Below are 72089 nucleotides of genomic sequence, written 5' to 3' on the forward strand. Positions count from 1 at the left end.
TCGAAATTACTAAAGAGCACCTTTGATTAGGCATGGAAAGTTTAATGGCATGTTGCATTTTTAAACAAATCTCCTTTGTAACGATTCATTAAGGAAGTCATTATCAATCGTAGGAAATAGCAAATCATGGAAAAGATTCCTAAAGGTTGCATGGTTCATTTAAGCATAAAATCTTAAAAGCTTAGTGGCATGATTCATGAACCATCTTCTCCTCTTTTCTTCTCTTCTCTTGCTCGCAGCAATGGAGCTTGGAGCTTGGAGCGGGAGGATCGAGCTTGCTTAAAGCTTGCACTTGGATCGTGGAGCTACCGGAGTGCGCGGGAGAGGAGGTAACTCGAACGGCACGTAGGTAAGCTCACTACACCCGTAGATATGGATGGCGCGTCGATTATGTGAGAGGTAGCCATTAGTGCTCGGCTTGGAACGCTTGAAACAATAAGCGGTCCGTGGGTCTTGGCGGTTGAGTGAAAGCTCCCTTCAACTTGTGAGTATCAATATTATATGTTTTACTTTTTTTCAAGCTAGATGTGATATGTTCTTAACACATTTCACTAACTACATGTTCATGTTTGATTTCACTAACTAATACATGAGCAGCATGGAGAGACTGATATGGCAGAGGTGGTGACACAGGAGGCCAAGAGGCAACGTTGAGAGACTGAGAGGGGCAGTGGTGGTGTCAGAGATGGCGATGGTGGTGGCAGTAGTGAGACGACAAAGGGCTCGTCTAGGTGTACGGAGCATAGGGGCTCCAGTTAGGGTTTTTTGGGTTAGCGATATTAGTCATTTTTCCATAGATTTATTCATATGTTTTGTAGATGGGAGGGTTGACATGACCTATTTTTTTGTATGCACACACTTGTACAGATTTATTGATGATATACATTGACATCTGCTCGTATATATTTTATATTGGAGGGATGATGTTACTACACTTAGACATGTATGCTTTGCATGTACACATTTGTAGATACTTCTTGATTATATACATTGATCTTTGTTGGTTTCATATTTGAATTTTTTTGTTACTGAGTAGTTAATTGTTTGTTGCTAAGTTAACAAGTATATATTTAAATTTGTTTATTATTGAGTAGTATATATCCGAAAGTATCAAGTTCAATTCCAAAGTACCAAGCTAATAAAGTTAGACATTTAGCTAATAAATTCTCAAAGTATGTGGTTCTTTAAGAATATTTTGTCCGGAAGTATCGCGTTTTGAAGCATGTTACCCCCCAAGTGGCAAGCTTATAGAGTTAGACACGTTAACAAGTTCGTGGGTTTCCATGTTAGGCTGTAACATCAACAAGTTTGTGGTTTCCATGTTTTTCTATTGTATTAGTTCCAAACTACATGATTCCATAAGAGTACCTGGTTTCAAAGTATCAAGTTTCGAAGCACCTCTTTTGTTGGCACCAAGATAATGACATTAGATACTTGGATCGAGACATCGAAAAATCTCTCTCTTGCCACTACAAGGGAATCAACGATGCTAATAGTGACACATATAGCGATGCTAATAACTACGCCTATAGTGAGGAAAATAGCGACGCTGGTCTGAGAAATTTTTTTGAAAACTTGAGCATGACATTTGCAAAGAAAACATTTGCGAGAAAGAATGAAGGAGAGAGCCAGAGAGCTTAAATCTTTGAGAGAGAGAGAGAGAGAGAGAGAGAGAGAGAGAGAGGGGAGCTCATCACCACCGCCACTGCTATACACAAAAAAGAAAGAGAAGTGTGCAAGGGTGAAGGGAGGGAAGGTGTGAAGAGAATGTACAAAGGGTTTCATCTTTAGGCCTTTGAGGTAGGTAAATTGCCTCTTCTTGCTTTAATTTTGTGTTCTCTTCTTTTCTTTTCTTTTTTTCTTTGCAAAGAGATGCATGGAAAGAGAGGGAGGGAGAAGAAGGAAGGGACAGGAAGAGAGAAAGAGGAAGAGAGAAATAAGAGATGAAGGGAGGGAGAGAGGAGGATGAGTAAGAGAAACAATGAGGGAGAGAGGGGGGAGAAACAAAGAGAGAGGAAACAAAGAAAGGAAAATAGAGAGAGAAGGAGAGGGGGAGAGAAATAGAGAGAGGGAGAGGAAAGGAAGAGAGGAGGAGGAGGTAGAAAAGAGGGGTGAGGTAAAGAAAGGAAGGAGAGTTAAAAGAAGAGAGAGAGAGAGGGAGAGAGAAATAGAAAAACAAGGAGAGAATGAGAGAGAAGGTTAAGAAAGAAAAGTAAAGAGAGAGGGGAGAGAGAGAGATAAAGAGAGGTGGGGTGACATTTCTTTCAATATCTTTGTTTTTTAAGCTTTTTATTTTCTATCTTTGATTGTGTTTGCAATGAGATGAGTTGAGTGAGAGTGGGGAGGGAAGGAGGGAGAGAAATAGAGAGAAGAAGGGAGGGGAAGGAATAGAGAGACAAAGAGAAATATAAAAGGGGAGAGAGAGGAGCCTAATAAAAAAGTGTCGAAACCCAAGCATGGCATTTTATAGGTTTGTAAACAAGCGCGAGAGAGAGAGAGAGGCTGCCACCACCTCCACCATCCACGGAGAGGGAGGAGACAAGTGTAAAGGAGAAGAAAGGAACTCACAAAGGAGAAGAAAAAGGAGGGAAGTACGAAGGGATTCTTTTTCAAGCTTTGAGGTAAGTGCATTATCTCTTCTCTCTTTATTTTTCTCTTTTCTTTACTTCTCTCTTTCTTTTCTTTGATGAAGAGATGTATAGAGAGAAGAAGTGAGAGAGATCAACTCAAGGGAGATTGAGAGAGAGAGAGAGAGGTTGTTGCCACCACCAATCCACCATGAAAAGAGAGGGGACAATTGCAAAGGAGAAGGAGGGAACCCATGAAGGAGAAGAAAAAGAAGGAGATAAGCGCGAAAGGATTTTTCTTCAAGCTTTGAGGTAAGTGCATTCTCTCTTCTCTCTTTATTTTTCTCTTTTCTTTACTTCTCTCTTTCTTTTTGTTGATGAAGAGATGTATAGAGAGAAGAAGGGAGAGAGATCAACACGAGAGAGAGAGAGAGAGAGAGAGTACCGTTGCCACCACCATTGCCACCACATCCACTAAAAGAGAGGGAACTGTTACAACTATATATATCATCTCTCACTTGACTTGGGTCTCACCTATATATACTAACTCTACATCAATATGAATCATTCTTTGGGAGCATGTCTTGTGTATCTCTCTCGTACTCTCTCTCTCTCTCTTAACATGTTACAACTATATATATCATCTTTCACTTGACTTGGGTCTCACCTATATATACTAACTCTACATCAATATGAATCATGCTTTGGGAGCATGTCTTGTGTATCTCTCTCGTACTCTCTCTCTCTCTCAACATGGTATCAGAGCTATGGATGCGTAGCAACAACAAGGAAGATAAGTTGTTTCATTGTTTATACTTGATTGAATTCTTTGCACAAGTGATGATTTGATACATGAACTTGTTCAAATTAGAAGTATTAGTTAATTTTGTTTTGACAGGATGCGTAGCTTCATCGTGCTCTCGAATCCTGTCAAAACCGCTTGTCAATCGGAGTTCTGGATCTAAAATTATGACAGTTCAGGATTCAAGACAGCAATTCTACTCAAATCTGCGATTCTTTATTTAAAACTGTATTTCTAATTACAGTTTGTTAATCCCCAATTACAGTTTATTAATCGCTCGTCTTCGTTAATGATCTTGATTACGACAAGCAAACATCTTGCTATTTTTAGCGATGTTTTATTATCATTCACGTTCTTTGCTCGACCGAAATAACACTTTTCTTATATGTGTCATCTCGTCTTGCACGTTACGCCTCTCTATTTCGGGCTTTCTTTTTAGTCACTCAATACTTTTCGTCGTTCTTACGTGCATATCCCTATTTTGATTGTCATGCATCTCAACTACGCTCGTCTTGATCATGGTTTGCAGATTTTGTGATCTCATCTTATTTGTTTTCTCTCGATATACAGGCATGGCCAATTGCGTAATTGTTAACGGATATCCGTCTGGCCAACATTCGGTTCCCTTCTTCCAAGGACAAGGCTTTCCTAGGTGGAAAGCAAAGATGATGCTAATTCTTGAAGGTGACGAATCATTTGATATTGTTTTGGGCGACCTGTCTTGCCCAGTTCAACCTATTGATGTGATGAATAACAATTTTGTGATTATTGATGGTCCATTATTTGAACAATGGAAAATTGATCATACTGATTGGATTTGTCGTGACAAAGCGGCTCGTCGTTATATATTGCCTGCACTTCCTGACTCACTTATGTTGGATGTCTTTCATCTGGAAACCTCTCATGCTATTTGGGAGTATCTTATCTCAATGTTTGAGAAGAAATCGGTCACCGAAATTTTATATCTCCAAACTTGTTTGAAGAATCTTCAATATAAGGTTGGTACCTCTATGCACTCTCATATCGAGGCTTTTAAAGACATTATCAATCAACTTGGTGCTGCTGGTGCTCCTGTTGCTAAAAATCAGATTGTTACTCAACTTCTTCATACCATCAAAGATACTTTATATGACAATGTCATCACTATTTTGTCTAACAAGGATGATATCCACTTTGACAAAGCATGTATATCTCTTATTGAATATTCTCAACGTCATGAGCATCATTTGGAAAAATCTGATGTTGTTTTGGTCACTCGGGAACAAAGGGATTTTGATGCTGCTTTTGTTGCTCACAAGCGTCCTGCTTCACGTTTTCAGTAGGGTGGACGCCCTAATCCAAGTAGTAAATCTTCTCGTCTTGCTTATCCTAACAAACATTGTTCTTATTGTGATAAGAAAGGTCATGTGGCTTCTGATTGCTGGGCACGTCAATATGATGAGGAGCATGGAGTTACTACAAAGCAACCTCACTCGTCCAAAAGTTTTCCTCCTTGTGATTATTGTGCACATACAGATCATCCATCTCGCCGTTGTTATAAACGAAGATATGATGAAGAACGTTCTCGAGCTTATATTGTTCAACAAACTACAACTGATGATGATCATACTCATCAGGAGCTCAATTTCGTCCATTATGATATCTCTCCAGAAAAGGTACTTCATGTTCATGATGGTTCTCTATTCATCGTTGATTCAGGTGCCACTGGAACATGACATACCAATCGCATTGGCTTCACAATTATCATTCTCTTCCTGTCAAGAAGTTTGTTTACCTTGCGGATGATACGACTTGTCAAGTCAAAGGAGTGGGTGATTTATATCTAGGGACTATTTCATCCACTAGAATATTAAGAGGAGTTCTTCATGTTCCAGATTTGCAAAGAAATCTTCTTTCTGTTGCTCGTCTAGTTGATCTTGGTTTGTTTGTTGGCTTTGATCATAATCAATGTCGTATAGAGAAAGACGGGCATACTATAGCAGTGGCTCCTCGACATGGTAATCTATTTGAGCTATCATTGAATGATACAGTTGCAAATGTTGTTACTGCCCCTGGAGATGCAGATTGCAAATTATGGCATCAACGATTTGCACACTCTGATTTTGCCAAAATTCTTGATCTTCATCGTCATGGTCTTGTGCAAGGTATGGATCTTCAATCTCATCCACGTATGGGAATATGTGAGTACTGTGCACTTGGAAAACACCATCGTTCACCTTTCCACACTTCTACTTCATCACATTCCTGTGCTCTCTTGGATTTGGTTCATACCGATATTTGCGGTCCTTTTCCTGCCTCAAAGTCTCAATATCGTAATTTTATAACTTTCATTGATGATTTCTCACGGTATACACATGTCTATCTTCTTCGACTTAAGTCTGAGGCTTTATCTATATTTAAACAATACAAGATAAGTGTGGATCTTCAAACTGGATTCTCTATAAAGACGCTTCGTAGTGACAACGGCGGTGAATATGTATCCAATCTATTTGATGACTTCTGTAAGGATCAAGGTATTCATCATGAGTTTACAGTTCCTTATTCTCCTCAGCAAAATGGTGTTGCTGAGCGCAAAAATCGCACGATTCTTAATGCTATACGTTGCATGCTTATACACTCTGGTTTGTCTCGAAAGTTTTGGACTGAAGGACTTCTAACAGCTGTTTTTATTCAAAATCATCTTCCAACTACTACTCCTACTGGTAAAATTCCTATAACAATTTGGACAGGGAAGACACCTTCAGTCTCTCACTTTCGCACATTTAGCTGCATTGCTTATATTCATGTGCCCAAGGACACTCGACATAAGTTGGATCCTCCAAGTTTGAGGGTTTTTTTTCTTGGTTATTCAGATCATTCCAAAGGTTACAAATTTTATGATCCTTCTTCTCAAAAGGTTATCATTAGTCGTGATGCTATATTTGATGAGAAGACTATGGGTGGCACATGGTCGTCAGATGTTTCAGATGATACACAATCTTTGCTTAGTGCATTTCCTTACTTGCTTTGTGATTCTACTAATTCTGATGATCATAAACCTCCTTCACCTCCAAAGAAGATTGATGAAAATTTGGAGATCTATGTTGATCTTCCTATTGAGATAGAGCATGGATTCTATTCTATTGAATATGATGTCTTTGATGATGCTATGTCTGTCCAAGAGGATCCAATATCGTATATGGAAGCTATCAATTCATCTCAAAGGGATCAATGGCAAGAAGCTATGCAAGCTGAGTACGATTCTTTAATCTCCAAAGGTACATGGATTCTTACTGAACTGATCCCCCCAAATCGTGTTCCTATCAAATGTAAATGGGTTTATAAAACCAAGACCAAAGCTGATGGCTCGTTTGATAAGTTCAAAGCACGACTTGTTGCAAAAGGTTACTCACAGATTGCAAGAGTAGATTATCAAGAAGCATTTTCTCCCGTTGTGCGCTCCACAACTGTTCGTATGATTTTGGCTTTTGCAACACTATTTGATCTAGAAATTCACCAAATGGATGTTAAAACAACTTTTCTCAATGGAGATCTTGAAGAAAAAATCTATATGGAGCAACCTGAAGGTTTTATGATTGCAGGAAAGGAGCATCTTGTATGTCAGCCTCATCGTGCATTATATGGATTGAAGCAAGCCTCTCGTGCTTGGTATATTAAGATTGATCAGTTCCTCACATCTAAAGGTTTTGTTGTATGTTTTGCTGACCCAAATCTTTACATCAAAAGGGAGGACAAATATTTTATTATTCTTGCTCTATATGTTGATGATACTATTCTTGTGTCAAATAATATTGTTTTCTTGGATGCTATGAAGAAGCTTTTATCGACTGCATTTGAAATGGTGGATCTTGGTGAGATACATTCTTGTTTGGGTATTCAAGTTCAACGACACCGACAACAAGGCATTCTTCTTCTTCGCCAGACAAATTTTATTAATGATATTGTTAAGAAGTTTGGGTTGACAAATGCGCACTCTGCTAACACTCCCATTCTTTCAAGCTCTACCAAGGGTACATCTACAACACGCAATGAAGAATCAACCATTCATCAACCTTTTGCTAATCTTGTTGGTTGTCTTCAATTTATTGGTTTAAACACAAGACCAGATATTTTATTTGCAGCTAACTTTTTGGGACAGTATCTTTCTTCCCCTTCCACTATTCATTGGAGTGTTGCAAAACGTATTCTTAAGTACCTCAAGGGTACTAAGGAATTTGGTCTTATTTATCATCATCGAGAGGATTCTTCTTTATCTTCTTCAACTTCTCTTGACCTTATTGGATATACAGACGCTGATTGGGCAAGTTCACACTTATCCATGTGATCTACAAGTGGGAATTGTTTCTTTGTAAATGGATGTTTGGTTTCTTGGTCCAGCAAGAAACAACGATGTGTTGCGGTTTCTACAACTGAAGCGGAATATGTTGCTGCATCATTAGCAGCTCGCGAGCTAGTTTGGCTTCGACAACTACTTGCAGATTTGGGACATCCTTCATCATCTAGTACACCTCTTCGATGCTATAACCAAAGTGCTATTAGTCTTACCAAAGACTATATACAACATAGTAAATCAAAGCATATTGCTATTCATTATCATTATGTTCAACATGAAGTCAAGAAAGGTTCCATTATGGTGGAGCATTGTCCCAGTGATCAAATGGTTGCAGACATCTTCACAAAAGCTCTTAGTGAAGCTCGCTTTAGCTCATTAAGACATGAACTTGGTATTGCTCCAAGTTCTTGTCTCACTGATTGAGGCATGTATCATTGTATTCAAGAAAAATTTATAGTAAATCATTTTTGTATCGTAGGTATGTGTAGGGGCTCAGGTTTTTCCCTTGTTCTCCCCAAGGGTTTTTTCACTCGCAGCCAGAGACCTTTGTTTGAGTGGGGATGTTACAACTATATATATCATCTCTCACTTGACTTGGGCGTCACCTATATATACTAACTCTACATCAATATGAATCATTCTTTGGGAGCATGTCTTGTGTATCTCTCTCCTACTCTCTCTCTCTCAACATGTTACAACTATATATATCATCTCTCACTTGACTTGGGTCTCACCTATATATACTAGCTCTACATCAATATGAATCATTCTTTGGGAGCATGTCTTGTGTATCTCTCTCGTACTCTCTCTCTCTCTTAACAGGAACAACTACAAAGGAGAAGGAGAAAACTCGTGAAGGAGAAGAAGAAGAAGGAGAGAAGCGTGAAAGAATCCTTCTTCGAGCTTTGAGCTAAGTACATTCTCTCTTCTCCCTTTGTATTTATCTTTTCTTTACTTCTCTCTTTTTTTTTTGTTAATGAAGAGATATATAGAGAGAAGAAGAAAGAGAGGTCAACGCAAGGGAGATTGAGACACACACACACACATAGTATTTTACTCTAGTCAACAAGCTAGAGGTGTGGTAGAGCTCGTGGAGCTTTTCGAGGTCGAGGAGACACTCAAAACACATAGACAATAGTAGCAAAATGCTTGGCACATCTCAAATACACAAGGATAACAAGGATTTGGAGTGTTTAGAGACAAGGGAGATCACCTAAAGGAAGAGGTGGCTCCTGGCAGTCGCATGAGCAATCTAACAGAGATAAAGACTATCATTATTGAGAAAGAGCATGGACATGATGCATCTTCCAAGTGGTACTCAGATGACTAGGGAGTTAGATTGTTTGCAATGTAGCATGTATCAAAGAATACGCCTAAGCAAGACAAAGATGAGAAATGGTACGTAGACTCATGAGCATCCAATCATATGACTCCTCGTGGTGAATGGTTTGATGAGTTAATAATAGGGTCTCATGGATTTGTATGTACTGGTGATGATACACATTATGATATTCAGCATACAAATATGGTTCCGTTGCTCATGCTTTCTACCTAATGGTAGAAAGAAGAGCCTACATGATGTACTACATGTACCTTCTATTACCAAGAATCTACATGTACCTTCTACTATTACCGAGAACAATCATTGTATTAGTGGCTTCTAAGAGCTAGAAATTATGGTAGGTCGATGTCAAAAATGCATTCTTGAATGGTGACTTGCTTAAAGTGGTGTATATGGAACAACCTGAGGGTTATATATACCTTGACTATCTGACACATGTGTATAAGCAAAAAAAGGCCTTGTATGGGCTAAAACATGCACTGAGAGCATGGAATGCTCGCATAAGTACTTATTTACAGTAGCTTGGTTTTTAGATAGGTCATGCAGATATCATAGGTTGTTTACAAAGAAGACAAAGCATGGGAAATCATTGGACTTGGCAAGTTATACGGATGTTGATTTGGCTCGTTGTGTCTATGACAGGAGGTCAACCAGTGGTTATGCTTTCAGTTTAGGCAGTAGTATGATCAGCAGGAGTAGTGAGAAGCAACCCACCATTCCTTTATCTAGTATATAAAGGCAGAATACAAGGGTGCAACTTTAGCGGCATGCGAAGCAATTTGGCTTGTGAAATTGTTATATGATTTGGGTATCCAGTTGGATAGCAAAGTCACATTGCATTGTGACAATGTTAGTAAAGTGATGTTGACTAGCAACCCCGTCTATCATGCTAGATCCAAACACATAGAGGTTCATTACTATTTCATCATAAAAATGGTACTTGTAGGATAGATTGATCTACTTCATTTGAAGAGAAAAATCCAAGTATTAGATATCTTTACCAAATCACTTGGTAAAGAGAAATTCGTTCGTTTCAGGGAGCTACTTGAGTATAGCTGCTAGTCTGAGCTCAAGAAATGGAGTTTGGAGAAGGGTGAGGATGAGATTGATTATTTTGATCTTGAAACACCTCCATCCATTGAGATTGAAGATGAGGCCAAGAAAGAAGAGATAGAAGATGACTTAGACGTAGGTAAAAACAAGAATGAAGAAGTAGAGCTCAAAGACACTACTACTCCCTATATAAGTATTTCTGGCTCCAACACTATGGTATAACTCTTATAAATGTGAAAATGCTCCCCCAGAAAGACTTGAACAAGTTTGGAATAAGATGGAGTGAGCAAAAGATCAATGGGACTTATTCATACCTCAAGGTCCTGACTACAATGAAAGCTTGAAAAGAAGCTCTTCTTCTTGAGCCTAAGCAAGTGATAAAAAAACTCCTTGAGTAATACTTTTTTGAATTGATTATATCTACCTTTTGCAATCACAAGCTCTTCTTCTTCTCGGGCCTAATAAAGTGATGAAAAAGCTCATTGAGTAATACCTTTTCGAATTGATTATACCTAGCTTTTGCAATCAGAGGATTCCTTTTTTTAAAAAAAAATCTAATGCACAATTTTTAGAAATTAGGTGTAGATGACATTGGCAAATGAATTATACAAGAATATTTAGTGCATAGAGCTAGAAGGGTGGAAGGGTTACATGCCCTATCACCTTTCCCCCCCTCTATAACCATCACTATTTGCGTCAGAAATTTACTATGCAACCATCGCTATTTGCATCACTATTAATGTCACTATTTACATCACCTTTTTTTTCCCTCTCTGTAACCGTTGCTATTTGCATAAAAAATTTACTTTGCAACCATCACTATTTTTGTCACTATTAGTGTCGCTATTTGTGTCGCAATCCTAATTAGCAACACTAATAGCGATGCTAATAGCAACGAATTCATCACATCCCTAATAGCGACCCGAATAGCGATCACGGGGGTAATTTTTTCCATGAATATTTCTATTGCTTTAAACATCGCTATTGGGTCTATATGTTGAAGTGTGAATTGAAGTTTCTACTTGTCTTATTTTCATGTTATGTTCTAATGTTAACAACTTTCTGGTAACAAGTTTGTGATTTCTATGTTTTTTGCTGAGATACCAAATTCAACACTATGCGTCAACTTGTCCTCAAGTACCAAGATCTATTGCACCAAGTATCAAAGTACGTGGTTCAATAAGAGTACCTGGTTTTATGGTACCAATTTTGAAGTACCTATTTCGTTGGTATCAAGCTAGTGAAGTTGGACATTTGGGTTGAGACCTCACAAAATCCCTCTCTTGGGTTGAAGTTTCTACTCGTCTTATTTCCATGTTATGCTCTAACGTTAACAACTTTTTGGTTTTCCATGTTAAGCTCTGACGTGAACAAGTTTGTGGTTTTCATGTTTTCACCGAGATACCAAATTCAACACTATACATCAACTCGTCCCCAAGTACCAAGATCTATTGTACCGAGTATCAAAGTATGTGGTTCCATAAGAGTACCTGATTTTACAGTAACAAGTTTTGAAGTACCTCTTTCATTGGCACCAAGCTAATGAAGTTGGACATATGGGTCGAGACCTCACAAATTCCCTCTCCTATGTTGAAGTTTCTACTCATCTTATTTCCATGTTATACTCTAACATTAATAACTTGTTGGTTTTCCATGTTAGGCTCTAACGTCAAAAAGTTCGTGGTTTCCATGTTTTTCACCAAGGTACCAAATTCAAAACTATGTGTCAACTCGTTCCCAAGTACGAATATCTATTCTACCAAGTATCAAAGTACATGGTTTTATAAGAGTACATGGTTTTTAAGTATCAAGTTCGGAAGTACATGTTTCTTTGGTTCCAAGCTAATGAAGTTAGACATTTGGGGTCGAGACCTGCCAAAATTTCTCTCTTGGGTTGAAGTCCCTATCCGTTTTGTTTCCATGTTAGGCTCTAGTATTGACAAGTTGGTGGTTTCGAGGTTATTCGCCGAGGTATTGAATTTAGCATTGTGTGTCAACTTCCCACGTACCAAGGTCAAACGCACGAGGTTCAAAAGTTTGTGGCTTTATAAGAGTTTGAATCTTTGTATCGTTGATAATATAACTAATTATACCCAGTTATAAGTAATGGCCCAAATCAAAAAGCTGGGATTGATTGGGACTTTGGCTTCAATGTATGTTCTAGGTGTAGTTTTTAGATTGGTTTCTTATGTGTAACAAGCAAACAATCTATCAACAACATCACAATCCCAGTTGTTGGCAAGTTGATAGCCCAAGCCTAAAATTGACATGTTGCTCTCTTTGTATAATATCACACCACCTGAGTATTGTTATACATGATGTTGTTGGTGTTGGTTTTTCCACCATAACTTCTTTACTTAAAGAAGACATTATATTCAGAATTCTAGATGTAGATTTGGTAGTGCAAGAGATCCCTTCCTTCTGTGAGAGGCATTCTATTTTTTATTTTGAAAATTGGGTTCTATGATTGCACAAGTATAGGCACATCATGATCATTGGCAAGCCTTTCTAGGTGGGAATTGAACTAATCTTCCAATAGAAACACTTCCCTCCAGTATTTAAGGGTTCATGGTTGGATGCCATTTGGATTACTATGCCATAGCTCTAGTCCACAAGACCTAACTCTAGAGTCGATACCTTTATGAACACTCCTTAGCTTCTAAGCAAAGCACAAATTCAAATAGTCTCATTTAACAATGGTTTGGGCATTTATCAAAGTATTTCTTAAAAAAGTAAAATCTTTTTAAGCTAATTCAAGACTTCATGGTAAGTCTCCTTTCTCTCTCTATGTACATGTATATGTATTAGGACTTATGATCATTGAAACAAGTACCAAAAATTATTTCTCATCTAATTCAATGATAGTATTCTTAAAATTATCAATAAAATAAGTACAAAAACTCATTTATCAACCTATTTAATGGTTCTATTTTAAAAATTATCAACAAGATAGAGATAGTTGTTTAGCATAATCCATGTTCATGATTGATCAGCCTTAAAATTTTGGAGTGAATCACCTATGCATAAACTGGATCGAAGTACACAATGTCCATAGTGACTACAAGGAAAGGAATTATGTCCCAAAACACAGAGAGAGAGAGAGAGAGAGAGAGAGAGAGAGAGAGAGAGAGAGAGAGAGAGAGAGAGGAGTAAGAGAGTCAAGAGTGAGCAAGAGAGTCAAAGAGAGAGAGAAAGAGAAACGGAGAGAGAGAGAGAGAGAGAGAGAGAGAGAGTGTGTGTGTGTGTGTATGTGTGTGTGTGCAAGGGGGAGAGAGGGAGAGATGCACCAAATCATATCTAAAGAGAGAGAGACAGAGAGAGAGAGAGAGAGATACAATGACCCCCCTATAGTGAGGCAAAAAGTGAGGAATTATCGTCACATAGGTGATACATGAGCACGTTGCATAAACGATGTACACTTGTGATGCTATTTGCGACGTGCTCATGTATCACCTATGTGACGATAATTCCTCACTTTTTGCCTCACTATAGGGGGGTCATTGTAGTAGTGGGTGGAGATCCTTTCCTTCATAATTATCATATCAATTCTCACTTTAGGGAAACAAGACATTAAACCACCTCTCCTCATATCAATTTTCACTTTAGGTAAACAAGACATTAAACCACCTCTCCTCATAAGCAACAAATCAAAACTTTAAATCGCAAAGCTTATATCCATAATTTTATTGTACATAGCAATGTTCAACCATAGAGGTCAAGATTATATGGTGTGCTAACCTAACCTTACATTTTTGGTATACTTCACTATCTTGGACACCTAATATGAAATGCAACAACTATATTGAAACCCTCATGTGCAATAGATAGAGTGGGAAGGTACTTACTCTCATGATGAGATTAATGCAAGGTACTCATTGTTGTGAAGAGATTGATGAAAATCTAAATTTGTGCCACACATGTGATAAAGCCCAAGGGATTGATGGAAATTCAACCATATCAATGCCATAGCATTCTTATATGCAACTCTCCTAATCTAAAAGCAAAGTTTCATCCAATTCCAAGACAAAATTAACACTTATAAACTTTGATGACAAATGCTTAAAGCATTTGGGAATACTAATTTAACATCATGGATATATCAAATACTCATGAGAATAAGTTTTGAGAAGAAGAATCTCTAAATGCATTGGAAAAAGAAATAGGAATACCAATTTCATAGCATGATTCTATCAAATACTCACATTTCAGATTTCGAGGACTAAAGTGGGTACTATTTGACAATAGACATGATGAGAAAGAATATACAAGATGAAATCGCATCCACCATACATCTTAGATCATAATGAGATCAACTTGCCTACATCAAAAATGACCTAGGAGATACTTTTTGTATTAGGATGACACATGTACTTTGTCAAGTATTGGAACTAGATACTTCTGTTTTAAGAACACATTTAGAAGCTCCAACTGCTGACCCTCATCTTAGCCTCTAATATCATCTAAATAGTTCATTTGGATACAAGGAACCATTTACCCAAAGACTAATAATTTTATTTTCCTTTGAAGGATGTTGGGATGTCGTTGTTACATCTAGGCCATGCTTACTATAAGGGGTCTTTGTAATGGCATACTCTTCTTCAACACAAACATGCATATGCACTTTCCTCTTATGGTTTGTTATGCATCTACCATGCTTACTATAAGGGGTATTTGTAATACTATGCTCTTCTTCCACACACGAACATGTAGATGCACTTTATTCTTACAATTGGTTATATTTATGAAAGTGGTTCCATTAAGGAATGGAGGTTGAGAGATGAATTTTTTTATTGATTTTCTAAGAGTAATATTGCTTTAGAAAGAGTGAGAGGGATAAATAAATCATGAAGAATACTTAGTTGAACATAGATACTTTTTGGGACAGAGGAAAAAATGTCAAATTTTGGGCCCAAATTTAGCTTTTCCCAGTAATGTGGCACTTGCGAGAAGTGATGGAAAATCAAGTTGTTATGTAACTACCTCTCAATGGGTCCCAAGTACCGCATGCATGGAGCGTGAAAAATATCCATTATTTTGGAGGTATTCTATTGTAGAAGATAGGACAAAAAATGTGTGTTTCAACATGCTATATAGTTGGGCACCTTTTGAGATTAGAAATTAATTTTTTGTGAGAAATTTTTTAAAATGTATTTTTTGGGATAAATATTAATCAGACCTACTAATGTGGCACTTTTAAAAGAGTGGTGGAGTTATGTAACTCCCCTAGTTGATTCCAACTTGGAGGATGAAAATGATAGTTATGAAGATGAAGAGAAAGGGAGATCCCCTACTTTCTACATAGGATCCACCACAAAAAGTGAGGTGTAGCCCAAGAATATAGGGGAGCTAAAGGTGAAAAAAAAGTGAGATCCCCTACTTTCTAGGTGGGGTCCACCACAAAAAGTAGGGTGGAGCCTAAGAATGTAGGGGGACTAAATGATGGAAAACCATGCAATGATGACCATGGAAAAGGGGCTAATCCAACTTTAAGGTTCCCTAATGAATTCCTTAAGAGGATCTTTTTGAGTCCATATACCCCCTAATGTGAAGGATCCACACCATTTACAAGAGTAAGTTCTTAATCATCTTGGCTCAAGCAATTGGTCACCTTGATTGGATCACTATGATTGCATTATTTTAGTAATTCTTCAAGTTGATGGCCTAACCTACAAGATATAAATCATCTTGGGAAATAATAGTTGATACTAACTACCTTTGATGCACTCAAAAAAGCATGAAGTTAGCCTCAAACTAGATTGAAAATACTAAAAAACACATCATCCAGTTGAGATATCCATGCATACATAAGTTATTCTAGGTAAAAGCATGTATAGGTGGCCTACTTTTGGTGCTTTAAAGTAGATAGTGTTTAGAGTTTTAAAAGTAGGTATTTTAGGCTTTTCACATATTATAATTAGTGGTCTCTCAAAATACAATTTATTGAAAGAAAAGTCTTAAGTTTGACAACGTCGTGTGAAAAGAAAGGCTATTACGTTTCATAACTACTTTATACTCTTACATACTAGCATTGTAATGAATGCAAAAATTCACTACCAACTCTTTCTCTGTTTCTACTCATTGCTATTTAGCCCCCTCTCTCTATCTCTCTCTTCTCTACTTGATCTTAATATTTTCACTCACACACACACATATGTATGTATGTATGTATGTATACATACATACATACATACATACATACATACATGTGTGTGTGTGTGTGTGTGACCATTTATTATATATATATATATCTCTCTCTCTCTCACCATTAGGAGATCTCTGCTAGCCAAAGCAACCTATTTTGTAGGCAGAAGATAATCTATTTTCCTCTATTTTTGGAATGTTCTGACCCCTTACTTATGCATAGCATGCAATCAATACATGTGTGGATACATATAGATTTGAAGGTTATACAATCATCATGTAGATATCATGGACTATTTGCATGCTTGTAGGAAGCATCGTTCAAGCTATGAAAAGGTTGTTTTCAAGATATTGTGTTTTTGTGATTATTTATAGGAATCAACATTCACCATATAGATATTGTATTTTGTGACTATTTTCAAGATGAAGAACTAGGCTACAAAAGGGTCTTCCTTAGACTTAGGGAAGGGTACACCTTGGAAGGGAAAAAACATTGCATCGCCTAACAGGATACGTTTGTGGCATGCATGCAAATTTGTGTGATTGGTATCCATGACTTGCAAAAGAGGCATGCATGATCAATGGGTCTTCTTAAATGTGGCAAAAAAGTCATGCATGAAAACATGCTAGAATTCATCTGTGTTTACATTTGGCATAAAGCCTAAAAAATATAGTGCCTAGTGTCAAGAATTTAGAATACATATGTACACATATAGATTTTTCTTTCTCACATATATAGCCAAGGTTGTACTATTACAAAACTTGCTTATAAGAGCACTCTAAAGTTGTTCTTCATGTTCAAAGAGTGATATTGTACCAATGTACAGTTGTAAAATACCACTAGAAAGTGCTAACCACCACTAAAAAGTGGCCCACAAAAAATAGGTTCAATCACCAAAAATTGGTGAGACACCATGAAAAAGTATTCGCCACAACAAAAAAAGTGGTGGCTACAATGTAAAAGTGGTGCCCACAACTAAAAGTTGGTGTCCAACAATAAAAAGTGGTCCGCATAAAAAAGAGTGGCATCTAACACTAAAAAGTGCTTGGCAATCACTTTTTGATGGTGTCTTATAGCTTTCTACCACTAAAAAATGGTATGTAGTAATAAAAAGTGATACCCACCACAAAAAAGTGGCACCTACAACAAAAAAGTATTGGGTAATCACTTTTTGATGGTGTCCAACTAGTAAAAGAAGTATACTGCAATAAAAGTGGTATACACCACAAAAAAGTGGTGTTTACAACTAAAATTTATTGTGTAATCACTTTTTGATGGTGTCTTACAACTTTTTAGTGGTTCTTACCACTAAAAAGTGGTATGTAGTAATAAAAACTAGTAGACAACCACAAAAAAGTTTGCATCTACCGCTAAAAAGTGCTAGGTAACCACTTTTTTATGGTGTCTTATAACTTTTTACTAGTTCCTACTACTAAAAAGTAGTATGCAACAATAAAAAGTGGTACCCACACAAAAACGTGATATCTACCACTAAAAAGTACAGGGCAACCACTTTTTGATGATGTGCCTTACAACATTTTAGTGGTTCCTACCACTAAAAAGTGGTATGCAGCAATAAAAGTGGTACATACCACATCAAAGTAGTGTCTACTACTAAATTGTGATAACCATTACTTTTAAGTGGAGTATACCATTTTTTAGTGATGCATGTTGTGCAACCTTTGCTTGAGTGGGAGAAAGCGATATTTCTCTAGTTTAAAGTGATCCCTAACTAGTGTTTTATGGTGAATTTTCACTTTTTTGGTAAAACATCGATAAAAAGTGGATAGCAATTACTTGAAAATTATTTCAACCATCCCAATCTGAAATAAGGTGGTGCTTGACTTAGTTAGGGTCGTTTTATTCTAGTTTAGAGTTTTTTGTATTTTTGCAAGTTGTGTAGTATCACTTTGTATTATTGCTACACCAACTCAATGCTTTTTAGTTTTGCTCTAACACTTAAAAGTGGTTTAGAAGCATTTCAAAGTGGTTTACAATAACTATTGGAATGTGGTGGAACACTTTAAGGTTCAACTAAATTGCTTGACCAATTTAAAAATGGTGTTCTAGCACCCTAAAAGTGTTGCTCCACCACTATACATTTAGTAGTTCCATACATGGTAATTGAGTGCTAGAGAAGCTAAAAAGTGGTTGAATACCACTTTGGAACAGCTCACCACTAGAGTACCACTATAGTGTTGCACATACTAGAAAATGAAGTTTTCACTCTTTTGCAAGTTTTTTAATTTGTTGTCTAATTGCGTACTTGATTTTATGTACGGTTTTTTGGCAGGGAGGTGAACAACACTATGAATAGTGTTACCTATTCAAACCAAGCTTCATTTTGCAAAGAAAGATTTTGAATCAAAGTATGAGCTCAGGCAGGAACCCAAACTCCTTTGCAACGGTGATTTTGAGGATGGATAATGGTTAATTGTCTAGTTGCATAAATGATATCAGAGGGAGAGGGCTCATTTGAGGGCCTTAAGGCCAAAAAAAAATTAGGAGTGTGATATTTTATACTATATGGTTTATCAAGGAGCATCTCTAAACAATGAGGTGAGCATGCATTTCGCGGGTGGATTTACATGGTAGAAATGTAGAGAAACAAATTATAGCCCTAGTCTTGTGGCATGGGCCAATTTTGTAGAGGCCGTAGTCATGATAATATGGCAACAAAACAAATTGAATAGGAAATTGGAGAAATGGAGATTGACAAATGGGCCAAGCCAAGCAGCTAAAATGAAATTCTTTGTTGAAAATCAGTCTCTTTGATTGGGGGGGAGGGGGGTAGTCATAAATACATGTATGTACCACATGGATTTAATATAAGAGATTTTTAAAATACAACTTTTACACATTTTATACATACAGATGGGTGCCATATAAAGGGGTTACTTAAAGAATCAATGGAAAAGGGTTATGTTTTATTAAGAAAAAATTCATAGATAAGGTTATTTATAAATAGGCCTTGAACGCACATGATATAGAGGGTATACATATAGTGAACTCCCCCTCTCTCAAGTCTCTTTATAATGATGCAATTGACATAGCAGGTGACCATCCTATAGACTCTAGTGCACACATGCTTTCAAGGCATGCTATACATAGTTTTTGAATAAGCATGCTTTTGGGTCTATCTCAAATATCTCCTCAACCACCCATTTTGCATCAACTTTTGATATAGCAGCAATTTGTAACATGAGGGTGCCACTTGGATTGGTGAGAAAGCTGCATATAACCAATATCCCTATTTTTTCTTGAAATGAGGATATCTCCATTCCTCTAAGGGGAGAGGATGTAACGAACCTTAGTTTAAAAAAAAAAAAGAAAGCTTTTGAGATTTTTGAATCATCATGGGCTGCCAGCATCATCCTCATGGACATTAGTCCCATTGTCATCCATCAACACAATCATCTTTGCCTCATGTTCTGATAAATCTGCAAAGCAATTGTGATCATGCAAAGATGGGATATGGTTATCATCTCGATCAATTTAAAACAAATTAAGGACACTACAAGTGAACAGTGTGAGATGATAGGAGGGGCTATAAGGATATATAAGCCTTAGGATCTAATGCTTAAGGACTATTGGTAACATTGATAGAGCATTGGTCAGAGAGAGAGAGAGAGAGAGAGAGAGAGAGAGAGAGAGAGAGAGAGAGAGAGAGAGAGAGAGAGAGAGAGAGAGAGAGAGAGAGAGAGAGAGAGAGAGAGAGTGTGTGTGTGTGTGAAAATAGAGATATAAATAAATACATAGATAGAAACATAGTTATATAAGATGTGTATGTGTGCGTGTAGAGAGAGAGAGATAAGGAAGTTAGAAAAGGAGAGTGAGAGAAATAGATAGAAAGGGAGAGTGAACAAGAGATAGAGAGAAGAGGGAGAGGGAGAGGGAGAGTGAGAGATTGAAGGAGAAGAGGAACATGGTCCAAGATTCAAGCATAAAGAAATTGAGCATCAAGACGCTTCATATCATCCTTCTCCTTGAGAATCACCTTGCCCATGAATCACTCTTGTTGATCAATCCCCTTACTCCCAAAATCAACCTTGCCTTCCTATACCAATCCCTCTCCATTCCCTATCATTATTACCTTTAGCCTTGTTGCATCTCTTATTCACTATCTAAAATTCACTCAAAAGTAAATCAAATCCCTCCAAATCTTCCATAACTTTTCTTCATCTTTCTAAAAGCTTACCTCTCATTATCCAAAACTTCTTCTTAGTCAACCAAACCCTATATTTCCTTGGAGATTATCCTTCTACCTTGACGAACCTTGACTTGAGAACATGCAAGCCTTAGAATGCTATTAAAGGCTCAAAGAAGAAGTGGCTAAGGGATGTGCAAGGAGAATTGGCATTCATAAGATGGTCCCTAAATGAAGGAATGTTGGAGCTAGACAAGAAGTAGCACGTACAAGCAATAATGTCATCACACCAAGTCAAGTCTAGGTATCTCCCTTGTAGTTTGAAAAGTATTTTGATGCAATAATAATAGAAATCTTAGTTGAATAATAGTAGTAATATCAATTGCAACTTGAGACCTATGATCCTTGTGGAAATCATGAGAATCAAGTAGTTGGATGAAAAACATATGTGCTTAGGAGAAAATTCCAATAGGGATAATCTCGTGTAATGGTACCTAGTCTATGCTTAGACAATTGGATGTTTATTTTTGTAATGATAAAAGGATTAATTTGTCAAAAAATAAGGTTAACTCTCATATTTGAAAACGAAACCCTCATACAATAAAATCTCAAGGGAAGTTGAGATAACCATGAACATTCGTTAGGAATATCCTAATTATTTTAGAAAATTATCTTAGTAGAAAGAGATTGACTCTCAAGCTAATGCTTTTGCTAGAAAATTGTCTAGCAAGGTGTTTCGATGAGTATATCGCTAAATCTTAATGAGGTTAAAACAAAAAGTTAACTTTGGTAAAGAAGGAGATAGGGAGGTGAGAGAAAGACTATAGAGGAGAGAGAAAGACAAAAAGAAGAGAGTGAAAAGGGAGGAAGCCATGGAAGCTAAAGAGAAGCTTAGAGACAAAGAGGATCTTGCATTATCAATTGAATAAATGAAAAATTAATCCTCTTACATCTTATACTCAAGTCAAGGTGACTAGTTCTCCATTAAACTAATTGGAATCCAAGAATAAGACTAAGTAGACCGTATATGCATCCATGTTAGGTCATAAAAGGGAAGTCTTCTTTAAAATATCTTCATGAAGATCCTCTTACAAACAATAAAGAACTTACTGTCTACAACAATCCCTAAGCTGGTATAAAGCAAAAATGATAAACTTATTTGATTTGAGCATGCTATAGGTTAAAAGAAAGCTCTTAACATGTACTTTCATTGTATATAGATAAGTCATCTCGTATCATAATACAATTTATTCTAAAATAGTGAGCTATTTCTAGGTTGTCTATAAGGAAACATGGGTCAAATATGCTCATGCTTCAACTATTTCTCCAACCGAAATTGACTCTTTAAGGTATGAAAACTCCTTCACAATAGATGTTGATCTCCAAGAAGTTTCTTGTAAAGGTAAACCTTACCACTTAATAAGATATTCCACTATAGATATAGTGCAAAGCTTCTTTTTCCACTAGCCAAAGATCATCTTCGGAATATACTAGATAAGTCCCTCTTCATCCATGGGTGGCAACTCCTCTAAATTATCCATGAACCTATCAGAGGTTTCAACTAACTCATGTGGAAAATATTATGGATCCAAGTAGTAGAAGGAAGCTGCAACCTATAAGCCAAGTTTCCAATTCTTTTAAGGATCTTGTATGGTCCATAATAGCCATGAGCTAATTTGTTACTGGAACCATCCTTCAATGAGGCATATCTAGACTCAAGCACCCTCAAAAGCACTAATTCTCTTTCCTAAAACTCTAGAGGTATCTATCTCTAACATCTGCATTGAGTTTCATCTACTCTTGCGTCTTCTTGACATTCATCTTGCATTGATAAATTAGGGTCTCCATTCTTTCTAATTCCTCTTTTCCTTAGGGATTAATCCTTTCATTGAACATAACTATAGGGAGGGACACCTTGTAACCATACAAAGCATCAAAAGGGGAAACTCCTATGTATAAGAAAACTTAGCTAGATGTATTCATGCATCCCATGCTTGCTATACATCATGGCAGTAGTGGCAAAGGTAAGTCTCAATCCATTTGTTGACCCACTCCATCTAACCATGATTCTAGGGATGATAAGCTATGGATAGAGCTAATTTAGTCCCCATAGAACTAAAAATAGCCTACCAAAAATTACTTATGAATTTGGACCAATGACTATGAGGAAGGCCATGCAATCTAAACACATGTTCCATAAATTAACCTCTCACTTGATTGGAAAATGGAAAGAAGCCATATCGTAACTATATTAAACTAAGAAAATGAACAAGAAACTAGAAATTTGAAAATAACTCCACAATTTTTTATTAATCAAAAATGACAAAAAAAGTCCATGCAATAGCTCTCTCCCCTATTTATAGTTCTTCTCCAAGACTCATGAGTGCCAATTATTTTCAAGGTTTTTTTCCTACATTGCAAGCCATCCGTGCCTAGAGAAGATTTGTCCTCAAAGCTTAAAAGATGGGAAAGAAAACAACTAAGAGAATTCAGAAATCATAGAACTCATGTATTGAAGAAGATCCCATAGGTGAGAAGTACAAAGGAAATAACTATAGTGAGTTTCTAGCATGTTGTCATAATAGACCATCATGGAAAAAGAGCCATAACTCTTGATAGACAACTCTAAATTGACCAAATGAGGTGTCATAAAATCTATACTACTATCTAGACTCACAAGAGTGTTGCCCACAATCTTGACAATGGTCATAACATACATTTTTCCCAAATCCATAATCACCATGTTGCTACCCAAAACCAAATGATGGCTACCCATACCCACCATTAGCATAATGTTGCTACCCACCATAATGCTATTGTCCATGTACATTTGAGTATTGACCACATCATTATTACAACAAGGTGCATAGCATATATATCTTTCTCAATACCATGATCATCATATGTACACTCATCATGATGTTGTAAGATGAAGGTATACAAGAAAATCCATCATATGACTACTCATATGATGTACCACTATATGGTTGTTGCTGCCCGTAATAGTGTTGATGAGAGTGTTGCTAAGAGTCATGGGCAAAGAACTCATGAGAAGTTGAATGAAGGTCTAAACTTTGAATGGACTAGTCATCAAATGAAGTAACCAAAGTAATAAATTTATCAAGATTTGACTCTGTGTTGTGGGAGATAGCCAAAGCAATCATCTTTCAATCTTTGGCTCCATCATGTGGCTGAAATGATCAACCACTACCCTCAATTGCCTTATGTCCTTGGAAACCATGTTGTTTAAGTGATCCATAACTATTGTTTCAAGAATAAATTGAGAAATATGTGTTCAAATGACATGAAACTTCGCTTTAGACAAAGTACTTGATGTTTTCCACAAACTATATGCTTTAGATTTAAGTTAGAATGCACTTACAAATTTTTGTAGCAAATTTTCCAAATCTATCCATAGTAAAACACCACCCTATCTAGTGTGGTAACTCAAATGCTACCCAAAATACTTTGATGTAGTAGCCACATTGCAAAATGCCTTTGGATTCTTGACCAAATGCACATAAATATCTAATGAAAAATAATCTCCCAGCCAAGATTTAGTACAAGTCTTTACAAGATTCCAAGAAACCAAATGACATTGAGTGTGCCCTACTATCCAATGTAGATATGATTGAAGAAAAGCTTCAAAGGGTGAAGATAAGGTTCATGTTGTCTACTACAACAAAGATAAGGTTAAATCTCACTGCCATGAGCCAAAGAATGCCAAAAGCCCCTTGAAGAAAATTCAATGCTATCCTATCTCACCAACGCTAAGGTTTATGAAGACTTCAAATGGTAAAGGACTATTTGAATGTTGGTTCTCATGACTCAATGTTGGAGCTAAATCCCACTCTTGGGAACCACATACTACCAAAAGAACCTTCAAGTCATCAAGAATAAAGCATAAAGTTGAGTGCTATCATGAACAATCCATAATTGAGGTTTTGAGAAAGCTTCATGCATCAAGAGAAGAGTTAGCTTGATGAAGAGGCTTGCCATAGACTCCAAGTAGGTGTGGAAGCTAACTTGAATAGGTATGAAGCTAAAGATGGAGATAGATTATGTTACCATGTTTATGCATGCTTCAATAAAGATAATTGCTCAAATCAATGTATAGATCCTTCTATGTAAGCCATAAAATCTTGATGTGACCACAAACACCTATTAGAATGATGATAGGCCTAGGGTGGAATATGAAGTTTGATCTTCTAAGTTGTTTTCTTTGATATTTCAGCATTAAAACTAAAAATAATGGTTCATTAAGCTTAGAGTGAGCATTAATGTTGCCAAGGAAGAGTTGTCAAGGCTAATGGCAAACAATATAAAGCATGTTGTAGCCCCTCAACATTATTGTAGTTGTTCTTATGGATGGAGGACTTATTACTCTTGTGCTTGCAAGATGTAGACATAATGGACCTATACTTTCTTTCTCACAATTGGAAGGAGCTATACAACTTGGAGCAGGAAAACATGATGGTTAGAGTGCTATCTAGGCCTCGAGGAAGTTACTATATGTATGCCCTCTACATCACGTGTGTTCAAGGCCTAGTTATAAGTATCCTTATCTATGATTTTTTAAAAATAAAACATAACCCTTTTCTATTCAATCTGTAAATAACCTCTTTATATTACACCCTTCTGTATTTAAAATATATATAAAAATGGTATTTTAAAGGTACCTTATTTTGAACCCACGTGACACACACATATATTCATAAGTAACTTACCCGAGATCTAGGCCTGTGAAAACAGTGCAAGCTATGCTGAATTGTGTGCAAGCAAGGATGTTTTGACGTTGGTCTCACTATAGGTAGACCTTTCCAACATAAACCTAATAGAGGTTGAGGTTTCTAACATAGAGTCAAGCTCCATTGTCACTTGGATGTGTCCATTTGCCTAATGCTAGATATTATGGAAGACGGTTTTGTCTTTGCCATGGATCTAACTATGATGTATCTAGCCAACCTTGGAAGGGTCTTGGACCTTACAATCTTGTGGTTACACTTTCCTAAAATTGATTTTGATTATGCAGTCACGGATCTAGACTTGATTGCATGCCAAATTTTTAACTCATCTTCCCTCTTAGTTGACCTTGCCAATTTCTATTTATGTGTTTCATAGTAACCCTAGAAGTACAAATTCAACATTGTCATTTACTAAACTAAACTTGATAGTGAGCATTGATTTCCCAAAGGTTATTGTGCTAATTAAGCCTAGTTATCCCTCTTTTTACCAAGCTACCTTCAAAATGGCCTAGCTTGACCACAACCCAATATTTTGGCCACAATTTGCTAAATTCCTCAAATGATCAATGGGTTGTTGACTTGGAAGTAGCATCAACATCAAGATCTCACCACCAAGTGGCCCAAGCAAGCCAATACCACCCTCTACAAACCTTGGCAAAGGTTGGAGGCATGCCCACAAGTGCTATTGGCCTTTGCAAATGACATCCAAAATAGAGCACAACAAGTGGAGAAGGAAAATTTCTTCCTTCACACACGTGCAATAAGCGTAAAGCAACTGGATGGTTTGCACTACTCAATCTAGAGACCATTGAGGAACTCTAGTGGGATTATGAGGAGTGGCTTGACTGCTGGGAAAATCGAAATCGTGAACTCCATGCCTCCATGTATGATCCCTGCTCCAAGCTTCCATCCCTACCTGACAAACTAAATGAGCTAGGCACAGATGCCCAGTCTGCCTCTTTTTCCCAACCACAGATTATTGCCAATCCACATGTCTACCAATAGCAAGGTAAAATGACCTTGCTAGTTCAACCTTGTCTTACTCACACTCAATTTCAGGCTCCGCTATCACATTTAAACTTGTCACCACACTCCACATCAGAATGCCCACTTCATGTCCTAGTCAAGATTTTATTGACTCGGACCCAGTTTTCCCTCCACCAAAACACCACTAAAGCACTTGCCTCTAGCCATGAGTCAAAGCTAAGAAATAACCATGCAAGGATCATGGAGAAGAATCCCCAAATCCTAACAATCTAGGCACGAATCAAGGAGGCAGAGATCCTAACCCTAATGATCCACCCTCTGAAGATCCCTTCTCTCCCAATCAGGATATCATGAAGTTGGCAAACATTACTCGACTCTGGGCTTGCCTTGCTAAGTTTGAAACCTTATTCCTTGAAATATTGGCACCACATCCATGCACTCCTAAGTGCCGAATCCTTACACAAATAAGAAATGGATGGTTTGTAGATCCCCCTCATTGTGTGAGCCAAAGCTAAGAAAGAACCATGCAAGGATCATGGAGAAGAATCCCCAGATCCTAACAATCTAGGCACAAATCAAGGAAGCAGATATCCTAACCCTAATGATCCATCCTCCAAAGTCCCCTTCTCTCCCAATCAGGATATCTTGAAGTTGGAAAACATTACCCAACTCTGAGCTTGCCTTGCAAAGTTTGAAACCTTATTCTTGAAATACTGGCACCAAATCCATGCACTCCTAAGTCATGAATCCTTGCACAAACAAGAAATTGATGGCTTGCATAATTGCCTCACCCACATCACATTTGACCGTGAATAGCTCTAGCAACTAATCTAACTAGGAGTGCTTTACATGGAAAAGCCTGTAGCCAACCTGATATTTCATAATGTGCCACAACCTTCACTCTGGACTTGTATTGGTTTTTGGCTATAATAGTACCACTTGCAGTATAATCTTCTCCCTCTGCTACAACCCCAACTACTTGGTCCAATAGTACCTTGCCTCTAGTCTCCACCAAACCCCAACTCATCCCACCCCTTACTTCCTCGCATCCCTCCTTTGAGTCTAGCTCCCATTGCCCCGCATCCACTCCAAGTCCAGATCCAGCAAGATGATGCAATCGTACTAAGGATGAAGGTGATATCAGCTAATAACCTAGTGGATTCGAGTCCACCGTATGTGCTAATGTTAAGGGCAATGACAATTAGTAGTGTTAAAAGGAAGATGACTAGTGACACATTGATGAGCAAACAACTGTAGTGGTAGTTATGGCCATTGGCATATCACATGATCCAAGAGAATATTGTAGTTGATATAGCAAGCTACAAAAGGGAGAGACTTGCTTGAGCAAGGGGCTTGTGGTTTTTTGGATAGTGGGCAATTGGTTGTTTCAACAGTTCACATATAGTTGATACTCAACCTAGTGATTGTTTTGATGGTTCACAACCTTGACTAGTGGCCTGGTTTCTAGAACAGCAATTGAGAGCTATCCCTAGTGTATGTCTTGAGTCATGATCATTGATAGTAGTACTGCCTCCCTTTTGTATTTATATTGTCATTTAGTTTATGAAGTTATATTAATTTCCCATTGTTGGTCTCTGTGTATTTGAATACTATCATACTCATCTCTCATGAGGCTATTATATTGGATATTAGCTTTGCTTCATGTAAACCACCTCAACTACATTGCATATGTCTTATGCACTTGCTTTCTTGGATTTTATGAGATGGAAAAGAGACAAGGAGGTGAGAGAAAGGCTATGCAGAGAAGAGGGCCTAGCCGAGGAGAGCGAAAGACTAGAAGTAGAGAGAGAAATATAGAAAGAATAAAGAGAACAAGGAGGAAGCCATGGAAACTGAAGGAGTAGCTTAGAGATGAAGAGGATCTTGTATTATTAATTGAATGATTGAAAATTTAATCCTCTTACATCTTATACTAAAGTCAAGATGATTAGTATTTTCTCTCTAAAATAATGTCAATTTCTCCTTCATTGCAACTTTGACCTTTCTAAAAAGAAAACCTTCAATTCTTGAAATAGAAGCATCTCATTGACAAAAGCCAAGACTCAAGATCAAGAACCATGACTTAAATCAAGCAAAATCTATTCTTATACGCTCAAGGCTAGGAAAACACTTATGCATAAGTAAACTTATCATATTGCTTGTCACAATGAAAGGGATATTTGAACTATTTGTGGATTCTAAGAAATAATTTATCTAACATAGGTTAATTCTTGGATGTGCTCATGAGACCTTCCAAAAGGTTAGTTGTGCTAGCTCTTCACCAAGAAGCTGGATTTATCACTCTAGATGCTAGGATCAACAATAGATGCAAGAGATCTCTGTATAGGGACTTGTTTTACTAGGAGACACCAAGGAGCCAAGGGGCTCTTGCTATAATTCCTTAGGCCTTCTAGGACTAGCTTACACCCAAAGGATCTCAAATGGATCTCCTAGAATTCCCTGATGCTCGTTGAGAGCAAATTTGGTGGGTTAAAGTTGAGACTATACCTTATAGGTAGAGGGATCGATGTATATCACGCCCCCTCATTTCTCATTCTCTTTGAACCAATCATGGTGATGGTTTGCTTCAATTTGAGAGATGAGACTACACCTTATGGGTAGAGGGATTGATGCATATCAATGTCCCTAGTTCCTCACTCTCTTTGAACCAAGTGCAGCAATGGTTCATTTCAATTTTAGGGATGATGGTAAAGTAGTCACCTCAAATATAATAGTAGATAATGCGGATAAGAGACCATAGTATTAATTTAGGACTAGTTTTTGATTGATTCGTGTGGGTTTGAGACAAAACTTCCCCTACAATGTAAACTCAAGTAGTTCAAGGTTATGATTTTTTTATTATTCCAATGGTGTTTTGAATGGAAGCCTTGCCCTTTTAATTACCTTCTGATGGACTACCAAAAATACACACCATCTGAATTCATTAAATAGGCACACTACAAGATTGTATTAAATGTATTTGAATGTATTTTATGTTAATCAATACATTCAACTACTTTTTTTATATTGTTTCAATTCAATTGCTTCTATTAGTCTTTGAGCTATTATATAGGAAAGATCCAATCCAATCCACATCTAACAAGGTAGCAGACATGGACAACAAGGATCTACTTTTATAACTTTAGGGGCATTATAGGGGGCATATACTTCCTTTTAAAAACATTCCATGCACATAATCTATGTACATGACAAATTTCTTTGAAAATATTGGAATACTAAAACCATTGTTATACACATGAGTATGTATGTTGCTATATAATGACAAAGATATTGACACGTGTGCATATACCAACAAGCTTGTTTTAGGAAATATTTTAACACATAATAGATGGTGTGGCCTAATATTTATACATTTTTTGTATATACTTCTATTGGATTCTCATCATGAGTCACTGGTATATGTTTCATTTATTGTAGCATGTCAATTTCACCCAAATTATCATACTTTTGTTTTGCTTCTTCGATAATCTTGAAATTTGTTAATTATATCATTTGAAAGGCTTATACAAAAGGGCATACTTAAACCAATGCTTTTTATAAAGAGGAACATATAAACACTTTGTGGCAATAATCTTGAAAATGTTTTCGATTAAAACATGAATACTCCAAATGATTTGTTATGACAATAATACATTCATGCATGAAGAGAGATACTCACACATTAATGCAAAACTCTAACTTTTAATCTAGCCTAAGGAAAAAAGTACAAATCATTTGAAAGACTCTAGATAGTTCTTATGGAATAGTCCCCAAGTATGAGAAAGGATGAGTAGGTCATTATTAAGTAATTAATTGGCATGTACTCTTTATTTCTAATCTTTCTATGGCTCCACAATAAGCAAGAATGTGATTACTCCACCTAAGTACAAGCATGTAATGCCACTTCTATGTGTCTAGTTATTGAATCTCATATGTGTTCTTATAAGTTATAAGTAAGCTTACATTCCCTTTACATTGAGCTTGCTACATAAATAGTTCTCTTAGCCAAAACATAGATAATGTGCATTCCACTTCTATGAGTGTGTTGGTCTTATCATTCAACCATAATACCGTAATAACTTAGTAGTGGTAGTATTGACAAAAGCAAGGATGATGTATTGTCAACCTCATTTAGTAATGGGGCCAACTTAGTCGAAACTCAAATGGCTTGATAATTCATTATAGTGTGTATAAATTTATGAGGATCCTACTATTACTACTTTAATAACCTTATAACTTTGATCTATGCCATGGATCCTTACCAAAGGTCTAGAACTTTCATAAAGAATTGACTATGTAAGCTTCATGGACAATTTTTTGTAAGTGATCAGAGAAGCTAAATAATAGAAAAAAAATTAACTTCTTGATTAGAAACTATGAAATTCTTAAATTTTTTCTAATTATCTTATTATCATAAGTTAAATGATAGAAAAGTGCAAGTTTTCTATGCAATTCTAAAATATATCTAGCCTAAAAAAGAATTAAATGTTTTAAGTGTTCATTTTAGGCTTCTTTGAGAGGAATCTCCTAAGTTGTAATAACACCCAAAAGCTTTCCATTCTGTGTTTTTGAGCTCCTTTGAGAGGAGTCACTAAGATATTCCAAATGTTTTTACACATTTTATTTCAACATAAAAATCCTATCTAGGAGACGAGAATCTTGTGGGCTAATACTTAATCAATTGTAAGTCCTTTCTCAATCTTGTATTTCCAAATTGAAGATGACGGTACATCCCATTAGAGATCCAAGGTTAAAATGATCTCTAATATGCCAAATAACCTTGCTCTACTGTTAGTCAAATTAGGTCATTCCATTTGACTCCAAATAGAGACACTTATAGCCATGGTTCAACAAGAATTATCTAATGAGAAGGAGAAGACCAAGATCAAAGGTTTTCTTGCCAATCATAGATATCCTTTACTTCCAAATAGGTTGTATATCACTCCATCTATTAGATATTTCTCAGATGAAATGGTGGAAATCTATCATGACCCCAACTGTGCAAGGAAGATAATCTCATAGTCATGATGTATATGCTAACAACGCTTACACCTCTTATCCCTATCAAGAAAGCCTATTACTTTGAAATATTTCTCAAGTTTTTGTGAATGAGATGTTTGGACTTCGTGATCACAAAGAGAATATTATTCATGATTGAGACTCAAATTTTGGTTCAAAATTTTTGACTTTCTTTATAAGCAATAGGGACCCAATCATATTTTACTGCCTAGTATGCAAAATCAATGGTTGAGTGAAAGAGTTGATTTGCTTTTAAGGCTTATATAAGCAAGAATTTTTATCTCCCTTAAATTTCTTTGCTCCCACCTTAAGGATGGAAGCATCCAAAGAAGATGCTTAAACATGAACAAGTAGAATCCATTTAACTGGAATCCGTTTGACAAGTTATATCAAGGTTACACAATATACAAAAAGTTATGTAGTGATACACATATCTTACCACCTAGATAAAGAGGTGAACATTATCATCATGTGAATCAAACAAAATTAGACAAACAATAAAAATACGTGCTTAGCAACCATGCTTGATTGAGCCACTGACCTTAAAAAACTTGAAAAGGAATTACAAGCACTTTAACTTGATACTTCTTAATAATATAAGGCATTTGCAATGGAACTTTATAGCTTGGATAATGTTAATATCTGCACCCTTGGCAAAAAAAAAAGGCAAAAAGATGCTTGATGAGTATGCTTACTTTAATTGTTAAACTCCAAACTTAAACTTCAAAAAGTAAAATCATTTTGAATGTTACATCCTTATAATACAAAAAGATGTTCTTTATTATTTTTCTAGGTTATATAGATTGAGCCCAATAGATAATTCTTCATACTTTTTCATCACATTTCTTTAAGAGGACAAGCTAGTCCATTAGGTAGGACTTATACTCAAAATCTAAGAGAAGGACTCTCATCATAAGCTTATATGGCCAATTTTGTACCATCACCTCCCCAATTTATGCTTTATTGTTACATGTCACCCTTACTATATCAAGCAAAAAAAAGCATCTTCATTGAAAACATTTTCTAGATTCCAAAATCATTAATTGAGAAATAAGTGATCATATAAACATTATGAACTGATAATAATTCAAACTGGGCACAAAGAGACATCAAAAACCAATTGCAAAACATATCATCTTCATATCAAATGCGACATCTGTAAAAGAGATGCACTTACAAATCTCATTGACATTCAATCAAAGCTCCTTGTCATTACAAAACTTGATTTTTTCTTCTAGAGACCTTGCACACTCAGGAAGAGAATTTGGATACCTTTGGTTGTCTGTACAATAATCATAGGTAGAATAATGCTCTTGCACCCAGTTCATCACTTTCTTTTGATGACGAGTCATCTTTCGATGTACTTTTTGTATAAACTCGTTAGCACAATCTAGTGGAGGATAAGGGGTGTTATCTTGTTTGACTACACAACCATTTAGAATTAGATTGGCATACTTCGCAACAAATGGAGCGTAAGTGTAGTCAACTTTATATCTTCCTCCATTTGTTGCCCAGTCTGATCCATCCCAAATTGTACCATGTAGGGACATTGGCTTTTTTGGAAATTGATCAACATTTGCAAATTCTCGTATGGGTATATCATCCACGTACAACCTGTATGCATAGAAGAAAGTAGATATGTTTGTGTAACTGTCCTTGAGGAGTGAGAGCACACATTAAAAGATGTAAGTCTACCACATGTGATCAATAGAAGGGTTATTTTACTTCACAAAATTTGGATGAATTAATAGTATTCCATTTATAGAAGGTGTTTGTTAAGTTTCTTGAGAAAAAGAACAATAAGTAAAAGGGTGGAACACATGTTATATGGATGGTTCCTTATAGGTAGAACCCAAAATTCTACTAAAAAATGAGAATTTCATATATAATACATGATATTTTAACATTAGAGAAGGCCAATAATAATGTCACACTGATCATTGCCTTATATTTTATGATCTTCAGCTTCAAGATCAAAAGTAAAACAATATACGAATTGCTAAAATCAAATAATTGCTTCCTGAATATAGCGAACAATCTATGGGAATTGACTATAGCAAAAGATAGAATGAATGTGAAGCAATGACTTGTTTGAAATGAACATAAGTTCCATGTAAAGAATTAAGAGCATAATAGAGTAGAAGGTGAGAATTAAGCTCTTAGGAGTACATTAATACAAATGCTAAAGATAACATTGAATCAAGTGTTATTGTTAATGTGCACTAACTTCCTTTGCATACATCTTTTGCAATGTTTGAGATCCATCCATGAATGTATTCGTGGGCATACCATATGCATGTACATGCGCATCTATGTATGCATACATGTATGTATCCATGCATGTATGCATTTATAGTCATCTTAGTGGTTTGTGTATGGATGCCTATATTATTATGTTTTTTATATATGTTAACAAGTATGGATGTGCTTTTGTATCTAGGTCATGTGTAGTATGTGCGTGAGTTTATATTTGCATGGTATAGATTCATGTCTCTATGTATGTAATATTTCTGTTGAAAATATTACGAGGCCGTGTGAAATCTCGGGCATTGTAGTCACGGACGGTGTGATCTTTAAATGGTATACTCTCCATGGGCCAATCGAGACTTAGGACTCAGGTTTAATAAAAATCCGCATTCTTCATAAGAACCTCCTCTTGGTAGGAGGCCAAATGGATAATTGATGGATATATGGCAAATTTTTATCCCTTCGCCGAAGGTCGATCTAGAGGGAAGGGAGTGAGGCGCGGATGACTAAGCTCGTTGGTGGAGCTCGTGGAAGGGATAAGGGCCATGCAACTGGCCACGTAGAGAGAGAGGTCTCCTCTCCCTACCCTTTAAAAACCCCCTGTGGGGGGGGGGGAGTAAGGAGGAGAGGGCCATAACGCTGCAGGCCGAGGAGGGAAGTTGAGGAGTTGTGATGCGGACAGAGCGTGAGGGTGGAGGAGAGATATAACGCTGCCCTTTAAGGCCGTGACCTGACTGTGAGAGCTGTCGTTATACTGCCGTTGTGCTGCGTCGAGGAGGAAATTTGCCATTAAGAAGGATAGGCCGCCATCATGAGAGAAGGGAGATTGTGCAAGACTTTGTGGACGTGTGTTGCTGTAGAAAATCGACATGGTGGGAGAGTGGTGGTCGCCACCGTTCATGCCGTCAGCCACCATGCTGAAGTACGCCGCCAGTACGCGTTCCACTACGCCACGCTCGGTTATTGATGACGCCGCCCTTCCACAAATTGACCTTCTACTCGCCCATGTGGTCTTCAGCACGCCCCAGAAGCTCCTTAGAAGCTTCTTGGGAAGCTTCTAAGGGGGCTCTCTAAGCCCCCTTTTCCATTGCATTATTACACAAGGGGTTTTTACCCCCGGGAATTAAGCCTTCCCCTTGCTTCCCCCGAGAATTAAGCCTTTTCCCTGTTGAGATATCGAGCTCCACTCGTGATACGCCAGGGTGACCATTGTGTATTTATGTCACCGACTTGTCAGTTGCAGATGCGGTTGGTACACCGCCCCTGAATAATAGCTACATGATAGCTATCCTTATCTACTCTAGTTTGTGGCTCAGTTAGTATGCCACCTTAGTTAGTTGAGTTTGGTTTTGAGACCCATATCTAGGGTTCTTCTATTTCTTTGTACTAGAGTTCTTTTGGCTTACACAACTAAGAAGAGGAAAATTGTTTTCAGCCTCCACCCTTGTGTGTATTCCCCCATTGTGCAAGCAAGAAAGCTACAAGTGAGACTCCTTCCTTCTCTCCCACAATCTTAACATGGTATCAGAGCCTTGCTCGTGGTAAGGAGCTCAAGAAAGCAAGCCAAGCTCGCGGTGTTCTGGTAAGAGGAGTAGTGTTGCTTTCATTTTCTGTTTTGGGAGCAGATCTCTGCAGGTAGCACAGCCGGAAAGTGCAGGAGTGCATTGTCTCAGGTTGAGACGCCCTTCGCGGTGAAGCAAGAGGGCAGTATATGCTGCGGAATTGGGCTTTAGCCCTTGGCGACCTTGTTTTTTTGATTTGAGGCCATTTCGGGGCCTGTTTTGGAGGCGGAAGTTTTCTGCACACACTCAGGAAAAGGCCCAGTTTCATGCTGTGCAGCCACTGTTCTACAGGTTGGTGAAAAGTTACTGTAGAAATTGCATCGTATGCTTGTGCGCAGAGACATTGGGAGTTACAAAATCATCCCTGTTGCCTGTTGATGCAAAATCGTCACTAAGAAGTGACTGTGTGGTCAAATACCACTTTCGCCAGTTTTACAGATTTTCCCTTGTGAGGGTGAAGCTGTGTTTTTTGCAGTGACAGAATTTTTTGCAGTGTTCTGTAATGGCATCTGATTCTCTTTCACAGATTGTCACTGAAAAGCTTGACAAGAACAACTTCCAAGCATGGAAGTTTAGAATGACGAATTTCCTTATGGGAAAAGGATATTGGGAATTTGTTGCAGGAAATGAAGAAGAACCAGTTCTTCCTGATGTTCCCAATCAACAGCAAATGCAGGCATTTAAAACATGGCATGAGAGAGCCAGGAAAGTTATGTACTAGCTGTCTATCAGCATTTCAGACTCTATGATTGTGCATATTCAGGATGCAAGTACGCCAAAGGAGGCATGGAATACTTTGTCAAAAATGTATAGCACAAATACGCAAGCCAGAAAAATGCAGCTCAAGCAAGAGTTGCATAATGTGCAAAGAGAAAATATGAGCATCAATGACTACCACATGAAGGTGAAGAAGATTGCAGATGCACTTGCTTCCATCGGGTCGCCAGTGGAAGATGATGATTTAGTTTCTGTGACCTTGAATGGTCTAGAAAAGGATTATGCACAGTTTCAGACATCCATTTCAGTTCGTGAAAGATTTCTTGATTTTGAGGAGCTGATTGCTCTTCTAATTTCTGAGGAGCAAAGAAATGGTGGTGCATCTTCTTCAGGAGGAACTTCAAAAGAAGCTGTCTTCTACTCAAATGCTGGAAGAGGTAGAGGAAGAGGTAGAGGAGGCCGATTTGGAGGCCGTGGTAGAAATCAGAATATGCAGCAAACTCAAGAAAACCAGTCCTATGGAGGAGGACGTGGTAACTCTAGAGGCAGGGGGAGCCAAAGAGGTCGTGGTGGATGGCAAAGAGGTCAAAATGCAAACAGTAATGTTGAATGCTACTACTGTGGTAAGATGGGTCATATGGCTAAAGACTGCTATAAAAAGCAGAATGACATCATGAATGGAAAACTGCAACAAGGGAATTATGCATCTTCTAGCAGACAGGGTGATGACAGAAATGAGCATTTGTTCATGGTGCAGCACATGAACAATTCTGTGACAAGTGCAGAAGAAAGCAATGATGTATGGTATGTTGACTCAGGTGCATCAAACCACATGACAGGTCATGCAGAATGGATGGAGGATGCAAGGAAAATGGAAAAACTAGGATTTGTGGAGACTGGTGATGATACTGCACATCCTATTGTGCAGATTGGAAAAATTCCCTTGTCTATGCAGGATGGGAAAAAGAAATACCTGTCCGATGTATTTCATGTCCCGAATATCACCAAGAATCTGGTTTCTGTCAGTCAAATGGTTGAGCAGGGCTTGCAGGTCAGATTTAATCCTCATGGATGCTTTGTTGAGGATATGAAAAATAAAGGTCGCTTGATAGCAAAAGGAAAGAAGAAGGGAAGAATGTTTACGTTGGATGCAGACATGTCTGAATTGAGTGCAGCAATGTTTGCACATGGGACCGGTGTAGTTGCAGATATTGATATCTGGCATAAACGCATTGGTCATGTTAATGTACAGAGACTTAAATCAATGCAGGCCCAAAATATTGTTGCAGGATTGCCAAAATTCAAGGTTGCAGAAATACATAAGGTATGTGAAGCCTGTCAGTTTGGAAAACAGGCAAGGAAACCATTTCCTAGACATGTTCAAGAGAGTGAGAAGCCATTGGAATTAATCCACTCTGATGTGTGGACTACTAAAGCTGCATCTCTTGGAGGCTGTCATTATTTTGTCACTTTTATTGATGACTATAGCAGAAAAGTTTGGGTGTATTTTATGAAAAAGAAAAGTGAAGTTTTTGGGCATTTCAAAACCCTTAAAGCTATGGCTGAAAAAGAAACAGGTCTGCAAATAAAATGCCTAAGGTCAGATGGAGGGGGAGAGTACCTCTCAAATGAGTTTGCAAAGTTCTGGCAGGAGCATGGCATAAAGCAGCAATATTCATGCAGTTATACCCCACAACAAAATGGAATTGCAGAAAGGAAAAACAGGCATATTGGAGAGGTATCTCGTGCCATGCTCAATGAAAAAGACTTGCCAGATTTTTATTGGGCTGAAGCAGTTGCTACAGCAGTCTATATAATGAACATGACTCCCACTGCAGCAATACATGGGATGACTCCAGAGGAGAGATATACTGGTAGGAAACTAGATATTTCTCATTTGAAAATTTTTGGTTGCATTGCCTATGTACATGTGCCAGATGAGTTGAGATCCAAGTTGGATCCAAAAGCTGAGAAGTGCATCTTTATTGGTTACTCTCTGCAGCAAAAAGGGTATAGATGCTATAACCCTTCCACTCGTAAGTTTACAGTGAGCAGAGATGTTGTTTTTGATGAGATGAGTAGCTGGTATAAACCAGTAAATGTGATTGATGATGTAGATGCACAAAATGGTAATGCTACACAGAATTCACAGCAGCAGTCACAAAATATTAGTGGACCTGGAGTGTCCTCTAGCAGTGGTTCACATTCTTCGCCATGGACAGGCAGATTGAGATTAGGAGAATCTTCTCAAAGCAATGCAGATAGTGGTATGCAGGTATCACGAAAAGGAAAAGAGAAGGTTGATCAGCCCATGTTTGATGTGAATGCAGGTCACTCTTATGTGGATGGTGAATCCAGTGGCTCAGAACAGAGCATTGATGATGAGTTGGGTATTCCTTCTATTGTTACACCTGGAGTAAGGAAGACCAGGGATGTTTTGAGAGCACCTGGGAGTGAACCTACTTTGCGCAGGTCTACGAGAGCTAGGTATCCTGTGGATAGGCTGAAATATGATGGATTTACAGCCATTCACTATGCATATATGGTCAAAGTGATACAGGAACCAGAACCCACATCTTTTGAGCAAGCCATGGGAAAAGAAAAATGGGAGAAATCCATGGATGAAGAAATGGATGCCTTGGAAGCAAATGCTACATGGGAGTTAGTACCTTTGCCTAAAGGTAAGAATGCAATTGGCTGTAAGTGGGTTTATAAGGTGAAGCACAATGCAGATGGTTCTGTGAATAGATACAAGGCAAGATTAGTAGTCAAGGGGTATGCACAAACATATGGCATTGACTATGAAGAAACATTCAGTCCAGTTGCAAGGATGGCAACTGTAAGAGCAGTCATTGCTATGGCTGCATCAAAGGGATGGTCTTTACATCAGATGGATGTAAAGAATGCCTTCTTGCATGGTGATTTGCAAGAAGAGGTCTATATGGAGCAGCCACCAGGTTATGTGCATGCTGTTCATCCTGAGTTTGTTTGTAGGTTGAAGAAAGCCTTGTATGGCTTGAAGTAAGCACCTAGAGCATGGTCTGACAAGATAGGACAGTATCTTGTCACTATTGGCTTTCAGATTTCCGAGGCAGATTTTTCACTTTATGTGAGAAAAACAGAGAAAGGTATTATGCTACTTGTCATTTATGTTGATGATTTGATTATGACAGGTGACAGTGATGAAGATATCCTTCATGTGAAAATGCTATTGAAGCAGAAGTTTGAGATGAAGGATTTGGGAGAGCTGCGTTATTTCTTGGGCATTGAGGTGATTAGATCACCAAGTGGGATACAGCTCTTGCAGAGGCAGTATGGATTGGACATGCTGTCCAAATATGGGATGACAGGCTGTAAGCCTATTTCAGTTCCTTTGGAGCAGAATGTGAAGCTGAGCACAGATGCAGGTGAGCTTCTAGAAGACCCTACTATGTACAGACGCATAGTAGGAAGTTTGATTTATATGACTATTACCAGGCCAGATTTGAGCTATGCTGTTGGATTGGTAAGTCAATTTATGCAGGCTCCAAAGAAACCACATTTGGATGCGGCTAGACGCATACTTAGGTATGTGAAGTCCACATTGCAGTATGGACTATTTTATGAGACTGGGGTTCAGATACAGTTGCATGGATACATTGATGCTGATTGGGCTGGTAGTATTTCTGATAGACGATCTACCAGTGGATATGTGTTCTCTTTTGGGAGTGCTGCAGTCACTTGGAGCAACAAGAAACAACCTACAGTTGCCTTGTCGAGCACAGAGGCTGAGTACAGGGGTGCAGCAATGGCTGCATGTGAGGTAGCTTGGTTGCATAAGCTACTTTATGATATGCATCAGTCTATAGATGGGCCAATTGTCATTTATTGTGACAACATGAGTAGTATACACTTGGCAAATAACCCAGTCTATCATGCTAGAACAAAGCACATTGAGATGCATTATCACTATGTGCGAGAGAGGGTTTTACTAGGTCTTATTGATCTAGTTTATGTCAGCACAGAGAATCAAGTAGCTGACATATTCACGAAGGCATTGGGCGCAGAGAAGCTGCGCAAGTTCAAAGACCTGCTTGGTGTGCAGGAATTGGGATTGAGCTCGAGGGGGAGTGTTGAGATATCGAGCTCCACTCGTGATACGCCAGGGTGACCGTTGTGTATTTATGTCACCGACTTGTCAGTTGCAGATGCGGTTGGTACACCGCCCTTGAATAATAGCTACATGATAGCTATCCTTATCTACTCTAGTTCGTGGCTCAGTTAGTATGCCACCTTAGTTAGTTGAGTTTGGTTTTGAGACCCATATCTAGGGTTCTTCTATTTCTTTGTACTAGAGTTCTTTTGGCTTACACAATTAAGAAGAGGAAAACTGTTTTCAGCCTCCACCCTTGTGTGTATTCCCCCATTGTGCAAGCAAGAAAGCTACAAGTGAGACTCCTTCCTTCTCTCCCACAATCTTGACATCCCCTTGGATCCCCAAAAAATCCATTTATCCCAATGGTAAACCCTTCCCGTGGATTCTCCATCCAAGTCTCTATAAAAGCCACCTTAGCCCAGTTCTTTAAAACCCTTTTCATAGCATTTCCAGAACGCCTTTTGCCCCCTCGTTTTCCTTTTAAAACCATTCCCACCCAAGTCCTTTCAAGCCATTTTATCCCTTCCCGTGAAGGCCATTTTATATCCGGTATTTAAAGGTCTTTTTCATTTCGTCCGTCACAAGGCCAATATCCTTGTTGGGTTTAAGGGTGTTCCCATGGAACCCTCCTAAAGATAACTTCTCTTTCCTCCGAGCTTTGAGGAGGAAGCCTATAAGGCCTTCCAAATCCCAATTCTGCAAGATAGCCGAATCTCAAAGGGAACTACGTGTGCGAGGGAGACAGGGGCCAAGATCATAAGACTGCGGCCAAGGCAAGAAGATCGAAATCGCAATGGCCCCTAAAAAGGCACAAGGTGCAACCGTAGCAGGATCATCTCCTAACATCCATGTGGACATTTCACCGAATCCACAAGTCCAGGTTTTCTTCCTATTTTTTATTTATGTGGAATATCGTACTTATGCATGGTTAATTTACGAAAGTAAGATGCACTTTTACGAATGAAAAACATTGGCTATCTTCGAGAAAATAACTCACAATCGAAGAATTGGTCATTTGTATTTTTTCAAAGGAACGAATGAAAGAAGGAGATATGACATTTATGCATTCTTAGCAAATTGTTTATATGCATTTCAAAGTAACAAAATTAGATCAACTAATGATCATCTTTACAAAGTCGAAATTATTGTTGTACACTTTGATTATGCATGGAAAGATAAAATCGCATGTTGCTTCATTATACATCTCTCTCTTCGCAACAATTCATTAAAGAAGATTGCTAACAACCGTAGGAAATTTGCAAGGCATGGAAAGGGTTCTAGGGTTGCATGAAGTAGATTAATCTCTAGGAAATTTGCATAAATCTCAATCAATTACGTAAGTAGTTACGTAAGGTTGTGTAAATTCAGTATACAAATAATTCATTTAGAAATGAAATTAGGAAAAGGCTGCATGGTTTGTTTTAAACATAAAACCCCAAAAGCCTAGCAGCATAAATCATGAAATGCATGTTCTAGAGGGGTCAATGAAAAATTATGCCGTAACTTGACCTACGCTTTGATCTTAACCAAGAAAGTTAGGGTTGGTAAATCTAGTCATTTGTAGGCAATGAATCATGTGATTATGAGAATGGTATCGAAAATATCTTCAAGATTAGACAAGTAAATTGGTTTACCCTAAACACCTAAACCCTGAGGGACTCGCTTAGAAATGGTTGAATCAAAGCAACATATCCCAAGTGCTAACTAGGATTTAGAACGTTGAGGACGTAACCTAGTTGTTCTTATTGCCAAGTTAAAACTCTCATACCCTAAAGACCTACCCACATTCACGAAATGTAGCGAAAATAGGACATACTTGCGAGAAACGATCTAGGGTTTGTTACCCTAAGGGTCGCTCGCTAAAAGGATGAAACTCGGTTTGAATTGGAACCCTAGGACCGACAAGGTTGGCCTAGCGCAATCAGAAATGGATTGGATATGAGGACACCCTAACCCTATTTCCTATTAATCATGATTTCGTAATTAGAAGATGACATTCGATGGGTAAAATAGTCCCATGGATTAGATGCAACACTTGTGCAACAAGTTGCAGAGTTGCATGACCTTGTGGATTAACCACAAGGGAATGGCCAAATTCCTCGAAATGAGATTGGTAGATTCCTACACAAGTTTATCTTGCAAGAGGAGAAATAATCATCGTGATATAGTACCCTTCTTGAGTAAAGTAACCAAGATACGAGGATTAGATATTTGCTTGGAAGCAAAAAACCTATTAGTAAATTAGAATAACATATTTACTGCCAATAGAACTTAAGGTATTGGTTAAGTTGGGTTAGTAGGGTACGGCCCTAACCCAAGGATATAGGGTTAACAAACAAACCCTTAGGGATCTTGCCAAGTCGCAATTGATCCTGGATCGAGTGCTGGATGCATTCGGAGAGAAAGATTCACTCCTTAGCAATTGGCCAAATAAACGACCATTGAAATTGATTGTGCTTGTAACAGTTTAGAAAGCACTGTTTGCATTGTTTGCTCAAGGAACTAAAGGATGAAAGATATCTAATGCTTCAAGTTGAAGGCCTGAAGGGAGAGGCAGCTTCAATTTCCCCCGACTGCCTGCCTAACCCTAACCAAGGGGGTTGTTGACCGCACCGGGAACGTGAACCGAACCCGCCGTGAGAGGTCTCTGCGTTGAGTTCTACTTGGAGCAGGAGGACGCTTGGGTGCTAGGGGGGCTCTGGCCGTAAATCCCTTGCCTTCGGGGTCCTGCACAAGAGGCTAATGTGACTCGGGATTGGATCTCGAGGCCCGCATACTAGTCTGCGGGCGGAAACTTGGAATAGTGATCCCTGGCGGATTACTAGATAGCCTTCGGGCAGATTATGAACAAGCCTACGGGCGGAACTCCTTGTATTTCAAAGATAAAATGATGAAATGATAATAAAGAATTTGTTTGATATTGTTTTTTCTATGTCACGTGATAAGATTACGTGAAGGAACCAGTGCTTAACAGGAGTAATTAAAGAAGCTGATTGTTATATGTCAAATTAATGTATTAGATAATTACATAACTAAAACAAACCGAGGAAAGTGCGGAGGATGGACCATGGGTCCGTCCTATGGTTGGGTGGTCCCGGTTAGCCGGGAACTTTTCTACAAAATCTCAAAGAATAGCGGGATGATCATCATCATCAAAATGAATAATGAGAGCGATGACCTAGAGTTACTTCTTACCCGATTTGCACTGTTATAGGGGAATGGAATGTGACTATGCCTTATGGTTGGCAGAGAGGTTGAGCCTTGCATCCCTCTCGTTTTCCATTCTCCTTGAATCAAGTGCAGCGTGAATCCACTTCGGACCTGGCGTTTCTGCGTAAAGTAGTTCGCTCGGGTCTGACGCTAGTTGCTGTTAGCTAATGACCAAATCAGGAAAACCCTAATTCAGGTCGATCCTAAGTGGGAACGGCCAGGATAGTTCTGCTACATGGTAGACGCGGGAAGACCTAGATCGCAAATGCCGTAACATTCCATGGGAATGCCGGGCGGAGCTTTCTAGACATCCTTTCCAATGGACTGCTAAGACGTGTCCTGGATGATTCTAGTAGACACATTACAAGTTGGTATCAGAGCAAACCAACAAAGGACTTGTTTTTAAGAAATCTTAATAAGAATGAAGTAAAGTAATTGTTACTGTCCCAAACATTTCCTTACTTTCAATGCTGTCTTGCAAAATTATGAAGCATGGAACATGTTCTTAGTGTTCCGAGTCATGTTTATGACCGCAATGCATTCCACGGATCATCGACAAAGGGTTGAGATGATGAACATCCTAGACCGCATTTACAATCCATCGCCTATGTATGTGGAACGGAGATGGATGGGTGTTTCAGGGATCTATTACATAACTCCCTATCGACCTGCATACCTTCAAATTAACTTGAAGAGAATCAAGTGGATGGAGGATTTGAAGATCGTGAAGCTGTTCATCTTTGTTGAGGCTCACATAAACGCGACCCTACGGGTCAGAGGTCAAAGGGTTAACCAAAATAAGTATGTGTACGAGGAAATGATTCAAAGAATCCCTACCGACTGAATCAAGGTTTCGGGACGTCATGAGAAGAATGGATATCAAAGGAAAAGATACCCTAATCTTCCAATGAACTATCGATTCCTGAAAATCGATGATCCCAATCCGTACTACTACTCAGTTCTTGTAGCTGAATGCAACAACATCTTATTCTCCTTGAATTAATGTATTAACTTGTTCCATCACCCCAAGAAATAATTGTACCTCGAAAGGGCTATGCTGATATGAATGGAATAAAACTTTTTTTTAAAAAAAAATCAACGATTGTCTTGACTGTGAATATTGATAAGAAGTAAAGTGATTTGGTCACTTGGCTGAAGGAATACGTGGACGTAGTTTCTGAAGAGTTAACAGAACTCCCTCTTCAAAGAAAAGCAGATCATGAGATCAAGCTAGTAATAGGAGCTGTGCCAATTGCGAAGAGACCCTATAGAATATCTATACCGGAAGAAATTAAGCTGAAGGAATAACTCAAGTAACTGCTAGATCAGGGCTACATCCGTCCTAGCAGTTCACCATGGGAAGCACCAGTACTGTTCCAGAAAAAGAAAGATGGAACACTTCGACTATGTATTGATTACAAAGAGTTGAATCAATCAAATATCATATTCCTAGAATAGATGAGCTTCTTAATAATCTTTAGGGTGCCAAGATCTTCCCCAAGATTATCTTAGGTCTGGTTACTATTAGATAAAAATCAACGAAGAAGATATCCCAAAGATGACCTTCAACACTAGATATGGATACTTTGAGTTCTAGTTTTGTCATTAGGGCTTACGAATGCGCCTGCCACCCTCAATAGGTTAATGCAGGATATCTTTAGACCGTATCTTGATAACTTCGTGCTCGTTTTCTTTGATGACACTCTGGTCTATTCCAAACAGGAAGGAGATCATGAACCCCAACTTCGGATTTTCCTTGAGACAAGGAGGTCACACAAGCTGTATGCTAAGATGACGAAATGTGCATTCCTCAAACATCAGATTGGTTATCTGGGATTCATCATATCAGCAGAAGGAATCTCAGTGGAGCCAGCCTAAGTCAGAAATGTTCTAGGATGGCCAAATACCAACAACTGTCAAAGAAATACGCAGCTTTCTTGGATTGACAGGATGGTATAGGTTCTTCATTAAAAACTATGCTTTGATTGTAGCACCTTTGACAGACTTACTAAAGAAGCAAACATTGCATGGTCAACTACCAAACAAACTAGTTTTGATAGGTTGAAGCAAAGTTTGGTATCAGCACCATTCCAGAACTTCTAGACCACAGTAAGGAGTTTGAGGTATTAACTGATACTAGCATGCTTGCCTTAGGATGTGTGCTCATGTAGGAAAGTCATCCTATAGCATAATCTTCAAGAAACTGAAGAGCCATGAGAAGAATTATGCTACCCATGATCTTGAACTTTTAATTGTCAAGCTTTGGAGACACTACCTGCTGGGTAACAAGTTTACACTAGTGACTAATCATAAAAGTCTCAAGTGGAACTTCACCTAGAACAAGCTTAACATGAGGCAATGTCAATGGATTGAAGTGCTGGAGAAGTATGACCTTGAGATCAAGTACTGACCTGGAAAGGAGAATGTAGTTGCTGATGCACTCAGTCGCAAGGCATTCCTTATTTCACTAATCTTGCAAAATCCATCAATAGCTAGATCTCTAGCTACAAAGGTGTCCATGCCAAACAACCCAATACTTGAGCTAGCTAGAGAAGAAGCATGCCATGATCCAGCCTATCAAAAGATGCTAAGGGAAATCTCTATCAAGGACTAGGAACAAAAGCTACAGGCTAAGTATCATGAATTCTCTATCAATAGTGGACTTGTCTACTATAGAATAAGAGCATGTATACCGGCAAGCCAGTCACTTAAGCATAAGATATTGTGCGAAGCTCATGATTTCCCTTTCTCAGGACATCCTGGCTATGCCAAGACTCTCAATGCAGTTAGGAAGATCTACTATTGGGAGAGTCTTAAAGGTGGCATTCTCAAATATGTCACTGAGTGTTTGCCTTGTTAATGTATTAAAATCGAAAATGTCAAGATGCCAAGGAAGTTGCAACCACTCGACATTCCCCAAATGAAATGGGAATTCATCAATATGGACTTTGTTGTTGACCTACCCCAAGTTCAGGGAGGATACCACTCCATCATGGTTGTGGTTGACATACTGACTAAGGTTGCATACCTTATTCTGGTAAAGACAAACTATAAAGCCTCAAACATTGCAAGGTTGTTTATCAAGGAGATATTCAAGCTACATGAGCTACCCAGAAGAATCATTAGTGGTCGTGACTCTCTCTTCACATCACACTTCTGGAGAGCTATCTTCGAAGCCATTGGGACTCAACTCAGTTTTAGCATAGCTTACTATCCCCAAACTAATGGCCAAACAGAGCAAGTCAATCAAGTTATCAAGGATATGCTTAGGGCATACTGTTGTCATGAACCAAAAAGGTGGATTCAATACTTGCCTTTGGTTGAATTTTCCTGCAATGCTTCTTACCAACAAAGTATTCAGATGACCCCTTTTCAAGCATTGTATGGTCATGATTGTTGAAGTCCCCTAAACTTTTTTAGATCCAACCTTGAGGATTGAAGCCTCTAGGCAGATGTTGGAAGAGATGGATGACCAAGTAAAGTCAATAAGACAGGACATCCAAGCCACCAAGGATAGACAAAAGGCATACGCGGATTTGAAGCAGCAAGATAGAATCTTCGAAGAAGGAGACATGTTCTTCATTCGCGTACGCCCAAAGAAGAGTTCCCTATCCTTAGAAGATTGCAAGAAGTTAAATCCAAGGTATTGTGGATCATACAAGATCCTTAAGTGCCTAGGACCTAATGCTTATAGAGTGCAACTCTCCGAGAACCTAAAAGTTAATAATGTATTCCATATCAACCTATTGAAGAAGTATGTACCTAATCCTAACCATGTACTTGATGACCAACAAGTTGTAATGCCTAGCCAAGGAGTCCTTGAACTATGGCCTGACAGGATCTTAGATGTTAGGGAGAGACAACTGAGATCTAGAACCTTGAGAGGATGCCTCGTCCAGTGGAAAGATTATTCCGAGAAGGATGCCACTTGGATAGATGAAAGCATTCTCAATCATCAATATCCCTAGTTTATCTCGAGATGAGGACATCTCGATTCCTCCAAGGGGGAGAGAATGTAATATTTCTGTTGAAAATATTACGAGGCCGTGTGAAGTCTCGGGCATTGTAGTCACGGACGGTGCGATCTTTAAATGGTATACTCTCCACGGGCCAATCGAGACTTAGGACTAAGGTTTCATAAAAATCCGCATTCTTCATAAGAACCTCCTCTTGGTAGGAGGTCAAAGGGATAATTGATGGATATATGGAAAATTTTTATCCCTTCGCCGAAGGTCGATCTGGAGGGAAGGGACTGAGGCGCGGATGACTAAGCTTGTTGGTGGAGCTCGTGGAAGGGATAAGGGCCATGCAACTGGCCACGTAGAGAGAGAGGTCTCCTCTCCCTACCCTTTAAAAACCCCCTATGGGGGGCGGAGTAAGGAGGAGAGGGCCATAACGCTGCAGGCCGAGGAGGGAAGTTGAGGAGTTGTGATGCAGACAGAGCGTGAGGGTGGAGGAGAGATATAACGCTGCCCTTTAAGGCCATGACCTGACTGTGAGAGCTATCGTTATACTGTCGTTGTGCTGCGTCGAGGAGGAAATTTTCCGTTTAGAAGGATAGACCGCCATCATGAGAGAAGGGAGATTGTGCAAGACTGTGTGGACGTGTGTTGCTGCAGAAAATCGACATGGTGGGAGAGTGGTGGTCGCCACCGTTCATGCCGTTAGCCATCGTGCTGAAGTACGCCGCCAGTCCGCGTTCCACTACGCCACGGTCGGTTATTGATGACGCCGCCCTTCCACAAATTGACCTTCTACTCGCCCACGTGGTCTTCAGCACGCCCCAGAAGCTCCTTAGAAGCTTCTTGGGAAGCTTCTAAGGGGGCTCTCTAAGCCCCCTTTTCCATTGCATTATTACACAAGGGGTTTTTACCCCCAGGAATTAAGCCTTCCCCTTGCTTCCCCCGAGAATTAAGCCTTTCCCCTTGGATCCCCTAAAAATCCATTTATCCCAGTGGTAAACCCTTCCCGTGGATTCTCCATCCAAGTCTCTATAAAAGCCACCTCAGCCCGATTCTTTAAAACCCTTTTCATAGCATTTCCACAACGCCTTTTGCCCCCTCGGTTTCCTTTTAAGACCATTCCCACCCAAGTCCTTTCAAGCCATTTTATCCCTTCCCGTGAAGGCCATTTTCTATCCGGTATTTAAAGGTCTTTTTCATTTCGTCCGTCACAAGGCCAATATCCTTGCCGGGTTTTAGGGTGTTCCCATGGAACCCTCCTAAAGATAACTTCTCTTTCCTCCGAGCTTTGAGGAGGAAGCCTATAAGGCCTTCCAAAGCCCAATTCCGCAAGATAGCTGAATCTCAAAGGGAACTGCGTGTGCGAGGGAGACGGGGGCCAAGATCATAAGACTGTGGCCAATGCAAGAAGATTGAAATCGCGATGGCCCCTAAAAAGGCACAAGGTGCAACCGTAGGAGGATCATCTCCTAACATCCATGTGGGCATTTCACCGAATCCACAAGTCCAAGTTTTCTTCCTATTTTTGATTTATGTGGGAATATCGTACTTATGCATGGTTAATTTACGAAATTAAGATGCACGAATGAAAAACATTGGCTATCTTAGGGAAAATAACTCACAATCGAAGAATTGGTCATTTGTATTTTTTCAAAGGAATGAATGAAAGAAGGACATATGACATTTATGCATTCTTAGCAAATTGTTTATATGCATTTCAAAGTAACAAAATTAGATCAACTAATGATCATCTTTACAAAGTCGAAATTATTGTTGTACACTTTGATTATGCATGGAAAGATAAAATCGCATGTTGCTTCATTATACATCTCTCTCTTCGCAACAATTCATTAAAGAAGATTGCTAACAATCGTAGGAAATTTGCAAGGCATGGAAAGGGTTCTAGGGTTGCATGAAGTAGATTAACCTCTAGGAAATTTGCATAAATCTCAATCAATTACGTAAGTAGTTACGTAAGGTTGTGTAAATTCAGCATACAAATAATTCATTTAGAAATGAAATTAGGAAAAGGCTGCATGGTTTGTTTTAAACATAAAGCCCCAAAAGCCTAGCAGCATAAATCATGAAATGCATGTTCTAAGGGGGTCAATGAAAAATTATGCCGTAACTTGACCTACGCTTTGATCTTAACCAGGAAAGTTAGGGTTGGTAAATCTAGTCATTTGTAGGCAATGAATCATGTGATTATGAGAATGGTATCGGAAATATCTTCAAGAGTAGACAAGTAAATTGGTTTACCCTAAACACCTAAACCCTGAGGGACTCGCTTAGAAATGGTTAAATCAAAGCAACATATCCCAAGTGCTAACTAAGATTTAGAACGTTGAGGACGTAACCTAGTTGTTCTTATTGCCAAGTTGAAACTCTCATACCCTAAAGACCTACCCACATTCACGAAATGTAGCGAAAATAGGACATACTTGCGAGAAACGATCTAGGGTTTGTTACCCTAAGGGTCACTCGCTAAAAGGATGAAACTCGGTTTGAATTGGAACCCTAGGACCGACAAGGTTGGCCTAGCGCAATCAGAAATGGATTGAATATGAGGACACTCTAACCCTATTTCCTATTAATCATGATTTCGTAATTAGAAGATGACATTCGATGGGTAAAATAGTCCCATGGATTAGATGCAACACTTGTGCAACAAGTTGCAGAGTTGCATGACCTTGTGGATTGACCACAAGGGAATGGCCCAATTCCTCGAAATGAGATTGGCAGATTCCTACACAAGTTTATCATGCAAGAGGAGAAATAATCGTCGTTATATAGTACCTTTCTTGAGTAAAGTAACCAAGATACGAGGATTAGATATTTGCTTGGAAGCAAAAGACCTATTTGTAAATTAGAATAACATATTTACTGCCAATAGAACTTAAGGTATTGGTTAAGTTGGGTTAGTAGGGTACGGCCCTAACCCAAGGATATAGGGTTAACAAACAAACCCTTAGGGATCTTGCCAAGTCGCAATTGATCCTGGATCGAGTGCTAGATGCATTCGGAGAGAAAGATTCACTCCTTAGCAATTGGCCAAATAAACGACCACTGAAATTGATTGTGCTTGTAACAGTTTAGAAAGCACTGTTTGCATTGTTTGCTCAAGGAACTAAAGGATGAAAATATATCTAATACTTCAGGTTGAAGGCCTGAAGGGAGAGGTAGCTTCAGTTACCCCCGACTGCCTGCCTGACCCTAACCAAGGGGGTTGTTGACCACGCCGGGAACGTGGACCGAACCCGCAGCGAGAGGTCTCTCCCTTGAGTTCTACTTGGAGCAGGAGGACGCTTGGGTGCCAGGGGGGGCTCTGGCCGTAAATCCCTCGCCTTCCGGGTCCTGCACAAGAGACTTACGTGACTCGGGATTGGATCTCGAGGCCCGCATACTAGTCTACGGGCGGAAACTTGGAATAGTGATCCCTGGCAGATTGCTAGATAGCTGTCGGGCGGATTATGGACAAGCCTTCAGGCGGAACTCCTTGTATTTCAAAGATAAAATGATGAAATGATAATAAAGAATTTGTTTGATATTGTTTTTTCTATGTCACGTGATAAGATTACGTGAAGGAACCAGTGCGTGCTTAACAGGAGTAATTAAAGAAGCTGATTGTTATATGTCAAATTAATGTGTTAGATAATTACATAACTAAAACAAACCGAGGAAAGTGCGGAGGATGGACCATGGGTCCGTCCTACGGTTGGCTGGTCCCGGTTAGCCGGGAACTTTTCTCAAAAATCTCGAAGAATAGCGGGATGATCATCATCATCAAAACGAATAACGAGGGCGATGACCTAGAGTTACTTCTTACCCGATTTATGCTATTTTAGGGGAACGGAATGGGACTATGCCTTATGGTTGGCAGAGAGGTTGAGCCTTGCATCCCTCTCGTTTCCCATTCTCCTTGAACCAAGTGCAGCGTGAATCCGCTTTGGACCTGGCGTTTCTGCGTAAAGTAGTTCGCTGGGGTCTGACGCTAGTTGCTGTTAGCTAATGACCAAATTAGGAAAATCCTAATTCAGGTCGATCCTAAGTGGGAAGGGCCAGGATACTTCCGCTACGTGGCAGACGCGGGAAGACCTAGATCGCAAATCCCGTAACATTCCATGGGAATGCCGGGCGGAGCTTTCTAGACATCCTTTCCAATGGACTGCTAAGACTTGTCCTGGATGATTCTAGTAGACACGTTACAATGTATATGTGTAGTTCTCATGTAGTTCCAATTGGTTCACCTTTCTACATCATATTCATAGTATGCATGTGAATTTATGCTTGCATAGTATGGATTCATGTCTCTATGTATATGTGTAGCTCTCATGTAGTTCCGATTGATTCACCTTTCTAGATATTCAAGGAGTCTTCCATGTCATTATGACCTAGAATGATTTTTCCATGCTAAATGCATCGAGAATGCTTTCAATTCATGTCTATCAAAATATGTGCAATAGGTACATATGGGCTTGTTTAAGTTTTTCACAAATTGTCTTATGATAAATTTGTATCCAAGTGTTTCCATGTCATTCATGTAATGAATATATTTTTCTTGAACTATGTGTATCAAGGAAATATTTCTTTCAACCCTATTTAAATTATACACTAGATCAGAAAAGAATATACTTGGCATATATAAGCTTTAAATGTGGAAAATCGGTTGATTATTTGATAAATGACTGTATACTAGGCTTTTGATGCATATAGTCATTCAAATATGTGTGTCTAGTGTAATTGTGAGTGCATAGTGTGTGCACCGTGTGTCTAATGAGTGTGTAATCTAGCTATAGATTTTTTGTTTGGAACAAAAATATTGTTGTTGTGCACATGTACATGTATGCATGTTGTATATATGACATGATTAAAAATGGATAAGAATAATTAACTTACACAATGTGGTCGGTTGTCCATAGGATACTATAGTCATGGTAGTCAGCTGTAGGATCAAACCAAAGGCGAATTCTTTGGTCTCTCCCAGTCTTTACACTGTTGTTCACATATATGTTTGTTTGAAGTATGTAGTCTTCACCAGGACTTCTTCCTAGAAACTCAAAATCTATCTCATCATGTTTGTTTGGGTACATATCTGAATTTGATGCCTACATTCAACATCAAATATTTAGAAAAAGAATCCTAATTATAAAGTTATATAATTTAGCTTTTCATCAATTAAAGGCTCCAAAAGTTTATATAGAAATGAGAGATCCCAATTAATAAGTTTATTAATGTATTCACTTGTCCTTTGAAGGTTCTGAAATTTTATACAAAAACCCACATAGAAAGTTGTAATAACCCCAACTGTATTTTTGTTAGTCGGCAACTTTATGGCAGCACTGAAAAATCCATGTAGGTAAGTTCCTTGTGATTTGAAACCAGCACCTGAATGCATTTCATGTATCAATCAAACTACATGACTATCAATAGAAGATGTATTCAAGGCATAAAGAATCAACTGACGCATGCAACTCAATCTATTCAGACCCAAAGGATGTCACCTAAATGATCGAACAACATTAGTGAAAAAGAATATGCGTATCATTCTTCATGATCAAAACAAATTTAGCTATCATTTTCAAGCAAAAATAGGCCTTGCCAAGGATGATGTACATATTCATTTTGCTAAATAATATATGAATCAAACTTTTTGCATTAAAAAAGGATTGACAAAAAAGCCAATGCAACTTAGAGGGAAATTTTGTTTAAGAATATGCTCAATTTGGAGGAAAGATTTGCATATAAGATTAGCTAGGAGAAATTTGTTTAAGAATATGCTCAATTTGGGAGGGTAGATTTGTATAGAAGTCTTTAGATATTTCCAATTCAAGTACTAAATGACATTATAGTCCTTGTTATAAGTAAAGATGCAATTTCATGAAAATTACTTTTTTTGTATTAATTAAAAGGTTGGCCATCATGACACTTTTGGATTTTGTTTATTGGATTATATGATTCCCAAGATATATATGAAATGCCACTATATGAAGTTTATACTATCAAAAAGTAAGGTGCAATGAACATGTTTTGAAGATGCATCAATGAAATATGCCCAAGCTAACAAGATATCCTAACCCCAAATGATTACCTAAAAGAGGGAAACTATTATGCATGAACGTCTCATGGCAAAATAAAGTTGGAAGTGGCATCAAAGCAAACACCAAAAGAATTGCAATAACAAGGGTGTGATATAATAACTATATCATAATCACAAGTGATAGAAGGTGATGAACTTGCTTATGAAAGGGTATATGGGTGACTTACAAACATCCATATACCCTTTCTTTAGGCACATTGAGCATTATTTGGGAATGAAGGTTTAAGATGTAGCTATCCTTATAGATAATGCAAGCCGTGCTACTACATAATACGATTGGCTGGGCACATTTTAAAAAAAGGGGTGTATCGAAGTAAAGACTAGAGCATACACGGGAGTTGTGGAAGGCTACTTGGAAGTGCATGGCAATTGTGTAAATGAGGTGTGTGGAATTGTGCCAATAATAATAATCTCATTTAATATTTTGTGACAAAAATCTTTTGGTTGCCCTACTGGCAAGTCATTATTTTATTAACCCACTAACACGGGTTCAATTCTCCCTTGTTTAACACCTACATATCAAACCACTATGTCCATGGGACATGTTAACATTTGCAAGATTAGATGTACATTTTGTAGGCTACCATTTTCGTCTCTCTCTCTAAGGTTTTCAATAATTTGTATGGAATGTAAAAGTTGAGCCCAAGACCTTCTCATCACCATGCATTCAACTTAACTAACTTTGCTACACCTATTTGATGGAAATGCTCTCTCTCTCTCTCTCTCTCTCTCAAGAACCATGCCTGAGGAAGTGTTGAGGGTGAGGGAGACTTCGAGGTGGTCGGCAGAGAGGGAGAATGGGTTGCCCCAGCCCACGCCCGAGAAGGCGGTGTCGAAACGGGAGTTGGGGAAGAGGGCCGTCATGGAGAAGTCGGGTGGCGGGGGAGCTTCGATCCTGCACTTGGCGGCCGCGGCCATATTCATGCCTCCGCCCCCGCTTCTCACCATCAACATCACCAGCACCATCCATACCACCACTAACAACCTTCTCGCACACCACCACATCGCTAACGCATCTGCACGCATCATCTCCATCTCTCTCTCTCTCTCTCTCTCTCTCTCTCTTTATATACACGTACTCGCCACCTCGACTCTCATATAAACTTGCCTCGCTTATAGGTAGGTAGCTTTCCCTCACCAACAACCCCTCCACGTTCCATCTCCCCCCCTCCCACTCCCACCTTCCAGCCCCCTCTAATCCATATCCCACCACTCGCTGGACACCATTAGCCATTCCTCTTCCCTTTGCCCAAAACATAAGCATGCACTAGCTATGCCAAAGGACCTTCCACATGCTTGGAACACAACCTCACGCCCCACCTTTCGTGAGGTAACTTATAGCATAGAGGTGCCCAGGAACTTGAAAATCATTAATTCCTTGCTAAATTTTTCTCATTTCTCAACACCTTAATGTCTACATTATCCTAAAATACAAATGTCCCAGCTATCCATTGACTTTAAGTACATAGGTGCCCACTAACTCTTGCTCATTCATCAACACCCTTTTATCAAGGTTAACATGCTTGGAGTAGAGGCCCTCAATATGGTGCATCCACCACCACATGCTCATTATCAAAATCCTCAAATGCTTAAATGGCTAAGATATTTCTACAAACACACTCACTCTCTTAATTGAGTCCCCAATTCCTAATTGCTTGTGTCTAAGATCCTACAAACTTACTTGAGCTCAATTGGATTCCTTCTACCAATACATATGTGCCTCCCACACCCGCCTCCCTCTTACACACCACCTTAGAGTAATGTGTAAAATACATAACCAAACATATGCCTACCTAAGTATGTTGAGCCTCCCAATTGGTGGTCTAGACAAAATCATCAACAAAATTGAAAATTTATTTGACAACATGAGTCATTTATATCTCATTTTCCTTTACATTTTGCTTCTTCCTTGATTTAAACTTGCAATGTGATCACAATATATGAATTAATCTAATTGTTGATGTGTTCATTTTGAATCTATTTAGATCATATAGTTTGTCTAATTTGTGCTAGCTCAAAAGTAGTAATATAAGAGTTTTACAACCATTGACTCCATACCCTTTTGAATGGAGCCCTAATTACTTTTGTTCCCTCCTCTGTATAGTACAGTAGTACCACTTGATGCATAATATCATTGGCATAGAGTTTTTAGTTAGAATGAAGTTAACTCAAACTCTGACTAAGGGGTTACCATGTGTCTTAGGATCAAGAACTTGCAAAGTATTAAGCATAAGTTTATGAATTGTGTATGCAATTTTTTAATATCATTGTTTCATTGTGTAGTAATATTTTGGGGCTCACTAAATATTTCCCACATTCACAAACTTGCCAAACATTAAGCACAAGGACATGTAAATACTTGTAAAGATGTATAGCTAAATCTCTCTCTAGATCACAATTTGCCAAACTTTCAACATAGGGCTATTCGAGTAGGATTCACGTTAGTATATTTTAAAATATTTTATCTACAATGATGTTGACTTATATAACATATCATGTATTTTATTTTAATTATAAAGGAGTAAAGCCTACATGCACTTGCATGCACCCCCATAAGAACTATGCCAATAATAGAGTGATTATAAAATCATCACATTATTGGATTCCATATGCCTTTTATCAAAGTTTGGTATGTAATATTATTCTTTGAAATGTATTGCATGTAAAATTGTATAAATCTCCAATAGATTTTGAATTTAACTTGGAATAGTAAACTTCTACACCATGGGCTTTGAATACTTTGCAAAGGATCCTTTATACGCATCATCCATCGTAATGAATGTACCTAGAAGGTTTACTTGTTTGTAAGTCAAGATTTGAAGGACTTTACGATCCTTGAAAGTAAAGATATAGAATCAAAATTTTCTATATAAATTAGAAAGTTGCCCAACATTGCACATTCATATTTCATTTATTGGATGGTATGATCTCCCAAGGCATACATGAATATGTTTCATCACCCTATAAGCATGATCATTCTCTCAATCAAATCCCTAATCTCCAATTGTTTATGTCTAACATCACCCTACAAACTTACTTTAGCTCGATTTGATTCATTCTACTAACATGGATGGATCTCCCACCTTTCCTCTTCTTACAAACCATGTTAGAGTAACGTGAAATACATAATCCAACACATACCCACATGTTAAGCCTCCTAGTTGGTGTGATTAAAAAATCAATAAGATTAAAAATGTATCTAACAACATGAGTTGTTTGTATCTCCTTTTGCTTTACATATTACTTCTTTATCAATATGAACACATGATGTGATCTCAACATTTCAATAAATCTAGTTGTTGGTGTGTCCATCCTGAATATATTTAAACTATGCATTTTGTCTAATTTGTGGTAGCTAGGAAGTAGTAGTATAAGAACTTTAAAACCATCACTTATATGCCCTTTTGAATTGAGTTCTAATTCTAAACAATATAACCTATTGGTGCATAATGTGATTAGCATATTGTTTTTTAGTTAAATGATATCAATTTGAACTTTGATCTAGTGTCAATATTAATGTATCTTAGGATCAACAACTTGCAAAGCATTAAGCATAAGTTCACATAAGGTTTGCTTTGGACTCAAAAATGTTCTTTTTAAAGAAATGTTAGCCCAACTTAGAGAGATATAATCTAAAAAGTTCAAAAAAAGAGGATATACTTTTTATATTTTGGCTTCAATTTTCATATATTTTGTTTTTTTTCATCAAAACTTTTAACAAATGAGACAATTTTACATCATCTTCTCATTTTGCATTCATTTGCTTATATTTTGCATTCTTTCCCTTACTTGAGCTCATATAAAACATTGATATTCTATTGGTAAAGGTAACCTATTTTCTCTATATTTGTGGAAAAATGAAATAAGTCAGTGATTGGAGAAGGAGAGTGGTCTACAATCTTCATATTGAGCTTAATTGTGAGTACTAGTCGCTTATGAGAGAAACATGTCTTTCTCTTTATCTAACAATGAAAAATACTTGTGTAGGATGCATGGAGCAAAGGACATATGTATGTGGGTCTATGGAAAGTTATAGGCATGAACCCTTTGAAAAAAATCTAGACCCCCATTCAATGACATGAAATTTCTCCTCAGCTTTCTTATTGACGATGGATACAATAGATTGCTAGGATAGACATGGATAGGGAGGTCTTGTGATTAGAGAATTATTTGCTTGAGAAGGAGGTTACATTTTTGAATCATGTCATGAACCAATGTTTGAAGAAGTTACAAATTCGTAAAGAGAAAGATTGGCAGCCACAAAAAGAAAAATAAGCATTGCAATTTAAGCAAACAACATCATGTCTTTGTAAAAGAAAAAGAAGCTTTGAGGCATTGCTCAACTAAAGAAGGCGGGAAGTGTTGGTATTAAAAAATGCATACATACAACAGAATGAGTAGTGCTTCTTACTTTTTGCTTCTTTTTTTGCACGATATGTGATTGTGCATGTGTGTATACTCTATAATCTCTACTTATTTCTATGTGAAGCAAGTCTTTGGTGCAATCAAAATGGTGATGAGATGCTTGACTCAACTCGAGCATATAATTTTGGCCTACTTGTAAATCGCCTTGAGATGGAAGCAATAATGAAGAAAAGAAACTCTAGCAACATTATCCAAAAATATGTATAGAGCTTCATAAAAAATAGTACATTGCATCCCAAAGATGTCTAAGAGAATCTTGCTAACATCTCATACAAAGGCTTCTTTGCAATGTATAAAGCCTTATAAGCATATGTAAATGGCTCATTGCTACCAATTCCCACCTATGTGACACTATCAAGTTAATGAAGAGAACTTGGATATATTGAGGTGAATGTTTATCTTGAAGATATGTAGAGCTCAATTGTAGGAGATGTGGTTTGTAATCAATATAACAAGATATTTTATGATGTGGTTTGCAATCCATTGTGGTTCAACTATTTGAAGCCACCCCTGTAGAATATGGGAGTGTTTGTTATCAACTTGATGAATGTCAAATCATCAAGTATAAAAATTTAGAAATATTGGCTCTAACTTTGATATATAAAGCACTTGATCCTTCGAATAGGAAAGATCCAAAATTCTTCAATGTATAATCTGAGAATAACATATTTTCTGTGGGATCGTTTGAAGTATATGTACGTTTGCTATTTATGGGAAGGAAGTGAATGTTCATTTTTCATAGTCTAATCTTTTTTTAGGTACCATGTCTTTCAAGTTCCCATGGAGAACTTTGACCATTTATATTGGGCCTTTCATAAAACTCAAATAACTAAGATCATTAGTGAGCACATAAATGCAAAATGCTACATGTTCAAGGTATGAGATCATATAACATAGAATGGCATGTGGTAAATAATTGTCCATTATTGGCAAAGCACGTCTCAAATGTATACAATTTTATACCAAAAAATCATGCTATGCTATTGTGTACGACACATGATTTAAAGACCTTTAAGTGCATGTGTGATGTGTCAAAGGATGCAATTCTAAACGTCCATGTATATACTTACATAATCTCTACAAATGTGCTCAACATAAGCTACTAGAAGAAAGATATAGACAAACACAAGAAGGACCCTAATTTCAAAGAAGTACTCAAAATTGTACTATGTAGAGTTCACACTTGTACAATTCATGCTCTATGAAAAATCATAAGGATGTTTATATATATATATATATGCTTTGCATGGACTCTACAATTGAGAGAAAGAAAGGAAAAATCTATAACAACCCCAAAAATTTTTCTCTCAATTTGGCTTACACGAAGGAGATATAAAGATCGTGAGGGATAAGAAAAGATCAGAGAATGGAAAAGATTACACATAAAGCCCTCCCATTAAAAAAAAATTAGACTAAAAAATGGGCCCTTAAAAATAATACAATTTAAGTTATGGGCCTTTTGGATTGTCCAATAGGGAGGCTAGATGTTGGCATCTATAAAGGGTGAATCTTCCCTCTCCAAATCTTGGGTTTTTTATTAAAAAAGAGGTAGTGGGGGATTTACAAAAAGGGGTGAATAAATAGTACACAAAATTTGAGTTTCTCTCACCTTGTATTTTTTCCCTTTTTGAAAAAATTTCAATTTTACTTTTTTTTCTCTCACGAAATCAATTTGACCCAAAAGTTCAACTATAGACTACATTTCCTCTCTTCTCCATTTTGGTACATTTTCATCTCCATTGAAGCTCTATAGTGAGAGTTATTAGGGTTTTGAATATATTTTTTACCACCCCACTTTTTTCTCCTTGTAGCTCCAAAATTTGGGCAAAAAAAAATGCCCATCTCTCTTTGCGTTTTCTCTTATTTGTTGTTTTTTCAATAGGATTTGATAGCATTTCTTACTATTATTGTTGTTTTGTTGTAAAGGTTTGTTTAGGTAGGAGACACATGTGCTCATCTATGTGTGTGTGTGTGTGTGTGTGTGTGTGTGTGTGTGTGTATGTGTGATCTTTCGAATAATCATTTCCATATGCTCAATGTAGTGCTCAACGCTTTCGGCTGCTCCTTGGGTAAATAGTCCAATTGAATAGCTAATCGATCTTGAAAACCTTGTCGTTGAAACTTTTCTAAGAACACTCTTGATAAGGCAACATAGGTCCCTTTATTTTGAGCATTGAGGTTACCCTACCATCTAGTTGCTTCATCTTTTAGTATCATTGGAAAAATGTGCAACTTTTGATCATCATCTTCTATCTCATTCACTATGCAAGTCACCTCTAACCTTTGCATGTGAGCATTGGGATCTTTGTCCCACAATCCCCTAAATTGGGTAAAGTCAACTAACCTTACAGGACTATGAGCCATTGTCTCTTAAAAAAATGCCCCTAACCTAAAATCTTGAGTAGAGTCAACCAACGTGTTTTCCTTAAGACTCCTTGAATAGGGATCTTGACCCTAGATCAAGTACATTTTGAAAAGAATCTCCTTGGTAAGGAATCCTAAATAAGAACCATAATCCAAAATCCACTACTCGCTCTATCCACGAAGCGTCCACTAGCTCTTTAAATAATTGGTGAAATCCAAAATCCAACTCTAAGTCCCAATCAATGGATGGTTCATTACTTCCTACTGTAGCATTAGCCTCACTTGTTATACTTTCGCTACTTTTTCTACTCCTTTCTCTAACGGGACTAATAGTATTTGAAAGTGCTTGGTTTCATTGATATGAATCTTCTTCACTTTCTTGTAATGGGGCTTTATCAAATGGTATATTAGGACCAAACGGCTCCACATTTGAACTTGACACAATGTCTTTTCCTGAATTCATCAAAGCATTCACCCTTTCTAGCCTCTCTAGCAACCAAGCCTCCTATTAAGCTGCTCGTTCCCTTGCACGTTGGTCTCGAGCTTCAATTTGTTGTCTCTGTCTCTCCTCAGAACTTATCCACCACTAATTTAATACCCACTAATGTCATTCTCTACAAATTTCTTGCAACTTATACATTTTTCCTTAAAGCTCCAAAGTTAGTGTTTTTTGTTTGTGGTTAAGTATATGCTCAATAATTTGAGAATAGTCAGTAATTCTGGATCTTCTTCTCCATACAGAAGTTTCTCCTTTTGCTCAAGAATTAGACCTGAAATTTCAGCGACCTCTCCATGTCTTTTGTGTCAAAAGAAATTTTCAAGCCTCTGGATACGCATATCCAAGGCAATACATCACTCCACTAAGTCCTTCTAAACGTTTGATAAGATGTGCAATAATACCAATCAAAGTGGTATGACACACTGATCGTATTTATTTCAATTTTGTTTATCAGCCCAAAATGTGCCGCTAAGAGAACAATGGTTTGCACACATTCATTATACCCCCAACTCCAAGAGGATAATTATTCAACATCTATCATTAATCATGGACCAAAATATTTGCCACCCTCTACTAATTTTGTGTCACTTGCCCAATCTAACACTTGCCTTTGGCAATTCCAAGGCAAATTCAAAAAATAGTCTCTTAAGAAAGAGGCTTCATAATCACTCATTAACTTCCCGCCAATGTACCCTAGGATTTGAATATCTTAGGGAGACTCACCACCTGTCTGAGTGAACTTGTCTCCCAACAGCAAACGCACCAAAAAATGATTGGCCAAAGGGCCAAAGACCAAGCCACTTTTAACCGGATTGCCAAGACAACTCCTAAGAGTTGTCGCACTAGATAAGTGATAAGTGTCACTAATTTCAATAGCTCCATCTAGCTTTCCAAGTATTTATGATAATATTTTGCTATAGTAGTCTAACTAATATCACTCAATGCCTAAGAACTAAGACAAACTACTCATTCTTTTGTTTCTCTTTTCAATAATCACGTCAGGAGTAGGTCTCTAGATTGGATACTAAAATGCTAAGCCTAGGATAGCTATAGTTCCCCCCATCTTTCAGGGATGGCTTCTCATAATTTTCTCCAACCATACTTGTGTTGGTTTATCCACGAAATTTGTTTAACTTTAGGAAAATTGGTTTCAAAATCTATTAGTACATCTCTGTTTAAGTTCCTTTTAATTTTTTTCTTCTCCACATTTTATAAAATTAATTCCTTTTATTTGCTTAATCAACAACCATTCAAAGAAAATCAAGTAACGCTCCACAAACCATAAACTTTAATTCCCCTTTTTAAAGCGCAACTTCTCTATGTATTGTGTAATTCAATTCGTTGCTCTTTAACTTTTAAATAATTACTTCATTCTCATTTTCTAATAAAAGTATCATGTATCCTGTGTTTAAACTAAACATCAATCATGATGAAAACAAGTTCTTTCCACACGCTTACACATCCACTTACACAATTCATTTTAAACCCAATGTCTCCCCTTAATTAATAAATTACTCTAATGGTCCTCTCCTCTTTACTTTCTTAAGCATCCAAGTAATATTCATATGAATAACATGTAAAATTCTAGTATAGATACCGAGGCTTTCTCTCATGCTATTAAGTTAACTAACTGTGAATTTCAGTGTTGTTTCAATTTTTTAATATTTAATCTTTCAATAATAATTATTCTCTATTAATTATTTTTTATAAATCATAAAAAATTTACCAATAGTAATGTTGAGCCTGAATACCCATACACTTCCCTTGCCCCCATGTTAACACAAATCAATGTAGTGTATATATTCTTGTTTTGTATAAATTCATAATGTTTCATGTAAGTATTTCTTTAGAAATAATCATTAAATTATTTTTTCTCTAAAATTTTTAAAAATTTAGTAAAACTCAAAAATAGCATTTTCAACTTCTCTATAGAAATATAAAACTCTTATTTTTGCACAAAATAATCATTTTTTAATTTTAAAATCCACTAAATCATCTTTTAACATTCTGAAAAAATCTCACTAAACTTTCCATAGCATAAAATCTATCAAAAAATATATATTTATCAAAGCTTCACTCACAAGTTTTATAATAATTTTTGTATGCAATTTTAGAGCAAGTTTTGTGTATTTTTTATTTTTTTTAAAATTAAATCAGACATTAATAAATATGAACAACCCTTCAAAGTGAGAAATCAAGTTTGCATAAAAATTCTAACCAGAGAAAATTGTAGCATCACACTACTTATTTTTGTTAAACAAAATGAAGCCCTTAATTGGTAATATGCGGGTCGAAATCACGTCTTTAGAAGCACGTCCCCCAGTCAAAACTGAGAGATTATGTCCAACAAGTTGTCTCAAGCAGCAAGCTTTCTACTTCTCCTTTCCTAAGACTTCTAATTTGCCGATTGCTTTATTGCAATAATATGAATGGTCTTTATAAAGTTAAAGCTTAAGCTTTAATTAGAAGCTTAATTGAAACCATGGCTTCTTCTCAAAATGAAAGCGACGACTCATGAAGGGGAAGACAAATTGAAAATCTTGGCTAGCAGTGCACCAGATGGCACATGAAGTAGAGTGATTGAATGCCATGGGAAATGCATCATCTCATCACCATCACCATTAATTGGACTTTTCTTTTATCATTCCTCTTCTTTGAAATGTGCCAACCAAGAAAGGCAAATTGACAGGAAGGAACCACAAGAGGCAAATGAGTGGAATAGATTGCTGCCATCCATTGTACCTGGTGAGACAATAATGGCCTATGATGGCGCCCTCTAAAATCACGATTCTAACCATTTTTTTCTTTTCAAATTTCTTTAGTTTTCTTTATTTTTTCAAAATCCATCACCACTCTCCAAAAGCTCTTTGAGGCCATCCTTAGTAGCAAGCACTAAATTTTCAAGTGTGCTTGTGAACACACAAACAGTTGTTCTAATTTATTTCTTGAAGTAGAATTGGTCCGAGCTACTGAGACTCTATGCAGTCCAAAATGTTTAGTGGTAATATGGAAGAATGGAGAGATTTCTTTGGCAATGTCAAAATCATGTACATCCTTTGGAGTGGGATGCTCTTTTGGAATTGAAGTGGTAGGCATTCCAAGACATGCATAAGCTCTTCCCAATTGTACCCAACTCCATGTCTTTCTCATTGTTGAGCATTGGTAGTTTTTCCCATAAGATTGCAAGCAACGAGCTCAACAAGACTATAAGATAAAATTGCTTCCAAAATAGACAACCATATCTCTAGCATTTACTTCATGTTGAACAAGATGACAAAGACTAATCTTTATGTGCCAAGGAATTGTCAATACTTTCCCTTGCCATCATATTGCTTTGGACTCACATCTTGCAAAACTAGCTGCACCCCTAGTTATCTGAACCAAGACCTCTGAATGTCTTGACCTTATCGTCCCTAGCACATCATGTAATCTCTCTCTCCACCTCTAACTTGCCTTGCAACTTATCACTTCTATGAAAATTTGCAATAACACCTTTTTCTCTACTACAAGTCCTAGAATACTCTACTCAATGTAACATCCTTCTTTCTTCTCTTGCTGGACTGTTGGACCGTCTACCAAAGACAATAACTACGAACACCACATTTGCATTAAATTAATGTAAAAAGATGGTAATAGTGTATTAGATGTATGCAAGTTTATAAAAAATTTCAAGCAATTTTTAGCATGTTTCTATGTGTTGTCATGATTCAATCTTATCTTCAACATATCAGCTTATAAGTAAATTTACCCAATTTTATGTTACTTTTGTTTATGTAAATATCTAGATATTTTTTGTTAAAAGAGATTCATCAATTGAACAATCTAGGCAGAGTTTTCTCATGGCTATGATTTCAATAGGTTTTGAGGATCATAAGTTTCAAATCTATTGTTATTACTACAATCTATAGAGCAGTGTAGATATTCTTCCTTATTAGTAAATTCTATCTTTTATATTGAAAGAAATCATGAATAATTAGTATTTTTTTAATTATTGAAATGCTATGTTTATGTAACATGTAGGTATTATGCAAGGTTTAGTTGAAGCAGAAAACTCTTGAGAGCTGATTTTAAAGCCAAATTTCAAGAGCAAAGATGGCCCAAGATTCATAAAAGAGGGTTTTTGGTTAAAAAATAGAGCGATCATGGTGTAAAAGAGGGAGATTTAATAATGGGAAAATACTAGCTACACTGGCTAGTATATAAGGTGTTAGGGACTTGATTTTTCATAATCAGATTTTAATACAAGTCTCCTTTCATCTTCATCTCCTTCTCCAAGCTCTCATGGCTTCTTTCTCTCTCTTTCCGTCTTTCGCTCTCTTTTTCTAGTCTTTCTCTCTCCTCTTCACTCTCTTTCTCTCTCTTCCTACAGTCATTCTCTCTCTTCTGCTCTCTCTCTATCTCTTCTTCTTCTCTCTCTCTTGTCTCCTTCATTACACATGGATCAAGAAGCTAGAGTTTTTCTAGATGCATTTTGACATCAAGAATCCAATGCAAATGTTTATTCGTCGATCGAAGTCCATTCGACCCCCCATTTGATGGCCACAAAGGTTTGGTGTTATGAGATAGCTACTAGATACAAAATTCGAAAAGCATGTGACAAAGGCTAGGATTATAGATTTCAATGCCAAGAAGCTACACATCCAATCCTATCACAATTCTGAGACCATTTGCCCCTCTATCCAGGTTGGAACCACTTATGGGCAAATGCGAACGTGGAAACTTAAATTGGTTTTTTTAGTGATTAGTGTTTAAACCATGCTAAAGAGAGCCAAGCTCTCAAAAGTCACATGAATTGGGAGGTATAGACAAATAACTGTGGATGTAATTTTCCTAAATAAGGAGCAAAACTTGATAGGAAGTTAATATCCTAAAGAGAGTGGTCCATCAATATTTAGCTGTAAGTGGCGTGGTGATCAACACTTTTCGAGGAACTATGCTAATATCAAATGCAACATGTGTAGAAAGTCAACCACCTAGCTAGTACTTGTTGGAGTAAGATTAGCTCTCTTCAACAAGGGAGTAAGCAAGATTAAGGACCAAAGAAAATATTGTAGATAGGAAAAGCTATGGTAGAAGAGGTACCTAGTGGCAGTGGTGTCAGCCTTATCATCAAAGCCATGCATATCAACACCACTAAGGCTTCCAATTTATGAGCCATTACAAGAGGATATAAGGTTAAAGAAGGTGATAGCAATAATATAAAACCTATTGAGGTAAATCCTAAACAATATAATTAGGGGACACAAGTCCTTAACCCTAATGTAGAAGCCAATTCTCTAAAAGCTACTCATGGCAAAGTTGATTCCAATAAGGAGCTGCCAAAGAAGAAGGTAAAAGCCAAGAAAGAGGTACCTAAGCCTATTCAGTGGTGGCTGCCAAGAGAAAGAATGGTCTAGCATGAGAAGAGAACCACTACTAATTATCATGAATTTGACTTAGCTAATTCTCTTTGTGAGATAAAGCCTAATGTAAATCTCTTGCACCAGCAACAGTTGATCAAGTTATCTCCATGAGTACGTAAAGAGTTTAAGAAGATCCTTTGCATTGTGTACATTGTTGAACCCTTGAGAATAGCCCATGTGGGAGATGACTAGTCTAAACATGCTGAAAAGCATTGCCCAAGAATGGTAGCATATGTTGCTGGCATATAAGTGGATAATATCATTGTGAATATGGGATCCTTCGTCAACATTATGAGTTCAAAATTGATGGTGGAAAGGATGGGATTAGAAATCCAAAAGGATGCATCCACAATTCTCAGGATGGCTATTGATAGTTTAAGACGACTAGAAGGTTGCATTACCAAAGTCCACGTGATTGTTGCTAATGTGGAATGCATTTTGGACTTTAGGATTATTAGATTTGTAGGGTGGCCAAGCTATCAATTATTATTAGAAAGGCCATGGATCTTGCAATCGGACTGTCAAGTTGATATAACTGCTAGTCCTCTAGTTTTTAGTAGAGGTACCATATGCATAGTAGTGGATGCATATCCCAAATCTCATCAAAGTAAGAGAGTACCTTTATCCTCAACAAAATTAGATGCTTAGAGGATCCTTCTGGCAATGAGACTTTGTTAGGAGATTAATCAAAAGAGAGATCCACTACAGAAGACATTTACTAGGTAACTTTAAATGAACTGAATCAAAGACACAAATGTGATTTAGCTAGATCTCGGTACATTGGATGAGCCACGACTGATTACACTGGGATCTATTCTTAGTCTTGAAGAGAGGAAGGACTACATGTCCTTGATCCAAGAATTTTGTGATATTTTTGCCTAGAGCTATGATGAGCTGAGGGGGATTCCTCCTAGTCTAGATGTGTATACTATTCCCTTAAACGAGGGCAACCATTCTGTTTGATAAAAAGTGAGGTGTTAACCTTTTAAACTAAGAGACAAACTATTTGAGGAGCTACAAAAATTGCATAAGGTTAGCCTAATATTTCCTGTACAATACATGAAGTGGTGTTCGCCACTAGTTATCAAAAAATAAAAATAATAAAATATGACTTCGCATAGATCTTAGGGAGCTTAATAAACAAATGGTTAAAGAATACTATTTGCTATCATTTATTGATCAAATTCAAAATGCAAATAGGAATATCTATTCAATTATGGATTGCTTTGCTAGTTATAACCAAATGGCTATCGTAGAGGAAGGTAAGTTGAAAACAACATTTATCCCTATATTCGATACCTTTGCATATTATGTTATGGCTTTTGGGTTATGCAATGCATCCAGGTCTTGGCAACATACAGCTGATAAAACTTTTGGTGATACTTTTCTAGAGGAGTTGAAAGTCTTTATTGATAACCTAGGGGCATCCACCATAAGGGAAAGACAGTTGATCATTTTGAGAAAATGTTTCGAGCATTATAGGCAGTTTTGCATTGCTCTCAATCCAAGGAAATGCATCTTTGGAGGGCCCTATGGATTGTTGTTGGGCCATATGGTTAGCCTAGTTGGTATTGCGACTGATCCTAGAAAGATAAAGGTTATCATCACCATGATTCTGCCACACGTACTCCTAAAGAAGTGCATAGTTTTTTGTCATCAATTGGATATTATTGATGATTTATTAATGCACTTCTTGAGAGAGCATTGCCATTGACAAATTGTCATTTGTCTATTTGTTTGGAGTGATCTGTGACAAGTATCCTTTGAGGATGTGAAGAAGGGATTGCAAAAGTGCTACTCCTAAAAGCACCTAAAAGGAATTAGATATTTTAGATATTTTTAGCAGCTACAATATATATTATCAGATGCTATTTAGTCCAAATTTGGGAGGAGAAGTGGTACCATCCAATTACATTTTCTAGTCACAAATTGGGGATGTCCAAGATTATTTATATTTACATGGAGAAAATATTCCTTGGGATGGTCTTTGCAATGAAGGAATTCAGGCACTACATCCTGTATGAAAAGGTAGAATTTTATATGAAGGCAGAGGGACTAAGGCTACTGTTGAATAAGTTGCAATTGCCTAACTCCCATAGCCTTAGTAGGAAAATAGAGACAGAATATGTGATTTTGGTGCTCTATGTAGATAATTTGGTGATCATAGGTGATGACGTACAAGGCATTGATGACATAAAAGCTATATTACAAAAAGAATTTTAGATTATAGACTTGGGAGAGCTAAAAATTTTATTAGGCATTGAAGATTATGTACACCTCATGGGATATGGATGATACAAAAACAGTATGCACAGAATATGTTGGAGAAGTATGGCATACTAGAATGCAAACCCATGGACACACCACTAAAGCAAAATGTAAAGTTGATTGTTGATACAGGAAATGTGATAGAGAACATGACTATGTATAGATAGATGCTTGGTAGCCTAATCTATCTCACTATCACTAGACCAAGACTTGAGTTATGCGGTTGGTTTGATAAGCCAGTTTATGCAGCAACTAAGGAAACCTCATCTAGATGTTGTGAGGAGGATTTTAAGATATGTGAAGGGTACATTGTCTTACGGGCTATTCTATAAGCATGGTAAGACCATTGAGCTTATAGATTATTGTGATGCAGATTAGGCTGGTTGTATGTATGATAGGAGATTGACCAGTGGATATACATTTGGTCTTGGAAAATAGCATGGTCAATTAGAGTAGTAAAAAAGAACCTATTATGGCTCTCTCAAGTACAAAAGTGGAATACAAGGGTGCAACATTGGCTGCACGTGAGGCTACTTGGCTAGTTAAGTTGATGGATGACTTGGGGATTCGTGTGGATAAACTAGTCAAGCTATATTGTGATAACATGAGAAGTGTGCTTCTAGCAAGCAATCCAGTTTATCATGCTAGGTCAAATCACATAGAGGTACATTACTATTTCATTAGAGACATGGTGCTAGGAGGTAGGATTGACCTCATACATGTGAAGACTAAAGACCAAGTGGCAATTATCTTTACCAATTCCCTTGGTAGAGTTAAGTTCATTCATTTTAGATCGCTACTTGGGATACAAGAAGTGACTTGAGCCTGGGGGGACATGTTGAGATATGCAAGCTCAGTCTACCTACTACTTGCCGACTCTATCCAACAATAGATTAGTTGGATGGCATGTGTGTATAATAAAGTCAGTCAGACTTAGCTAGTATAGTTAGACTAAGTCTCTTTACACTACTAGACTTATGTTGTAGTACATTGTATGGTGTGCTACTCAGTTAGAGAAAGAGTAATGAATAATGAAGAAGAACATTGAGAGTTGTGTGCTCTCTATTTCCCCTATCTCTCTCTCATCTTTCTAACACTTTGGATTGGAAACCCTCGGCTTATAGCTTGGATGAATGAGCCTAACCACATGTGAGTATTCCCCCCCTAAGCCCCTAACATTTTCAAGTGTGTATGTTTTTTGCATTGCTAATATTTTTAATGGTTCCTAACAAACATTGCAAGGTAACATGTATGTGTAGATTATTGCTTAGTAAAAGTGACAAGTGTGGCTAAGGGGGAGATTTTATCATCAGCAATATCTCATATAAATAGGTATGTTGAAAACAAATTTTTTTAAATGCTTAGATTGCTTTTATTGTCTGAGTGAATCAGTAGAATGAATGTGCTTGAAACATAAACCAGAATCTATACAGGTTGGTACAAAAGAGCATTGTCCATACCTCATATCCAATTCTTGTATGCAATGTGAGAATTTTGGGGTAGGCTGACCATACATTGATATTTCATAAGTTGAACAAGGATGTAAAGACATGGGTGCAAGTGCACATAAAGTCGTCACCCATTTTCCACATGGTGTGAAGCTATGTTGATTTCTCTCGCCCATGTCATGTGGAAGGTAGTTTCTTCAAGATTATTTTATGATTCATTTTACCACATGGCCCTAAACCTCAATGTAGTAACATTAATGTAACTGTAATTTACTAAGTGCATGACAAATATGATATGGCTATGCAACCAATCAAGCAAAAGTGGACACAACTCTCTAGCTCCAAATTTAGATCCAATGGGGGTGAGGTGTATTACAATATTAATGAGAAGCTCCTAAAGAAAACATGATGTTTGCTTAGAGTTGTAGATTTGCCTTGGAGAAAAGTAATACCAATAAGTTTCCACCTCTCAATAGCTCTTATTCATGAACACCATATTGGGGAATATGGGAATTTCCCATAAGTTTGGGACACATGGTCAAATATTTGGATTTATCATAACTTGAACACTAAACTCCAAATCGAGCGCTATATAGCTCAATAGATTCCATTTTTCAAGTGCTTTCCAATGATAGGTCACATCATAGGGTTTTGAGAAACTTATGGGGATGTTATCGGGGTGCCACCTTTTTAGTATTCAAAAAATCGAAATTAGGAGAATTCCCAAACTCACTAATATTGTGTTCGTGTGTATTCAAACCACATTGATTGAAAATAATAACATTTTTTTCCCATTGCAGAATGGCCTCATGCTTGGAGTGGGGCTCAAAGACTAGCAGTATTTTGAGTGTAATGGCCCTTATGACCAAAAAACACAAAAATCTACCTAGAATAACCCTCCTACAACATATGACTTCTTTAATCGATTTACAACCATAATCAACATTTAATTTTTAGGATTGATATGCAAACATATAGTGTACATTATAGTCATTCAAAAAATGGAACTCTCCCAAAAAATATCCATCAAATTATTCTTTAATAGATAGCTCATCATAGGCAGCATTGAAATGAAAATAGAATAGTAGAATCAAACATTAGCAACCCCTAGGTGGGTGCTATCCTAGAAATCTTTGCATTTCAAATGATGATGGATATGAAAAGATACAACTAAAGTAATCAAGATAGTCACTACCTTTCAATAAAGTCACATGACATATAAGGGTCACTACACATATGGGGATTTCCAACACCTAGATGCATGCAAAAATACTAAGGTAAAAGTACTAAAGCAATGGTGTAATTTGAGCCCTAAAACCTAGCATAGCCTAGTGGATGGCTAGGATAGTCAAAACTCAAATCCACTCATACAACTAAGTAACATAATGCATCAAATCTAACCTAGAGAACATAGTTATACCTTGTTAGAGGTATTGCACCCCTTGACAAGCCACACCAAGCAATAGTGAGTAGAGCCCCTCTAGGATACCCAAAGCCCTCTTATGCAATTGCATAACTGGCACTAAGTTTCATTGAGATGAAACTAATGTCCATGATAAAGCAAAAACAAAAAGTACAACTAGAAAAGAAACTAGATACTACATCTAGGTACCTAAGGAATAATAGCCATGCACGAAGACACATTAGTGACCGACTAATCACCACTAACCACCAAGGAAGAATCATGGTCTATTTCCTTCAACTCTTCATGCACCTCATGAAGTACTTCCTTGAGCATAGCACCACTATCAACACTCTTTAACTCGCTCTACTACAATAAGCATGCAATATCGTCATCACTGCTTCTCTTAACTTATATAGCATAATCTAGTTTAGCATTCAATTCCATATATGTAGCCTCTAATTCATGAACTTTATGTATTAAATCTTCCTTCTCTTGTACCAAAGAATCATCAACAACTAAAACAAAGGAATGTTTGAGCATCTCATAAGGTTGAGAGATAACTCTAGAAAATTTATGTGCCACAATCTCCCAAGCAATCTTCACCTCAAACAATAAGGCATTCCTCATATCATGTAGCTCTAATTTAAACAAAACAATAGCATCCACCTCTACCTCAATGCTCTATAAAATCTATCTCTCCACAATTAGCAATGGTTGAAATATCTCAAACAACAACCTATGCGAACATATTTATCCATAAATGCATGAATATTAGCCATACATTTCATCCAAAGCTCACTAGTCGAATTCTCAAAAAGAGTCCAAAAATCTTATCCTTGTCAATTACCAATCATACCTCTACAATTTTCTTAGCATGTTGTAACTTTAATGTATCACACTCATCCTACTTAACCTACAATAAACCGATATGCTAAACTATCAGACCTCTGCTCTACTGTAGAAACAATTGAGCCTACCAACTCTTAACAGCTATCCCTATCATGACACTACCTCTAACTTACTGTTGTAAATACCCTAAAAGTTTATGCATCATGTCCAATACATTTGATATACAAGTCAATGTCAAGTCTTGAACCATAGAAGTCACAAAGGTGGAAGGAACACTTCTCACTATGCCATCCACATGAGTATCCATAGGAGTATCACACCTAGCATGAACATCACTAGTTTTAGAACCATAATGGTACAAT

At 37.6% G+C, this 72089-nt stretch overlaps 1 protein-coding gene across 2 annotated transcripts; it reads right to left on the bottom strand.

The window, feature by feature from the left end:
- Positions 1-32311: 32311 nt before the first annotated feature.
- On the bottom strand, positions 32312-54099 carry LOC148023317 (putative xyloglucan endotransglucosylase/hydrolase protein 28). Of its 2 annotated transcripts, none has more exons than XM_087695205.1 (4): positions 53811-54099; positions 52276-52355; positions 51867-52075; positions 32312-32751 (listed from the first exon to the last, which is right to left on the bottom strand). In XM_087695205.1, exons 1-4 carry the CDS (start codon positions 54094-54096, stop codon positions 32334-32336), a joined length of 993 nt encoding a protein of 330 aa, XP_087551331.1. In that variant the 5' UTR covers positions 54097-54099; the 3' UTR covers positions 32312-32333. The 2 variants fall into 2 exon arrangements, with proteins under 2 accessions (XP_087551331.1, XP_087551330.1); XM_087695204.1 differs by having other exon boundaries at positions 52252-52355.
- Positions 54100-72089: the final 17990 nt, after the last annotated feature.

The sequence above is a fragment of the Lygodium microphyllum genome, chromosome 16, assembly GCF_053477565.2.
Source record: "Lygodium microphyllum isolate KBCC chromosome 16, Lygodium_microphyllum_v1.1.10, whole genome shotgun sequence".
NCBI lineage: Eukaryota > Viridiplantae > Streptophyta > Polypodiopsida > Schizaeales > Lygodiaceae > Lygodium > Lygodium microphyllum.

What these genes read in the sequence shown, in the direction of transcription:
- LOC148023317 (XM_087695204.1), bottom strand. Translation starts at nt 54,096, where the DNA reads ATGATGCGTGCAGATGCGTTAGCGATGTGGTGGTGTGCGAGAAGGTTG. An exon ending in CACCCTCAACACTTCCTCAG is followed by an intron (nt 52,356 to 53,810) that starts GCATGGTTCTTG and finishes AAATGCATTCAG; the next exon opens with GTGCTGGTTTCAAATCACAA. An exon ending in GGGTTATTACAACTTTCTAT is followed by an intron (nt 52,076 to 52,251) that starts GTGGGTTTTTGT and finishes TGTTGAATGTAG; the next exon opens with GCATCAAATTCAGATATGTA.